This window comes from Hippopotamus amphibius, chromosome 7 (assembly GCF_030028045.1).
Source record: "Hippopotamus amphibius kiboko isolate mHipAmp2 chromosome 7, mHipAmp2.hap2, whole genome shotgun sequence".
Classification (NCBI taxonomy): Eukaryota; Metazoa; Chordata; class Mammalia; order Artiodactyla; family Hippopotamidae; genus Hippopotamus; species Hippopotamus amphibius.
In genome coordinates, this window is record NC_080192.1 from 1397501 (window position 1) to 1469208 (window position 71708).

Genomic DNA, 71708 nt, shown 5'->3' on the forward strand with positions numbered 1-71708 from the left:
ATGGGACGGCTGTCCTGGTGGGGTGCGGGGTGCATATCCAGCTTCTTGGGAAGCGGCCGCCCCGCCTCCCTTCCCTCCAGCGGTGGCGGGGCGGGGGGGGTCTGGTTATTCTAGTCCTGCCAACACTTGGGATGGTCCTTTTTTATTTTTGCCATTGAAATGTGTGCCTGAGGCTCCTTTCCTGGGGTTTGGCAAACCTCCAGTGACTGACGTTGCTAAGCGTCGTCTCACAGGCTTACCGGCCAGGCGTGTACCTTCCTCTGTAAAGTTCCCCTGCATTTTTGAAAGCTTTGTATTTCATGAGATTAGAAGACGACCTTGTTAGTTTCCCACGGCTGCAGAACTAAGCACCACAGGCCGGGTGGCTTACAACAACAGACGTCCCTTGTCAGAGTCTGGAGGCTGCAATCCGAGATCCAGGGGTCACAGGGCTGGTTCCTTCCAAGGGGGGGTCTGCTCCAGGCCTGTGGATCCGGCCTCTCCCGTGTCCTCACGTCGTCCTCCCTGCGTGTCTGTGCCCTGACCTGCTCTTCTCACAAGGACGCCCAACACGTTGGATCAGGGCCCCGCCCGTGTGACCTCATTCTACCTCGCTCACCTCTCTGGAGGCCCCATGTGCACACTCTGAGACGCTGGCCGTTAGGACTCAGCATGTGAATGTGGGAGACACAGTTCAGCCTATAAATGACGGAGCCCCAAGTCCCGGGTGGGGGAGTCCACCGTCACAGACACAGTCGTAACTGCTGGTTGGATTGATCCTGGGCGTGCAGGTGCCCGGGGCTCAATGTGCGGGTGAGAACGCGCCCCTCTTCCCGTGCAGACGGGCGCCCTCCCCACCACCGACACCTCCAGAGGCAAACAAGGCACCTCTCGTGAAGGTGAGCGGTTCAGGACTACAGCCTGAAAGCACCATCTGGGAAACCCGATTTGGGTTGGAATTGAAGGTTTTGGCTGCTGTAATAGTTCGTTTCTGCCCAGGTGATTGGATCAGCTCCGAGGATAATCTAATCAGTGTCAGCCAACTGCTCTGCTTCCTGCAGGGCTGGGGTCCCCATGGCCTGAGTGATAAAGGACCCCATCCTGCCCTCTGTGGGGCGTTTGGACAGCGGGGGGAAGGGAGGTACAGGCATGCTGACCCCTGGAAGGTGGAGAGAAGGTGATGGTGTGGCCGCCGCCAGGCGGTGGGAGGAGGCGGGCAGGGCCGATGCTTCCTCCCCCAGGGCCTGCAGACCCTTCCCCTGACCTGTTGCAGAGCAAGACCCAGCCTTGATTTTAAATAATCCAATTAAAAATTCCACCTCTGAAACATGGTAATTGTCATCTGTCTCATCTCTAAGCGTAATTATATTAAACTTCAATTTTCCCTCAAATATGCATTCTAATTCAATTTTCCTTTTTTCTCTCCTTAACTAAATCTATTATCATTCCCTCAGTTAAATTATGCTTATTTAATCTTTGATGAGACCTTTCGCCAGCGATCAGCTGTTTTAAATTAATGCCCCCAAGCCTTGGGGACACCGGGGCTTAGTTCCCGTAGACTCAGGGAGGTGGAGGCGGAGGGGACAGGGCTGCCAGCTCCTGGGTCCCCAGCGGAGGGGCTCGGCCTGGGCCCCGTCCCCACAGACTCGCAGACGAGGGGCGGCGCCCACGTCCCCGCTGTCCAGCAGCCCCGGCAGGCGGCGGCCCCAAGGGCATCACAGGCCCCTCACCCCTGGAGAACGGGGTCGACCTCAGCCTGATGGGATCTCACAGGCAGACCTTCCTCAAAGGAACAAATAATTATTGCAAAATACCAGTGCCGACCTCAATGATTTTCATTTTATTAAGTATAAATCCCGTAGGTTTACAGCTTTCAAGCAAACATTAAACCAAATTAACGTACGAATTAAATGCAAAAAAATCAGCAAAACAAAACAGTCACGTGAAGGCCCTAGGTGAGGAGACAGGCAGTGTTTGAATGACGTGGTCCTGTCTGTAGAGGGCTGGCTGTGGCTCCACCTGCCCTGGGTGTGACTCTGGGGCTGGGTCCTCCCCACCTCCCTCGTCCCTCTACCGGAGCCGCGGCAGGTGACGTCACCCTGCTGGCCCCCACGTAACCACAGCACAGGTGAGAGAACCATAGAGGTGTGCGGCCATCAGGGGAGACAGAATAATCTAGAACAGAAATGGGGAGGGCCTTCTGAGACCCTCAGCCCCTGCTCCCTTGCAAGATGGGCTGATGGGAGGCAGGTCACAGGTGGGCTGTAGGCGCCCCCATGGCCTCCATGGGACCAGGAGACCCTGCCCATCACCTCATGTGTACACGGAGGCAACATGGCAGAACCAGTGTGTCCCATGACCACGGGCCCACGGCCCCACCCCCATTGCTGTGCACTGGGTTCCTTGATTAGAAGCAATGCTGTTGGAAGAGCCTCTGGGTGGATAAGGCCTCCATGAGCCAGGGATGGGGGGCCCCCAATAAACTCCCCCAGGTTCAGCCTCCCTGCTCATTTACAAAAAAACCCAGGGCCCAGAGCTCCTCGGCCCAGGGCCCGCCCTTGACGGACCCAGGCCTCCATCACGGAGGTGCAGCATGTCGGGGGGGCTGCCCCAACGTGGGGGTGACTCAGACCTGAACACTTGTGGCGGGGGACCTCCTGCCTGGTGGAGCAGCAGGGCCAGGCCCCCTGGAGAAGGAAAGAATGCACCGCGGTGGGAACGGACTGCGTCCACAGGCACGCGAGGACGCGGTGGGCCCACAGGAAGAGGATGCGTCTGAGGCCGAGTGCCCTGCGTTGCTGCCTCTGTGCACTTTGTGGCTGGAACTCGGGGCCACGTTCTCAGAAAACACAAACCTGGTAATTAAGTTTCAATATCCACTTCATGGCAAAACTCACATGTGGGTATTATTTTTAATTGCAAAAACATACTCACTGGCATGTAATTGTTTCAAATAATTAAAAATGCTTTGTAAATTGTAACATTTCACTGCTGCACCATGAAAGCTGATTATTTAACCGTGGCGTCTAAGTGTCCTGTGGGTCGCATCCAAGAGACGGCCAGGCATTTTCAAATGAGTGAAAAAGTTCTATGAAATCGATTCATTATGTAAGAGCCACATGTAAGGAACTTGCCGTTACAATATCAACATTTGGATGGAAGACGCTGGGAAGAGAATTCCCTCGCACCTCGAGGCCACCTGCCTCAGACGTGCACAGAGTGTGCTCTCCTCCGGGGATGCGTGGGGACTCCCCTTCCCGCAAGCAGATGACAGAGTGGCCTGTGAAGCCCGAGGATCCCTGAGGCCTGCCGGGAGGAAAGCCCCGGAAATCTCCCGCTTACCTTTCCACAGCAGCAGGAGAAACTGCATCGCTGCCGGGGCCATGGGTGAATGGAACACGCGGGGTCCTTGTTCAAAGCAGGCAGCATCTCAGGCCGGCGTCCATATGGACCGGTGAGCGGGGCCTCCCGCACTCCTGCCGCGAGCCCGTGCGCTGCCCGCTCCGCGCACCCGAGAGGCGGCCCCGCAGGAGCTGACTTTGCATCACCATCCCCCGGTCACCCAGCTGGGAGACCCCAGCCCTGCAAGGCCCTGCGTGGCCGGGGCGGTGTGTTGCACAAAATGCCCGTGAAGTGCATGCCTGCGTGTGCGCGCACGTGTGGACGTATGTCTGCGTGTGCACGCGTGTGTGCACACGTGTGGGTCTGTGTTTGCATCTCAGTGTGCGCACACGTGTGCTTGCTTATGTGTGTGTGTGCGCACGTGTGGGTCTGTGTTTGCATCTGAGCGCACGTGTGCTTGCGGGTTTGTGTGTGCACATCTGAGTGTGTGCACACATGTGCTTACGTGTGTCTGCGTGTGGGTTGAATGTGTGCGTGTGTGTTGGGGGAGTCACGGCCCCCCACCCCGAGGTTGCCTCACGTTGAGGACGTTTCCCTCCAGACACCATCCCAGGGCCCCGCTGTGTCCCAGCTGGACCCCACCCCCCTCAACGCGGCCAGGTTTCTGGGGGAGCCGCACCTGTCACCCTGGGGGGCCGGCCCGGCTCAATGGGCTGCCCGGCCCCCCACCAGCTCCAGGGGGCCCTGGGTCCCGTGACCTCACTCTTCTCATTGCTTGTTTCACAAGAAAGTCGGGGCCACATCTGAAAACATACTTTTATGACTATTCTCCCCTCCACCTCCTGCAGACCTGCCAGGTCTGACTTCCTGCTCCAAGCTGAGAGCCCCGCAGGGAAGGGGCAGCGGGTTCAGGAACCAGCTCTCCCCGCTGGAGGGGGCGGGGCGCCTCACCTGGGGGAGGCCTGGCAGGTGCTGCACACCCCCGCCCACCTGGCTCCGCGCCTGCACCCCGCGGGGCTTGGGGAAGGTCAGGGGCAGGAGGGGGACGCGAGGACCCCGGCTCCGCCGCTGACACGGCCTGGGGACCCGCGCGTGCCGCTGACCCGGCTGAGCCTTGGCTTCTCCGTCCAGGTGACGGGGCTGCCGCATGCGAGACCGCGGCCCGCCCTTCCTGAGGCGGCTGGGGAGTCTGTCGCATCTCCGGGACCCCGAGCGGTGAAGGGGGTGCAGGGTGACTCCCGTCCTCCAGCCGACATTCCGTGACTCCGAACCTTCACCAGAAGCTTCTTCCTGCCTCAAACAGTCCCTTTTAAAAGAATTACCGTCACGTGAAGAGAAGTGAAACCTGCCCATCTAATTCATTAAACTTCCACCCAAACTGAGACATCAGATGTTTTATTAATATTTTCTATCACCCTTACAAGTTAAACCAGCCATGAAAATGACCTTCAACAGAAAAAAAAATGTTGAAAATGTATTCATTTATAGGCGTTGCCGCCAAGCAGCCCTTTTTGGGTAATTTAATCAGAAATAGCTGAGGTCTGCTCCGATACTCTCTCTGATACAAATATTGAAATACTTAATTAATGTCAGTCAGGCCTGGAAGAGTGATGCCTGCGAGTGGCAGCCGCGGGGCCGGCGGGAGGTGCAGGCCTCGGGCCCCGTGTCCCTGCCGGAAAGCCCGAGGCTCCCGCGGCCCCTCGCACAGCCGGGCGCCGGGGACTGGCCGTGCCCCTCTGTGCCAGGGGCGGCACTCGGGATGCAGCTTGCCCCCTCCACCCCTCCTCCCCTCCCTCCTTCCTTTTTCTCACTAAATTCATGCTGGCTTTATTCTCTTAGGACCCTCAATACCACAGGCTACAAGAAAACAAAATATGGAATATTTGGATATTTTAACAAAAATAAGGCTGTTCTCTTGGGGGGTGGATTGGGCTCCACCTGTGGCCACAGGCACCCTGAGCACAGGCCCAGAGGTGACCTGCTGTGCGTCCTCAGCGGCCCATCAAGCCCGTGGGCGTGGCAGGAGGGCGTGACGGGAGGGCGGGGTCTGGAGAGGCTCACCTGTGCCCCCTGACTCGGCTGTGCCCCAGGAGGGATGCTGAGGGCCGTGATGCAGCGTTCAGGGACCATGTGGTCTGGAGAGGGACAGGGTCCTAGCCCAAAAACTGTGAAGTCCTCTCCTTGGCCTTGAGGGTGGCCCCATGCGGGTGCTTCCTTAGACGGGACTGTCCGGGTGGGCGTGAGGACCACCGCCTGGTGCCTGGGCCTCAGCATCCGCAGAGCTGGCCCTTCCCGGCCTCTGATCCTCCTCCGGGAAACGGGGCTGTTCCCACAGCTCCAAGGAGGCCACTGGACAGACAGCCGCTCCCTGAAGCCCTGTGTTGAGCCCAGTGTACGTGTGATTTGGGCACCTCTGTTCTCCTAAGCTGCACCCTCTGGGGTAGGGCTCACCCCTTGGGGCTCCCAGGGTCCAGGATTAGACCTGTTGGGATCTTCACAGTGGACTGGGTGGGTGAGTGAGTGGGGGTGACCAGGGGTCTCAGGGATGAGCGAGACCTGAGCCACCCCATCTCCAGACCCCAGGAACATCTCCTCCAGGGGCAGGGGGTGAGGAGGTGACAACGGCACTTAGGCAGAACTTTAAGGGGACAATTGTTTTCCTCTCAAGTAAGCAGCGTGTGTTCCTTCCTTCTAATATCCTCCTGTGTGTTACACGAACGTATTTCCTCTCTGTGGAGAAGGCATCTTCAGCTCTGCAGTGGTCCAGCCCCTGGAAGGATGCTGCAGTTACCTCTCATCTCTTGAACATGCGGAGACACACCTGGGGAGGGGCTGGAAATCACTCCTCTTCTCATGAAGTCCCCCTGACACCAAGCTCATTGGAGGAGGGGGTCTCCCTCACGGCTGCAGCGGAGGTTGGACTGAGAGGCCCCGGGCTGAGGGGTTGGGCCAGCACACCCACCCCGCCTGGAGTGGGATCCCGCTCCACACAGAGCCGCCTGGCATTGGGGTCCCGGGTGCGGCGCCCCAGCCCCTGAGGCGGGGGGGTCCACTCTGGGGAAACAGGGGTCAAGTTCAGGGGGCTCTCTCCTGAGTGTCATGGATAGTTGGCCGTGAACCTGACTCTAGCCAGGTGCTCTGACCCCAGAGCTGACGGGGTGGACTCTGTCCCTCTGCGTTGCCAGCACCCAGCACACCTGGGAGGGCACGTGTGCCCTAGTCCAGGGGGACGTCCAGCCAGGTTGGTACCAATCCTGAACTGGGCTCTGGAGGGGCTGGTGACCTTGGCTGGGATGACGATGCCGGGAGGTTGGTGGGCTGTGCCCGGGCCACCCTGCAGGTCAGAGAGGGGGGCAGCCGGGGTCCATACCCGCGTCTGACCCCTCGGCTCTTGGGGTGGAGAGAGGACGAGGGGTGACACTGATGACACAAGTGCCAGCAGGCAGAGGGACTCGGGCTGAACCAGAGGCCCCCAGGCCACGCCCTCCCTCTGCCGCAGCCTCTCACCCTTGCTTTCCAGGGTCTGAGGACATATTTCACTTTCCCGGGCCCCCCTCCTCCCCGCCCTCCCACCTCTGAGCAAAGTCCCCCCCCCCCCGTAAGATGATGGATGTCATATCGTGAAGAGGCTACTTCATTCGTGGCCACAGTTATTTCAGTTAAGAGCACAGCCTGGTGATGGTCAAAGCCGAGACCAGCTCACATCCCAGAACGGGGGCAGCGGTCGTGGTGCGTGTGCCCCCGGCCCCGGCAGGTGCGTCCCTGTGGGTCCTGCCTCCCAGCCCAAACGGGCCCGGGCCTGAGTCCCCCGCCCGCCCTCCAGCCACCCTGGCCTCCCCTTCCTCTGAAGCCCAGAGCCCTCTGCAGCCCCTCCCGACATCTGCATAATTTGCAAGTTTGCGCTGGGGGCCGGACGCCCGTGGACAGCCATCCTGCTCCCCGACGCGCCTGTCCAGATTGGAGCCCACGGCAGCTGCCATCCATCACGCTTGGATTCGGGCCCAAGCGCTGGTGACGGCTGTCCACTCGCAGGGACCAGCAGGGCCAGGGCCCCAGCGCGAGCCGTGACAGATTGACCAGCGCCCGCTGGATCCCCCTCTGATGGTGATGAGTATGGTTTGGACCTTTCTGGCAATCATGGTTGTTTATCCATTTTTAGACCCAGGAACAGCAGTCAAGTCCCTTCAGCTGGCTATTAATTACCACGCGGGCCGTGCGGTGGGGGGACGCAGGCTTTCTTTCCAGGGGGCCCATCTGTCACGGGGAAGCGGCGGGACAGGTCCGCTGTGTCTCTCCTGGGAAGAGAGCTCTTCCAGTGGAAGCGTTCCAGCATCAGACAGGTTGGTGTGTAGGCTCTGAGCTGGTCCATGCAGGCCCTCTGGAGGAAGCCAGCCGTGTCCTCCCAAGATGCTTCCCTGGGTGTCAGGGGACCTCGCCTGCCAGTTTTGAGATGTGATCGTAAGAGAGCCTTAAAACCATGGCGTCCCCCCTTTGCCCCTTTGGTAACCGTAACTTTGTTTCCTATACCTGTGGGTCTATTTCTGTTTGGTATACAAGTTCATTTATAGGAATATTTTTTAGTAAATTAGAAGTTTGGGATTAACATACACACACTACTGTATATGAAATAGGTAACCAACAAGGACCTGCTGTACAGCACAGGGAACTATACTCAGTATTTTGTAATAATAATGTATAAGCAAAAAGAATCTGAAAAAGAATATATATATGTATATATACATATATATGTATAAAACTGAATCACTTTGCTGTACGCCTGAAACTAACACAACATTGTAAATCAACTATATTTCAGCTAAAATAAACCCCATAGCATCGGGGACTTCCTAGGTGGTGAAGAATCCGCCTGCCAATGCAGGGGACACGGGTTCAATTCCTGCTCCAGGAAGATCCCACATGCTGCAGAGCAACTAAGCCCGTGCGCCACAACTACTGAGCCTGCACTCTAGAGCTCATGAGCCACAACTATGGAAGCCCACGCACCTAGAGCCCGTGCTCCACAACCAGAGAAGCCACCACAATGAGGAGCCCACGCACCACAATGAATAGTGGCCCCCGCTCGCTGAAACTAGAGAAAGCCCGTGTGCAGCAACAAAGACCCAATGCAGACAATAAATAAATAAATAATAAATTTACATAAAAAAGAACCATAGCATCAAGACTGGAAGTTATCTTGGCAGCTTGGAACGTGGGGCGTGGAGTCCCAGGTCCTGCGTGGGGCTGCTGGGAGGACCAGCCCTGTCTCCCTCAGCCTGAGTGTCCGGGCCACTGTCTTGGCTCCATGCTGGGTTCCTTGTAGGGTCACATTCACCAAAAGCCTGCTTTCAACTCTCGCAGCAGCAGGAGACAGAGGCAGAGCTGGGTGAAGCGAGTGTCCACACGAGGGTGACTGTACCAAATGCCCTGAAGTGTGAGTCTCATTAAAGCTCTCTGTTTACAGGTGGGGAAACTGAGTTACTGCCTGGGGGTGGGCTCCATCGCTCCCTCCGTGTCGGGTCACCGCCACCTGACAGGACCCCTGTGCACCTCACCGGGCAGCCCGAGCCCGGGGGGCCGGGATGTGGGCCCCGGTTGGTCGCCAGCACGTGGGTGATGCCACGTTTGAGGGCCTCCCTGGGTCCCTTTCACGAGGCCATAAGTCTGAGGTCTCATAGGGTCTGCTTGGCAGGACTCACGGGTCACACGGGAGGCCCGGTTTTAAAAATTAAAGCAATGGCGATAATTAGTGTGCAGGGGAGCGCTGGGTCCCGGCCGAGGCGCCCTGCGTTCCTAAGAGAATCTTTATTTGCGGCCCGCCTCTAGGTCGTAACAGGACGAGAACGGAAAGTCCTTGTCTGCATTGTCATTAATTGTTCCTCTTCTTCAAAAGATGCATTTTCTGCCTGGAACGTTATCTTCAAGGAGGAATGAAGACCATCTACGTGTCTTAAAGCTACACTCCAGGAGAGCGTGATGTATGGAAACCTGGATTTACAAAGCAGATACGTGGAGAGGCATTATTTGTCTTGTGAAGGAGCGGGAAAATCTGTATTTGCAGGAGGACACACATAGGCTTTCTCCAGGTCCTGAGGACACGTGGGGTGCTCGACCTCCCATCCCAGCGCCCAGGGATCTGGACGAGAAGGCGGATCCCGGGGTGGGGGGGCCCTGCTCACCCCTCCCTCTGCCGGCCCCTCTGGTGGCCTCAGGCTTCTCCACACGGTGTCCTGGGGCCCTTCATGGTCACAGTGGGGACCTCCGACCCCCGGGCACTATTCTTTGGGCATCTCTCCCTGCCCCCACCTCTCCTTCTGCATCTGGCCCCTGCAGCCCTGGCCTTCCCGCAAAGGCCTTTCTGAAGCCACTGCTGTCACTCACTTTCCCTGTATTTTGGGAAATTGTACAAAGTGATTCGTAAAACTTTTAAACAAATTCTGAGCAGGTACCCCTCCCTTCATTGCCCTGACCCTGGAGCTCACACCCCTTTGGCGGTCTGCCCGAGAGGACTCAGCCCCTCGGCAGGACGAAGGCATGCGCACACACACACACACACACACACACACACCACACACACCGCACAGACACACGCACGCCCCTGCGTGCAGCACGCAGAAGCGCCCCCCCCCCCCGCCCCCCGCCCCGCGCCTCCTCCAGTTATCTGAGGCTTGGCTCTGCGATGGGCTTCCTCGGCTGGGAGATGTCTTGGAGCCCTTTCAGGACAAATGTATTTCTCTCTCTCTCACTTAAATATGAGCCTAGAAATCCTTAGAAGGAGTGTATCATACCTTAAGCTCGTTTGGCCACTTCTTTGCTGAGGGTCGCTGTTTTGTTTCTAATCCGCTCTCGTGAGCGTGGACCACAGATGTCTCGGGCACAGTCTACAGCTGGACCTCCTGCCTCTTAATTTAGTTCTGAGTGGAATTAGTCCTTGTGTTGTCACTTTCTGTATCAACACTGACGGTTTCCAGGATGACTTTGCCAATCGCTCCTTACGCCAAATGTTTCTTGCTGCTTTGTTTCCCTGAAAGCTCCCCCAATTTAATTACCCAGAGTCAGAAAACACTGCTGATGTGCGGGCACTCACGACACGTGGTTCTGCTCAGAGCAGCCGTGCAGGTCCCTGTGGCCATGGCCGTGGCCGTGGAGACATCCCTTCTCTGTAAATGCCTGCTGCGCGGGCCGTGTCTTCTTTCTCTCATTGATTTATAGGGGTTTTTAACTTCTTCTGAGTGTTCATCTGGTTTCTGTTTTACATGCTGAAGATATTTTCTCCTGCACGTAACCTGTCTTCCCACTTCATTTACAGTGTTTTCTGTTAAACAACTGCTGAAACTGTTATGTAGCCACCATTTTTTTATGACTTCTGGGTTTCAGGATTTGCTTTAGAAAACCTGGCTTGTTCCATGATTACGAAATAGTCTCTCAGCATCTTCCAAGCTTTGTGTGTGTCCGTTTGTCTTGCTTTGAGAGCACGAACCCTGCTGGGCCGAGTTGGGGTGTTGGGGTGTCATCTCATTACGGCCTTAGGTGGAGGGAGGGCAGGTCTCCCCTTCTCCGGATGTGGAGACGACAGCTCCGGGAATATTTTTTCCCATTAGGTTGAACCATCGGAAGTAAATGAAGCCCATGCAGGAGCGAGCATGTGATGCAGCCGAATTCCAGGGCGGCGGCTCCGCAGCCGGAGTTGGGGCGCGAGGGACTGGGCTGCCCCACCTGCTCCCGCCCGCCCAGAGGTGCCCGCGAGCCACAGCTCAGGAAGGGGAGGCCCGCCCAGCACTGGGTCCCGGCCTGCCACGGGAGCCCCGCCTTGGTGTGGCTGCAGCGGTGTCACCAGCGGGCGGCGGGGGTCGGGGGCTGCCGTCCACACCGCTGTCTACTGCGCTTGCAGCTTCTCAGCCCAGCGCGTCCAAGGGTCCAGGTCCTCCTCGTCCACCTGAGCGCTCGCCTGGCCGTGGCTCCTGGCCTTCCTCTCCTGCGTCACCTCAGGGGCCCTTCGTGCCGCATGGCCTGCCTGTCCCCCGAGCCAGGACAGAGGCCTGACCCTTGTTCTGCACCTGAACCTTTCTGCGCCCTCCGGCCCCTGCTCAGCAAGCTTGTGAAGAAGGATGGCGGTGGGGAGCCCTCCCGTCTCACAGCCCCTCAGGGGCCCAGGCCGCTTGGGAGCCTGTCCACCTGCAGGTGCAGACGGCAACCTCGCCCGGGTCCCGCGGCCCCTGCGTCCTGTGTGCAGAGCCCGGAGCTGACCTGGGGGGGGAAGCCTGGGAGGAAGGCGCAGGACACGGGCAGGGCCACACACGGGCAAGTGCACGGGCGTGGGGGGGGGGTGGGGGGGTGGGGCACCCGCCCGGCGTCCAGCCCGCGGGAGGGCGGCAGCTTTGCCGGTTCCTCCTCTGCCGGAGCAGCTGCTCAGTAGACATCGGGGGTGGGTGGGGGTGGGGCTCCGTGAGTGGACGGGGCCCTGGCCACGTTGTGCCCACAACCCTTGGTCCCTGAGGAAGCTGAGGGCTGAGGGCCTGGCAGGCAGTCCCCTGTCTGTCCCTGTGCGACGGGGGCCTCTGGGCACCTGCCCAGCCCTGTGCTCCCGATCCGCCCGGGCTCTGTGCGCGCGCACTGCGGTCCCAGCGTGGGGCCGCCCCTGCCCCCCATGCAGCGCTAACGGCCCCCTCTCCCCCCTCCCCCGACCCCTCGGGTCCAGGTGCAGGCCTGGCCCCACCTGGCGATGGTGGTGACGGAGGGAAACGCCACCTGCCTCCTGACCTGGCAGCGTCCGTCCGAGTCCGTGCAGACGGCAGAGCCCGCCTGGAGGAGGGGCCGGCTTCCCGCGGGGTCTGTGCCGAGGCCTGCAGCGGCCACCCCACCCAGGGCCACACCGGCAAGTCCTCACTGCATCCCCCCACGGCAGCTCGGGAGGGACCCCTGGGCCCCACGCCACCCCCAGAGTCCAACCATGGACTCTGTCTGGAGACCTCGAGGGGCCTCTGTTGCCGCTGGAGTCTGGGCAGAGCCCAGAGGACCCTAAGTTACTGTGCTTTTACACAGACCCCGGCCCGAGTAAACGGGGTCCTGAGCCCTGATCAACAGCAGGTCCACTGGAGCTGGAACGGTGGGGCCTGGGGGGCGGCCACGGCCTCAGTGGTAAGTGGGTCTGGACTGACTGTGCCCCGGTGGGGCCTGCCGCCTGCAAAGGACAGAGCGAAACGGCCTCAGCCTCAGCCGTGACCCACCTGCCGGCCCTCCCCTCCCCACACCCACCCCACCTAGGGCCCCTGAGCAGAGGCCACCTGCACAGGGAAGGGCCCTGAACTCGGACCGAAAGGAGTTTCGGACTCATGTCTGATCACCGCTGCCCACCCCGGGGGTCTGGGGTCTGTGTTGGTGAACACACCCGTGGCTCAGGGTGACCTCGGACCCTCCAGGGGTCCCCCCGCTGCCCCCGCTGCGGGGCACCCCGACCTGACCTCCCGCCCTAGCGTTGCATGGAGAGACCTTTGCACACGGGTTTGTCTCCATTTAGGTGCAAGGATCCGGAGACAACGGCCCCTGAGAAGGTGGTTCAGCGCCCACCACTCCCAGAGGAGGGGCCGCCACGCCGAGGGAACCAGGGGACGCACAGTCGGCCACAGGCAGAGAGAGTGGGGCTGCTGCGGGGAGACCGCCCTGGTCAAAGCAGGGGGTCGGTGACGGGGAGGTGGTGGCACGTGGTGGGTGGGCTCACAGGAGGGGAGTTTGCTATCTCCAGGGGTCCGATGCCCTGAGACGGGCCGTCCCTCCCGGGTCAGCAAGTCCCTAGCCAAGCATCAGATGCAGAAACAGGAAATGAGGTTAGCTCAGCACCGTGGGGGGCTTTTCTCAGGCTCCTGGGTCGGCCCTGAGCATCCTCCGTCACACTTTGCCCCCATGGGTGCCACCCCCACCGCACGACCAGGGTATGGCTCCGTCTGCCCATCCCCGGGGGCCTCGCACCTGCTGCCTGGACAGGGCTCAGCTCATCGGTCCCTGGATGGCAAGGATGGGCGGGGCCCCTCATCCCTCCTCTGCCACATGCGTGCCTCTGCAGAAGCTGATCCACGGGCAGGACACACACCGCAGACAGAGCCAGAGCTCTGAGGCCCCCTGAGGGCCGGGCGACAGGCAGGCGGCGCCCCCGGGCTCGGCGGAGACCTGCACATCAGGAAGCTGGCTTGCTTTCCAGCGACTCAGAAACTAAAAGATTTTCATAAACTCCAGCAGCCTCCCTCTCACTTGGCCTAATTAGCAAGACTTTCCTGTTTACAGAAGAAAAATTGCCTTTCACTCCTGGCCGTGTTTCTTTGTCATTAATTATGTCTGGGTGTGTCAGCTCCAGAGCCCCCCACGGGGACACTGAGTCGGTGCCAGGCGATGCAGGGTGGGGGCACCCCATCTGTCTCCATCGCTGGCTGCTCCCCCAGGCGACACCCTTGCGGTCACTGAGTAAACACTCCCTCCCTGCGGGAGGAAAGGCAGGGAGGAAAGAAAGAAAACCCCCGGGGAAGCCTCCAACCTGTCACCGATTCCACATGAAGACTTGGAACCATGGCCAGGAGCGGGACCACCGAGGCCCTTAGGGGACACACGCTTTCCCGGAGTGGGGAGTGGGCAGGGGCTGGGGGTCCCGGGCCAGACGGTCTAACCGCCCAGAGTGCATTCTGGTATTTTCTATGGGAGACACTAGGAAAAAAGATGACTCAAGAGACAGAATCTTTGTGTGACCCTGAGGCTCCACCCTGTCCAGCCACTTCTCTGCAGACTGGCCTCTTCCTTGGGGTCAGGAGGGTGATGGACGGGAGGCGCTCGGACCCTCCGCACCCTGGGCCACGACAGCCCCAGCCTCCCCCCAGGAGCCCCCGTCTCTGCCGTGGGTCCCGGCTCCCTGGGGAGAGGCTGCAGGTCAGCCTGGGGGCACCGCCCACCTGCCCCTGCAGACGCTGGGCGTGGCCGCTGTCTCCCAGCCTTAGACAACCTGGCCGGGGGGTGGGGTGGGGTCTCTGCTTCTTTGTGGAAGCTTCTCCGGAGGAGTGTTGATTGAGTCAAAATTGGATTTCTGCTCAGATTGATTATCTAATGTGATAGAAAAATATACAGTCTGGGGGCAAATTTAGATTTCAGTGAAAAATTAAACTGTTATAGCAAGGTGCCCACTGAAGCATTAAATGCATTCTCTCCATAATTATATCAGCAGATCGCGCAGCAGCGACTGTCACTCCAGCTGCCGCTCTGGAGGCACTTAGGACAGCGTGTCCACAGATGGCAGACACCACCTCCGAGCCCGTCCGGAGGAGAGGACCTCATTGATTTCGGTGGTGTCTCTTCCACTAGCAGGAGGCAGCTCTGGGTTTGCGAGAAGGAACCACCCAACACCCTCCCTCGGAATGTGGGCGATAGAGCCGCTCGGGCATCGTGGGGGGGGTGACTGGAGGGGAGCTGAGGTCAGGCACCCCGGCGGCTGGGGTGGGCAGCGGAATGCGCCCGGCACCGTTAATGACCGTGATGGCTGGGACAGGAGGCCCGCCTGGACGTGCCCAGCCCCCCCACGCGGCGGCTTCTGAAGATGGACGTCTCAGGGGCAGCCCAGCCCGCCTCTGTGTGCCGTGGCCGCCAGGAGTGGAGCAGTCGTTAGGGCGTTTTCCAGGCCTGGGATGTAGGATCCCCCAGCAGAGACCAGTGAGCATCACTGGATTCCGGGAGGTCCTTTGCCGTCTCCCTGGCCACCCCGCAGCTCCCTCCGTCCTGGCCGGGCTGACTCCCTGCCCCCGCCCCTCCTCGTCACCCTCACAGGGGAATGACGCCCACTTTGCAGCAGGCGTTGAGTCCAACGTGCACCTTCATGAATAAATTCACAGAGAGAGGAATTCACAAAATAAGCAAGTGTGGCTCACGCTGATTTGGCAAAACCCTGCAGAGAACTAGGGGGTGAAGCGGCCAGCACAGCCTTCCTCGGGCCCAGCTTCTGTCCGGATGTGAACAGTGGCCCTCCCAGGACGGTCCCACCACAGCTGCGACACACGACCCAGCTGCTCCCCGCGAGTCCTCTCTCTAACCTGCGTGGTGGCTTCTGCTGCTCTGTCCCCCTCTGAATGGTGTGTTGGGGGAAGAATCAGGGGTTCTTACGTAATAGGACACAGTGCACTCTCCACGCACCTGCCACACTCACGCACACATGCCCTCACCCTCTGAGAGCAGGACTGTCCCAGACGACACCTGCCCGCCTCACAGGGCGCGTGCAGACTTTTCACGGTTTCAGTATTGCTGAAGTCCTTGCTTCCAGGCCCTGGGGTTCAGCCCTGCTTCTCTGGGAGGGAGACGCTCTGCTCGGGAATGTGATGGGGGGCTGCGCTGATTCTCCTCTAAAGGTCAGAGGAAGTTAACCAGGGGCAGGGGCCCTTCCTTTACATCTTTTATTAATCCTCTGCTATTGTCTGCTTGACAAACCACTCTGATTGGGGGTCACGGGGGTGCGGAATTGCTAAGCTGCTCTCAAGAGTTGGTGTCTCATTCTGACAACTTTCCCCAAGAGAATGTCTGAGTTTGCAAGAACCCAGAGTCACAGGGGAGCCACCTTTGTGAGTGAAATGTGAGGGCAACTGGAGGTGCTGGAGAAGGACGTGGAGAGAACAGCACGATGCCAGCCCCAAGCCTCCGCCTGGTGCTGGGGGGACTGGGGCTGGAAACAGACTCTCTGCCCCAGTCCACTGTTTCCCCATGACCCCAGCCCTGCCCAGTCATTTTATCCAGAGGACATTCAGTCACTGTGTTAGTCAGGGCTCTGAAGAAAAACAGAACCAACAGGAGATAGATAGATAGATACATAGATAGAGATAGATAGATATAGATAGATGATTGATGGGTGGATGATAGATAGATAAATAGATACATAGATGATGATAGATAGATAATAGATAGACAGATAGATAATAGATATAGATAGATAGATAGATGATAGATGATAGATAGAGAAATGATAGATAGAGAGATGATAGATAGATATGGAGACAGAGATAGAGACAGAGATGCATAGAGACATTTACTCTGAGGCACTGGCTCCCACGCCTATGGAGTCTGAAGAGTCCCATGGTCTGCCGTCAGCAGCTGGAGCCCCAGGGCAGCTGGGGACGTAGCTTCAGTCTGATTCCAAAGACCTGGGACCCAGGGGAGCTGGTGGTGAACATCTCAGTCTGAGGGCAGAGGACTAATGTCCCAGCTCAACAGTGAGACAGAGAGAGACTGACTTCTCCCTTCTTCCTCTTTTTGTTCTATTCAGACCCTTGGTGGGTTGGATGAGGTCCCCAGCGCTGGGAAGGATCATCTTCCTTACTCCCTCCACCCCTTCAAATGCTAATCTCATCCAGGAACACCTCACAGACACAACCAGGATCATGTTGAAGCCAGTCAGGTGGACACAAAACGTTACCTGTCGTGGTCCCCTGGTTGAAAGGATGACGGTGGCAAGGATGATGATGACAGTGGGACAGTAGTGATGACACAGAGGCAGCCTGTGACAGCAGTGGGGACTCAGCAAGCCCTTCTTACACCCCACTGAACCATCCCCCATAGTACACCCCAAATGGCCACATTGCTGGTGGCCTGGTCCTTTCACCATGTCGGTCACCCTCCTCAGAGCAAGCTCCACCCCAAGTGCATTCAATTAACACCTGGAGGACAGTAGGGAGGCCATGCTGCAGGTGTGGCCAGTACAGGGCAGGATCAGGAATGTGTGGCTTCTCTGGTCCAGCTGTGACAATTCCATCCACAGCCAGGTCATTGCATGATGACCACAGGGGAGATGCTGTGGGGCTTAAGGCCAGCCTCCCCTTGTCTTCCCTAGAGCTGGAAAGAAGCAGAGCCTCAATGTCCCCAGTTTCGGGCTGGACAGTGGCTTAGGGCCCCTGAAGACCCCAAGTGGTATTAGCTTGCAAAGTCTGAAGTCTCAATACTCTTCCTTTCTGAGCAGAAGGAACACATACAGAGATGTACCCACCAACAAATGCAACGCTTTCAAACCCTCAAGGCCACTCCCAAGAGGATCTCCAAGACTGGGAGGCTGACCTGAAGATCCCTCAAGTCCAGGAACTGCTCCCCAAACCAGCACAAAGTTACCAGTTGCCTGCCCTGCTTCACCATAACCAACATCCCCATGCACTCTCTGAGCCTCCCCCAAAACCCCACCAGAAACTCCATCTCAGGGGCCACAGTGCTGAAAGAGCAGGAGCTGACAGACTCTGATGCTGCTTCCTGGGACAGACTGCACTTACAAGAGACCGATGGTATCAGTCCCCCACCCCGCTCAAATGCCCACTGTGGCTCACCAACAAAATATGTGTGGACCTATTCAATTGGTAATAAAATAAAGTGACTAACAATAATGATTGTTGGAGAGAATGAGAATTCCCAGGGTCCCTCACTTTATTAGTAAAAACATACAGTGATGCAAAACATTGGAAAAACTCTTTGGCATCATTTTCCAGCATTGAACATCACATGCCATGTGACCTGAAATCACATTTCTAGATATCTGTCCAAAGGAGATTCTTGAGCATGGACCAGAGACACATACAAGAGCATTCACAAATTTGTCAGGCAGCAAAACTTAGAAACAACTGTGCAGTTATCTGCAAACTTGTTATGTAAAGAACCAGCTTAAAAATATTTTAGGGTGACACCAGCAGGATAAGGAATAGGAAGCTCCAGCCCTCAACCCCCCATAGAAATGCTGATTTTAACAACAACCCATGAACAAGAATACCTCCATGGGAATCCGGGAGTACATCTGAGTGGTTCCAACACTGCAGTGGACAAAACAACCTAAGAATAGATGCACTGAAGAGGGTAAGAAAATGGGTTCACTTTACCCATGTCACTGCACCCCCACCCCCAGGTGGCAGCTCAGGCCCAAGAGAGGCACCCTCGGCCCACGATTTCTCTCACAGTGGAAAGTGAGAGTGAAGTGAGCACCTGACTTCTTCATCCTTGTGGGATGCTGCCCAGGAGGCCCACTTCTGTCTGGTCCTGCCTGGAATGCTGAGGTGATCAGCATGGCTGAAGAGTCAGGGGACAGAGAATAGCAGGGAAAGTGTCAGGGGCTTACAGCAGCTGGTGCACAAATCCCAATCAGCTGTAGATCCTACTGGCTGGTGTCACCTCCACCAAGAACCCCGTGAGACACCTCAGCTGCAAACCCCACAGCTGGCTGCCATATGCCCCCAGAATCCCATGTGCCCCCAGAGCAGGTGCCCTGACTCCCCCATGTATGGCATGCACAAGCCTTTGCACGTTGCACATAGATATCAGCAGCTAGCTTGTTGGTGCTGCATTGGCAGAAGGTGCAGAACCTTGAAAACTCAGGGAAACTTCCCCTGGGAAAATGAATGAGAGGCTCTCAGCATTCAGCCTGGCTCTGTGAGATCCAGAGAAGGAAAATGATCACAAGACTTCCCCTGAAAAGGGAACAAGCAGAGTGAAGTGGGTGCATCCACTGAAGAGTTCTGAGAGACTCTCAGAATTTCCAGCCAGACTGACTGGTCTTTCTCTCCCATAGCCAGTAAGTAAAGCATGGAGGAGATAATCATTTCTTCAAATGTGCTGGCAGCAACACAAGTCTTCAAGGAACACACACAAAAAATTAAGAAAACATCACACGGACTAAGAAACAAATCAAGTTCCTGTGGCTGACCCCAAAGAAGTGGAGATCTATGAAATGACTGACAAAGATTTCAACATAATCATCTTAAAGAAGCTTGGTGAGCTATAAGAGAACACAGATAGATAAGTAAAGAAAATTAGGAAAACAGTCCAAGAACAAAATGAGAAGTTCAATGAAGAGATAGTCACCATGAAAAGGAAACAAACAAATTCTGAAGCTGATGAATATGACTGAACTAAGAAACTCAACAGAGAGCTTCCACATCAGACGAGATCAAGCAGAAAAAAGAATCAGAGAACTTGAAATCAGATCATTTGAAGTTATCTAGTTATAGGAACAAAAAGAAAAATGATGGAAAGGAGTGAAGAGAGACTTATAGGATACCATGAAGGAATCAATATAAGCATCTGGGAGCCCCCGAGGTTGTAGAAAAAGAGAAGGGGCAGAAAACTTGTTTAAGGAAATAATGCCAGAAAAGTTTCAGATCGAGGGAAGAAAACGAACAACCAGACCCATGAGACCCAAAGAACTCCGAATAGATTGAATATTGGAAGGTCTCTTTGAGACAATTTTGAAAGCTGGAGGAGAAAAATGGTTTGTCACGTACAGAGCTCTCCCCATAAGACTGTCAGTATATTTCTCAGCAGAAACCTTGCAGGACAGGAGAGAATGCAATGGTATATTGAAGGTATGAAAGCAACAACATCAATAAAATAAATAAACAATACAAAATTTATAAACCCCTGCCAACCAAGAATGCTTTACCCAGCAAAGCTGTACTTCAGAAGTGGAGATAAACACTCTTCCAGAAAAACAAAAGCTGTGGGAGTTCATCACCATTAGATCTGCTTTACAGGAAACTCTAAGTGTTCTTCAAATTGAAACAGGAGGCTATTAGACAACAACATAAAAGCATATGAAAGTATAAAACTCACTGGTAAAGGTAAGTATACAGTGGAATTCACAATATTCTAACATTGCATGGTGGTGTGTGAATCACTTTTAACTCTAGTATAAAGTTAAATGACAAAAATATTAAAAACCCTATAGGTATAATAATTCCTTAATGGATACACAATATAAAAAGATGTAGATTGTGACATCAATAACATAAAACGTGAGGAGGAGAGGGAGAAGTAAAAGTATAGAGCTTCTTTTTCAATAGTAAATATTACACAGTTCACAGTTGGTTGAACCCACAGATGCAGAACTGTGGATACAGAGGCACCTGGATATGGAGGAAGCATGGATACAGAAGGCTGACTATAAGTCATTGCAGATTTTTGGCGGTACAGAGGGTCAGCACCCCAGCCCCCTCATGGTTCAAGAATGAGCTATATGAGGTGTTTTGTGTAAGCCTCATAATAATCCCAAAGAAAAAACCTGTAGTAGATACAAAAGATAAAGAGAAAGGAATCAATGCATATCACCCAGAAAAAACATCAGGTTCCAAAGGCAGATAGAGGAGAGTAAGAAAACAAAAAGAAACCACAAGATAGTAAGAAACAAACAAAAAAACTAATTAACGATATGGTAATAGCAATTCTCACCTATCAATAACTACTGGTAAGTCTTACCTATCATTAACTATTTTAAATGTAAGTGGATTAAATTTTCCAATCAAAAGATATAAAGTGGCTAAATGGATTTAAAAAATAAGATCTGACTATATGCTTTCTATAAGAGACTCGATTTAGCTTTAAGGACACACATATGCTGAAAGTCAAGGGATGGAAAAAGATATTCCACATAAATGGTAATCAGATGAGGTCAGGAGTGTCTGTACTTAGACAAAATAGACTTTTAAGTCAGAAATTCTTACAAGAGATGAAGATTATTCTATAATGATAAAGAAGTCATTTCATCAAGATGATATAATTGTAAATATATAGGCACTCAACCTCAGAGCACCTAATAAAGCAAATATTAACAGAACTGAAGGGAGACATAAAAAGCAATATAGTAATAAAAAAGAATTTCAATACCCCTCTTTCAACAATGGATAAGCTATCCAGATGAAGAGCAATACGGAAAGAGCGGACTTGAACAGCACTATAGATAATGTACCTAACAGACATATAGAGAACATTCCATCCAACAGTATCAGAATACACATTCTTCTCAAGTGTGCTTGGAGTACTCTCCAGGATAGATCATATGTTAGTATACAATACAAGTTAAAACAAATTTAAGAAGATTAAAATTATATCAAGTAGCTTTTCCCAACCACAGTGTTATGAAACTAGAAATCATTGACAGTGGAAAAATTGGAAAATTAATGAATATGTGGAAATTAAACAACACATTCCTCAAAAACCAATGGGTCAAATGGGTCCAAAGCCAGAAAAGGACAGTACAAGAAACAAAAAATTACAGGCCAATATCCTTGATGGACATAGATATAAAAGTCTTCAAAAAATACTAGCAAACCTAACTCAACAGTATATTGAAAGGATCACACACCACGACCAAGTGAGATTTATGTCTGGGATGCAAAGATGATTTAACACATACAAATCAATAAAACACTACATTTACAGAATAAAGGATAAAAATCACATGACTATCCCAATAGATGCAGAAAAAGCATTTGACAAAATCAGCATCTGTTCATGATAAATTTTCTCAACAAATTAGGTATGGAGTGAATGTACCTTAACATAATAAAGCCCATATATGGCAATCCCACAGGTAACACAGTCAACAGTGAAAATTGAAAGCTTTTCTGCTAAGATCAGGAGCCAGGCAAAGACATGAATGCCCATTTTCACCACTTTTATGAGCATAGTATTGAAATACTAGCCAGAACAAGTAGGTTAGAGAACACAAAAGTAGAAAAATAAAAATAAAGACATCCAAATTGAAAGAAAGAAGAAAAATTGTCTGTGTTTGCAGATGTCATGATCTTATTGTTAGATAACTTAACATCTCCACAAAAAAACCCCAGAAATTCTGTTAGAATTAGTAAACAAATTCAGTGGATTTGCAGGATATGAAAACAACATACAAAAATCAGTTGTGTTTCTATACACTAACATTGAACTACCTGAAGAGAATGTAAGAAAACAATCTCATTTACAGTAGAATAAAAAAGAATGGGACATATAGGAGTAATTTTTTTTTTTGAATTTTTTTTGGGGGGGATGCAATTCAGTCCATAACATCACATTTTTTTCTTTTTTCTTTTTCTTTTTCAGCTCTTTATTGGAGTATAATTGCTTTACACTGTTGTGCCAGTTTCTGCTGTACAACAAGGTGAATCAGCTGTATGTATACATATATTCCCATGTCCCCTCCCTCTTGAACCTCCATCCCACCCTCCCTATCCCACCCCTCTAGGTCATCACCAATCATCCAGCTGATCTCCCTGTGCTCTGCAGCAGCTTCCCACTAGCCATCTATTTTACATTTGGTAGTGTGTATATGTCAATGCTATGTTCTCACTTCATCCCAGAGGAGTAAATTTAATCAAGTAGCTGAAAGGACTGTACACTAAAAAGTAAAAAAAAAGAAAAGAAAAAAAGATGAAATAAATTGAAGAAGACTCAAATAAATGAAAAGATATCCCATGTTCATGGATTGGAAGAATTAATATTTTTAAATGTCCATACTATATGAAACAATCTATAGATTCAATGAAATCTCTATCAAAATTCTAATGGCATTTATCACGTAAATAGAAAAATAACCCTAAAATTCATATGGAAATACAAAAGACCCTGAATTGTCAAAGCAATCTTGAGTAAGAAGAACAAAGCTGAAGTCATCACACTTCCTGACTTCAAATTATATTAAGAAGTTATAGAAATCAAAACAATGTGGTACTGGCATAAAAACAGACACACAGAACAATGGAATGAAACAGAGATCCCAGACATATACCACAGCATATACAGTCAACTATCATTCAACAGGGTACCATGAATACACAATGGGGAAAGGAGAGTCTCTTCAAGAAAAGTGTTGGGAAAACTGAACGTCCACATGCAAAAAAAAGGAATTGGACATTTATCTTATACCATACATGTACGTCAACTCAAAATGGATTGAAGACGTATTTAAATGTAAGACCTGAAACCATAAAACTGGAAGAGAACATAAGGAAAAAGATCCTTGACACTGGTCTTGACAATGATTTATTGGATATGACACCACAAGCACAAGCAGCAAAAGCAAAAGTAGACAAGCAGGATGACATCAAGCTAAAAAGCTTCTGCACTACAGAGGAAACCATCAACAAAATGAAAAGGCACTCCACAGCGTGGGAGAAAATATTTACAAGCCATATATCTGTTAAAGCCTTAATATCCAAAATGTAAAAGAAACTCATGCAATTCAATAGCAAAAATCAAACAACCTGGTCAAAAGTGGACAAAGAACTTCAACAGATATTTCTCAGAGAAGACATGCAAATGGACAACAAGTACATCATAAGATGCTCAACATCACTAATCATCAGGGAAGTGCATATCAAAGCCACAATGAGAGGGACTGCCCTGGAGGCGCAGTGGGTAATCTCTGCGCTGCCAGTGCAGGGGGCCCGGTTCAATACCTGGTCAGGGAACTAGATCCCACGTGCAGCAATGACGACCCAGTGCAACCAAATAGATAAATATTTAATAAGAAAACAAAAACAAACAAACAAAAAACCACAATGAGATATCACCCTGCTTCTGTTAGGATGCCTAATATTTAAAAAAAAAAAAAAGATAAGTGTTGGTGAGGATGTGGAGAGAAGGGAACCCTAGTGTGCAATTGGTAGGAATGTAAGTTGGTGCCGCCACTGGGGAAAACAGTACGGAGTTTCCTCAGATTGTTAAAATAGTACTACCATATGATCCAGCAACTCCACTACTGCGGATTTATCCAGATGAAAAGAAACCAGGTCTTCAGAGAGATGCCTGCACCCCCATGGTCACTGCACCGTTGTTCACAATGTCCAGGGTATAGAAATTACCTAAACGTCCACTGATAAAAGAACGGATAACGAAAATGTGGTCTAGACATACTATGGAATATTATTTAGTGTTTATTTAAAAAGAAAGAATCCTGCCATTTGGGACTACATGGGTGAAGCTGGAGGGCCTTATGCTGAGGGAAGTAAGCCAGACACAGACAGAAAAATACCGTGTAATCTCGCTTACACGCAGAGGCTAACGTAGTGAAACTCATAGGAGCAGAGAGTAGAATGTAGTTTGCCATAGGGGGTGGGAGGTGGTGGTGGTCCAAGGGTACACAGTTTCAGGTGCACAAGATAAACAAACTCTGGAACCCACCGCACAGAGCGTCACCTGTCTCTCACACCGTTGTCTTCCACACCTGGAGTTTGCTAAGAGGTAGATCTTGTGCTGTTCTTACTGCACACACAGCTAAGGAGGATAAAAATGATTTGATAACATTATTATTGTGATATTAGTGGCAGGAGGAAACCTTGGAAGGGGATGGAGCATCTATGGCCTTGACCTTGGTGATGGTCACTGACCCGCAAACCCATTGGATTCTATACACTGAATACGTACAGCTTTTTCACGTCACTCATACCTCAATAACAATGGTTAAACAAAGAAAAAAAACATTTTGATACAAGAAACTGTTTCAGGCTTTGCAGGCTGCAGGACTCTGTCGCAGGCACTCAAGTCTGCCACAGTAGTGCCCACGCAGCCACAGACGATACGGAAGGGGATCGGCATGGCTGTGGTCCAGTCAAACTGTAGTCACAGGCACAGGGGCAGCAGGACTGGCCCTGGAACAGTGGGACTCAGCTCTGGAAGCAAGTGAACTGCAGCTATGCGATGGGATTGGTGACCACCAGCCATCTAAGTGGAGAAGGTAGGCTGCTCGTGGCATGTTGTTCTTCCATAACGTTAAGAGCAACACAAATGTGACAGTACAATACACACACAACCTTAGCAGTGCATTTGAATGTAACAACACACATGCATGGGAAAAGGTGTGTAACAGGGAGGAACACATCTGTCACCGTATCAGACCTGGTCCTTTGCCTGTGCTCAGTCAGGCGGGCTCTGCACCTTCAAGGACGTTGCCTGCAGCCTGGAAAATACAGGACAGCCTATCCTCAAGGTTCTGACCTTGAGGTGTCCATTCGCATAGTTATTAAAAATGGAAGAACAGAGAACGGCATTTGTCTTGTTGGAGGTTTACAGGAACATTGTGACCTGACCTACGTGGACAGCTGTGAGAACCAAGGATTCTGACACCAAGAAGTTTGCAAAAACTAACCACGCCCCCCTTCACCTCGCCTTACAAGTGCTTGGCTGAAACTCTTTGAGGAGTTTGGGTTTTTTGGGCAAGAGCCACCCATTTCCTTGCTTGACCCTGCAATAAACCTTTCTCTGCTCCAAACACCAACAATTCCGTGTGTTGGCCTCACTGTGTGTTGGGCACAGGAACTTGCATTCATAGTAGAAGGGAGGGATGAACTCTGGACCCAGGATGCCTTTCTCCTCAGGGGCGTGGAGGTGCCCCGGGGGGCATCAGATGGACCATGTTTTCAGATACAGGCTATGATCAAGGTCCTGGCAGTTACGTGGGGCGGTGGGTCCATGTGCCCCTCCCAGGTTATCCAAAAATGATGGTTCCTGTTCCTCGCGCCTAACAGGCACTGGAAAGAAAAGGAAGGGAGGGAGGAGGAAGGAAGGGAGAGAGGAGGGAGGGAAGGAGGAGATAATTCCAAGTAAAATAGGACAGTGGGGACCCTTGTCACCCTCAACAGCAGGCAGCTGGGGGTGGCTTCCTCCAGCTAGGTTTTTAGCAAACCCTGTCCAGCCTGGTATCTCTTACTCAGATCAAGGACAAAAGACAAGAAACAGAGAGAACTGCAGCCCCGAGGGAGGTGGCCTGGCGGGTGAGAGTGCTGAGTGCAGGGCTTCTGCGGGGCCCCGGGGCCAGGACAGAGTCCCGCACTCCCAGTAGCAGGAGCTCTCGCCTGTCACTGTCTAAATGGGCTGTGCCGCTCAGAGAGCCTGTCTTTTATTCATTAGAGTGGATTTTTATGGGCTAAGTGCTTTTCAAGGGTTTGAAATGCTCTGAGAGTCTTCAAAGGCGGTGGGAGGAAAGCCTGTTCACCTTTCTGATTTATCAGCCATCCAGGCACTGGCAGCAGGGAGGATGTCAGCTCACAGGTAATCCCAGCACATCACTGTTCTCCCCGCTCCAGCCTCCTCTCCACCAAAGCGCAGCTCACCAGAAAGACGCATTAACACAAGTGCATTTCTTGGGCTTATGTGTTGAATCATAAGAACAGCTGTAAATAGTAATGATGGCTTTTCCTCAGATTAGGAAAACACTTTAGATTTTTCAAAACTCCTGCATTAAACATTTTCTCCTCTAATCCTGACAAAATCCAGGGAGGCCAAGCAGTGATGTGCTGGAGCTGGCGCCTATCAACACCTGAGAGCAGCCTGTGGAATTTCCAGGAATTCTGTGAGCTGGTGATACATGCCCAGCGTTTTAAGCATTCAATTATATTAATCTACAATTAAAGACATTGTATTAATAACAAAGGCAGTGGAATGTATAGAGAAGTCCTATAACTCAACAACAAAACACAATGCAATTCAGAAATGGGCGATGGATGCAGTGGACGTTTCTCCAAAGAAGATGCTGGGACGGCCAGTCACCAAGTGAGAAGATGTTCACCGTCCTTAGCCTCCGTGGAAATGCAAATCAGCATCGGTGAAATATCACCTCACATCTGTGGGGACGGGGTGACCGCAAAATGGACAATAAGGAGTGTCGACGAGGACGCGGAGAGGTTAGAGCACTCACCCGTCGCTGGTGGGAAAGCAACGTGCAGAAACCACTGTGGAAAATAGTTTAGCAGCTCCCCCCTCCAAAAAAAACAAAATGGACTTGAGGACACGGGGCTGGGGTGAGGGTTGAAGGGGAAGTTGGGACGAGGTGAGAGAGTAGCATGGACATATTTACACTGCTAGCTGTAAAATCGATAGCTAGTGAGAAGTTGCTGTATAACAAAAGCAGATCAACTTCATGGGAGATGCCTTGGAGGGCCAGGACGGGGAGGGTGGGGGGGAGTCGTGGGAGGGAGGGGATACGGGGATATGCGCGTAGATGCAGCTGATTCACTTTGGTGTACCTCAGAGACAGGTACAAGAGTGTAAAGCAAATATATTCCAATAAAGAGTTTAAAAAAAAAATTATCACACGGTACGGCAGGTCCACTCCTAGGCGTACACTCCGAGAATTAAAGACGGGGACTCAAGCAGATTCTTGTGCACCTGTTCCCGACAACCAAACGTGGAAACAACCCAGGTGCCCCTCAGCTGATGGATGGAAACCAGAATGTGGTCCATCCACACAAGGGAACACTGTTTCAGCCTTAAAAAGGAAGGAAATTCTGACACAGGCTACGTCGTGGAAGACCTCTGAGGACATCACACTCAGTGAAACAAGCCAGACGCAGAGGGACAAACACTGTATAATCCCACTCACAGGAGGTCCCTAAGGGAGTCAAATCCACAGAGACAGAAGGAGAGGGGCGGGGCCAGGGGCTGGGGGAGGGGCTGGGAGTCGGTGTTTCATGGGGACGGAGTCTCAGTTTGGGAAGAGGAGAAAGTTCTGGAGACAGATGGTGCTGACAGTTGTACAGCGATGTGAGTGCACTTCCTGCCACTGAATTACACACTTAAAAGTGACTAAATTTATATTGTATTTCGTATCATACGAGTGTATGTTACCCGAGTGAAAGAAATTCAAAAGGCAATAATTCAAACGCGTGGCTTCCTAATTTTTCTGGAACTTTCCACTGTAATCTGTGTTCTAGGTGGTATCGGTACTCAACCCTTGTGAAGACAGTAGCCCTCACAAGTCCGCCACAGAGAGGCCAGACCTGGGCTCAGGGACTTGACCTGCTCCGAAGCCTCCCTACACAGGAAGATACGCTTTAAAGGATTGTTTGAAAATCAGCAGGGTCAAACTCGGAGGGGAGGGGAGACCCTGTCCAGATCCCTGCTCCTCAGATACAGCTCTGTGGAGCCCCCACAATCCCTGGGGTCCTTGTACAGCGTTGGGGCCGCAGGAGGGTTTGTACGAAGGCCCCTGAGCCCCCCCGGGGCTGCCTGTGCACAGGGACGACAGGTGTGGGTCCGGGGAACGAGCATCTTCCCTGAATGTGTCCACCTTGAGGCTGAACCCTGTGCCTTTGCCTTCATTCGACTTTGGCTGACCTCCTCAGGTGGTGTTTTCAGAGAATCCATCCTCCCACAGAGCTTCACGCTTTCATTTTAAAGAGGTAGATCGCTGCCTGATTGGAAACGAATCACATGTTTATTCTAGAAAAGCTTTGAAATGCAGACTTGTACACAAAATGAACATAAGCCAATAGTAATTCAGCAGGTCTTCTAAACACCTCACACATATGCTTTGAGGCTCTCTCCATGACAACACACCACTTTCCCCCCTGAAACGGGGATTCTGCTTTCTATATTGTTGATGACCAGAGTTTACTGAACTTAAATACATTAACAAATAATAAACAACTTGATTGTTTACCACGCGTGCTAGTCATAGCCTTCCAGAGAAAGAGAACCAGTAGGGTGTGTGCACATGTGTGCACTTGTGTATTTGTGTACATATGTGTGTGCATGTGTGTACACATGTGTGCACAGGTGTGTGTACAGATGTGTGTATGCACGTGCATGCCTGTGTAAAGACAGTCACTCTCTGGAATTGGCGCACCTGATTAAGGAGGGTGAGCGGTCCAGACAGCAGAGCTGAGGGTGTGAGTGCCAGTGTCAGGGCCACGGCCGGAGAAGACCTGTGTCCCTCTTTGAAGACGGTCAGGCAGGGAGAGGATTGTTCTCACTCAGCCTTGTGTTCTGTGCAGGCCCTGGATGGACCGGGTGGGGCCCCCACCTGGGGAGGGCATTTGCACCGTGAGTCCAACACTTCAAACACTAACCTCATCAGGAAACACCCAGAATAATGTTGGACCACATATCCGGGCATCCCCACAGCCAGTCAGGTTGACACACAAAGTAACCACCACATGGATTATGCATTTACTAGAGAGAACATGGAGACGCTGAAAGAAAAACTAAATGGACTAAGAAATGACCCCGAGGAAGAATGTATGCGGGAGGAGATGTGGGGGCAGAACAGGGAGTAATTAATGTCCTGCAGGGAGCTGGGAAGAGAGTGCTTCAGAAGGTATTTAGAAGCCCCAAACCTTAGTTGTGAAAAATAGAAACAGAAACATACGCAGAAACCTAACTGGGTACCCTCGCGAACTCGCAGGGCGTTGTGAGTTCCAGGAAGAAAAGGACTTCCACGCACTGTCCTGAAATGGGGGCCAGTGATTTCGGTCAGTAACTCAGAGCTTACACCCCTGTAAATTTCAAGTGGATTCAACGTGTAAATATGAAAAGCAAATCCACAGAAGTTCCAGAAGTAGGTGCAGGTAGAAAATTGTATAACTTGGAGAGCAGTGGAGAAGGCTGTCTTAATAACGAGAAGAAATCAATGGAAAAAGTAAAAGTTATACACGTGCAAGAACGTGGACACATGTGGCCCTAAAAGTGCTGCTTCAGCCTCTGTCAGGATGATATCTGTTATTCCTCACCTTTTATGGGTTCTGGTCCACATTTTTTTTTAATATCAAGACATTTTTATTACAAGAGAAAGCTTTGTTTGGCAGGGGCGGAATGTTCTGATGATGCTACAGAAGGTGATTTTCTGTTCCTGTGTGGGAAATACGCACACCTGTGTTCATCAGTGAGCACGCCCTGTTTCTCTATTTTACTGTCCTTTTCTGATTTTGGAATCATGCCTTTCTATGCTTTTGCCCTAATCTGTGCTTTCAAACAAGTGTATCCAGACAATTCATTGCTTGAAAATTAAAACAATATTTTTTTTGAGGGGGAAATGACGTGATTTCATTCTTCATTTCTTTCTTATTTGCGAGAATGTCTGGTTTGGGTTATTCTGTATCTACTGGGGTGTGTGTGTGTGCGTGCGCACACGTGTGTGTGTGTGTTCAGAGAAAAAGTGGAGGGAAGCGATCACACATGACAGACACGGGTGACCCTGTGGAATCAGTTAGCCCAGGAGAGACCCCACTTTCCTTGGACACTTAGAATATCCCTTCTTGCTTTAAAATCTGCGCTATTTTCCCTTTTTCAGTTCCTTCATTTTGTCTTGAATAGACTTGCATTTGCAGGAAATCTGTTCATTTTAATTTTATTTTTTTCTCGAAAAGAATTTTTTCTAATCTCCTTAGAAATTAAGGGCTTTTTTCCCCCCATTTTCCAAATTTCAGATTTCTTTCATTTCTTTTCTTCCTGTCCTTTATGTGAAAAAAGCAATTAACCTCTAGATATAGCTTTGGCCACTTCAGCTATAGTTTGTATATATACCCTGCTTTTTTCATTATTTCAAAAATATTATTATTATTATAATGTTTGCTTTATCGCCAATGACTCTCCCCTGTGATTTAAATTTTATTGTCTCTTGGTAAGTGAATGTTGTTTGTGTAATTTCTGTTTTTATAATTTACTGAACTTTTCTTGGTGATGTGTTCTTAGACATTTTTTAACCCTGAAAAAGAATCGGCACCAGCACACTCTATTATTTGACCGATGCTTACCAAGCACCTGGTGTGTGGTTGTGGGAAACTCCTCTGTTTAGAACCTAGAGCTGATCTGAGACATCAGCGCAGTGGTCCTCAACAGGGGCAGTTTTGTCCCCAGGGCACATTTGGCAAAGGTGGGGGTATCTTTACTGCCATAGCAGGGAAGATGCCGTTGGAGTCAGCGGATGGAGGCCAGGGAGGCTTCCAAACATCCCTCCAGAGCCGGGCACCCCCGCCCCCTCGCCCCCCGCCCTGTTGTTGGCTCTGTCATCGGGAAGTTTCCCACAAAGACCCCAGTGTCCTTAAGATCATTTCCCTTTTCTGTCTACATGACCCAACACCAATTTTTATCATGATAGCGTGGTAGCATCTTTCCTGACCATTTCCACAAGTGTTTAAAATAGAACTTGATTTTGGTGGGGTGGGGTGGGGGGATTGACAGTGTGTTAATTGCAGCATAGAAAACTCTTAGGCAACGTCTTCAGTCTGGAGAACGTTTTATTAGCCAGCCTTGGTCATTTTTTTAACGCAAGATATTTCTACTGACACTTTCACGTCTTTCATAAATGTGCGAGTTATAACCGTCATCTTTTTGTTTCTAACCTGTGTCATTTTGCCTAATTTTATGTTTTCTAAATAGTGATCCACTTGGAAAGTATCTGAATCTGTATTTATCAACTGGGGGGTTTAAAGCACTTACATTCTGGGCATGGCTCTTGTGTGTCATGTTTCTAACGACATCTACCCTTATGTCTTCGTTTCTTTTTAATTTTCTTTTTGTTTTCTATATGTTATACATAAAAGTGCGTTGTTTTCAGCTCCTTTGCCTTGTCCTCTGCGTCCCCAGCTGCGGGCGCCTGTCCTGGGCTCCCCCTCGGGAAGGACAGCGTCCCGGATGGCGCGTGGCTGCGTGCTCCTCCAGCTCCACCGTCCTCGCTCCCATTTCCTGCTCTCCCGTTTCATGCGTATTTTGCAGCGAGGCTCAGAGTCGTCTGCTGCACATGTGACTGTCTATTCAACACCCAGTGTGGTTTCCACTGCCTCCAAAACGGCATCGTTTCAGCCTTAACCTGCAAAACCTAGGATCTCCTCTGGGGCAGGCCCTGGGCTACGTGAGTTACCGAAATACTGTCACCACCACACCATACACTGGGTGCCTCTATGACCCTGGCCTCCCTTAAGGGGAAACTGAGGCAGAGCCAGGTGCAGGAGCTGGCTGTGCAGCCAGGAAGTCGGGGAGCCCCAGCCCAGCCCCACCCCACTGTCCTGTGCACTTGGGGCTGTTCACTTCTGGGGGCGGGCATGCGGCTTTAGACCACCTCGCATTTTTGCCTCTGTCCCTGGGGAACAGACTCTCATCTGTCCACCCGGGAGGCTGTGAGGGGTCCCCACGCCCTCCCCAAGCTTCCTGCAGTGGAAGATCTGCTCACCCTTGACCCACGCCTGGGACTCATTGGCCGTGACCCCCTGTGCTTGGGTCAGAGCACCAGAACTGGTGGCTCTGTGAGCTGTGTCCCCTGCGTGGAGCCCTCTGTCCCCATGCTGTGTGCGGCCTGGTGTCTGGACAGCAGGAGGAAGCAGCGGGTCCTCCCAGATCCGAGCTGAGCCTCCGGCTCCAGCACTGAATTTGGGGGAGAGAATTGATCAGACGTTTACTCTATCACCTAAAAACAGCAGCTCTCCACTTGTTATGCAGGCACGAATCACAGAGGGAACAGACAAAATGCATGGGGTCCCGGGACTCTTCCACCAGAAATCCCCCAGACAGAGGACCGTCCCCGCTGCCACACGTCCCCGCTTTTCCTTCTCAGGTGCTCCTTCCAACCTCTTCCACATCAAAGCTGTGTCAGGAAAAAGTGTCCAAGCTTTGGAAAAGGGCAAACGTGGGTCCCAGGCATCCTTTTCGTGGGGTGTGGACACTGTCCAGGGCACCTACGGGAGACACCCGGAATTCCACGTGGCCGGCGCCCCTGCTCATCCTGAATCCAGGGTCCTTCCACGGCCGCCTCAGCACAGGTGCAGGGCTTCACTTCCCGCAGGCGGAGAACGCTCTGCGGATAAATTAAAGGCATTAATGATAAAATTCTCAGAAGTTTTTACCAGAGTCTTTCATTCAACCTTCCTTTAATGCATAGAATGTGCATATCAAGTCCTAGAGTCTAGTAGGACCATGCCCTTAAGTAAAATTTATAATTAAATAAGACAAACCATCAAATCCTCCCTTTCTTTTGATTTTATGTTGCTTCTATTTATATGTCTCCAATCGATCACTTCAGGGGAAAAAAAAATTTCAAAATAAAATGTACTGAAGATTTCCCTTTTTCTGGAGTCACTTATCCGAAACCATTAGAATCGTTGAGTTCACCATCGTTACCTGCTAATGGTTATTGAGCCTGAATCTGCCCTGAAGCGATTTAATGAGAAGGGAAATCACTGCTCTCCTCCTTTGGTCTCGCTGAATCCCAAGGTCAATGCTAGCTGGCTTCCTTTGGGACAGGAGCCGTATCCAAACTGGCCCCAAGCTTAGGTTCAGAAAATGAACAGCCTAATTAATAGAAATCATTATTAAGACACACAATTAACATCTTAGAGCAAAACTCAACCTTCCGATGAAGCTCCTAGATGCGCCAGCGGGTGGCTTTAACAAACATTGATTGAGTTTCCACTGCGTGTTTGCTACCACCATCCAGACGGTATAGGTCAGTATAAACGACCTTTGTCTCCAAAGGGGTAACTGAGAACACCCTTAAAGAAAAGGAATCAGTAATTCACAAAAGGAGAAATGCAAGTGAAAACTGACACATAAAGTATGTCCGTGTGTCAGAGCCACAGGCAAAAACTACAGGTCCCCTGTGTGAGGCCGTGGATGGTTCCCAAGTGTGGTCCCGGAGCTGTGCGTGCAGGAGCTGCTCTCCCCACTCCTCCTGGGGCGGCAGGGGTGCGAGCCCGGCACGCGCACCTGAGCACCTTTGGTGACGCAGGACCCGGTGCTCACTCAGCCGTTTATCCCGAGGAGATAATCAGATGCGTGTAAAGAGACGTGTTTACAAGTGTACGTTTTCTCAGTGAAAAATTAGAAGACGAAGGAATCGCAGCACAGTGGAGCGATTCCGTGGACGATGGCGTGCCCGTATAATCTAGCCCCACGTGGGTGTTAGCAGTGGCAGTGTGGGGCCGCCACTGACACCGACGTGTTTCTGATGCAGGAGTAAAACAAAGATGATCCCGGAGACTGTGTCCAGAATATAAGCAACGTTTCGTAGAAAACTGCCCCTGAGTCGACACGCGAGTACATACGCAAACCCAAAGTCTGAGGTTCACACAGTGAAGAAGTGACCTTCTTGGCTCTATCTGAGAGCAGGGAGGCAGGGTTAAGCCGGCAGGAGGAAGCATGGTGAGTTCCACGAGGCGCGCGCTGGAAGGTGGGAGGGGAGAGGATGAAGCCCCCAGACCAGGGAGCTCCGCGCTTCCCCACCGCAGGCAGCGGAGCAAATCAAAGAAGGGGCCTTTCTGAAAACACGAACTGTCTTCCTGCGAGGTGCTCCGTGGCCCGCTCTGTCCCAGGAAATGCAGGGGGTTATGCGCTGTCCCTCCCCCGTGGTGCTGAATTCAACACCAGGGTCCTGTTCCCCTTCATCCTATTTCATGCCAATGTGACTAAAATCACCAGACAGCGTTCAAGCTCAGCTGGCCAGAGGTGTCAACACACCCGGAGCCCAGTCCACCGCAAAGGGCATCTCCCCAGGTGTCCCCACCAGGCCCCGGGAGTGCTCACGGCTTGATTCCCACTCTGAATGAAGACAAACTGGCCACATCCGTCTGTTTGCTTCTAGTTGCATCTCTCCGGAGTTCTCTTATTGGCATTTTTTTTTTTTTTTTTTTTTTGCTACACAGATGATGGGGAGATACAAAAATGGGAGCAATGGAATGAAACTTCTTTACTCCTGCAAAGAGGACATTGGCTGAGCTTAATGTCCATTGCAGAGATGTCTCACCCGCTGCGCTGTGTGGAGTTTGCCTTCCCCGAGCGCGGTGGCATGAGGAAACAGTGTCCTCAGTTCAATTGTTTGTTCTGTCTGGAACAATTTTCAACAGTTTCAGCTACTCCTTCTGTGATCATTTCTGCACTACTCAAACACACACAAGGGGCCAGCGGACTCTTTTATCCCAGGTGTAGGGTTGTCAGGAACAGACCCTCCCAGGGGTGTGATCTCTGCCCAGGAAGTGCCCACAGTGGGTCTCTCCCCCTGGGCATCTTCACTTTGTGGAAGACAGAGTGCTTTCCAGAACCCGAAGGCAGTCACTACAGTTAGGTCACATGTCTCAACTTGACACCTGTGCCTTCTGAAAACTTGGGCTGTCTCCACCCTGTCACACACCCCGACATTCTGGCATTAAATCTAGCCACAGTGAGTCCAGCAAATATCATTAGTGGTGGTCAGTTGATTCCCTGAATACAATCAGAACACGGTCTAAAATCTTTCCAGGAATTTCTCAGGGTCACTGCCATCTCTTACAGAGCTGTGGTTCACAGGCTCTCAGGGAACTTTCAGTAAAGTGTGTGGGTAAATCATCCCATGACGTGGCTTCTCCCCAGTCTCTTCACAGTGTCTTTTCTCAGCTCAGGTGCCGTTTCTCCTCTGGTCCTGCTGTGTTCAGCCCCATAGAAAAGGTGGAAGGTTGATCAGTCATTTGCACGGAAGTACGATTTCAGGGAAATGTCTCAGCCTGTTTGTTTATTGCTAGTTGTGTATTTCAGCATGATAATGGCACTGCCCGCTCAGCTCTGATGTGCATTTTTGGGTGGGTGCAGCTGCAGCTGAGAACAATCCCTTTAAATGTTCTCCTCAGTTTTAAAATCACGGCCTGATCTCAGAAAAGCTACGTTGTTTTTAAACACACTATAGGCTGCTAGGTATAAAATAGATACCTAATGAGAACCTGCTGGATAGCACCGGGGACTCTGCTCTGTGGTGACCTAGGTGGGAAGGAAATCCAAGGAAGAGGGGATATATGTACACGTATAACGCATTCACTTTGCGGTACAGCAGAAACTAACGCGACATTGTAAAGCAACTCCAATAAAAATTAATTAAAAATAAAATAAAAAATTACCCTGTGTCTCCAATCGAGGATGCCTGGAAATGAGCGGCACCTCCACATACCCCGTAATTCCTATGTGAGGCCTGTGCCGAACCAGCAGATGTCGGCCCACGTTACAACCACACAGACCCGGGGGGTGGGTGTTGTTTTCCCCTGAGGTGGGGTCTGAAGCCTCAACCCTCTCCCCTCCTGATGTCTGAAACAATATAAAATAAGACAGAGGGACTGGAATTCCCCTTTGAAACTGCGCACAGATGGACATAAACATTCACCCTTGGCGATGTCCTCACAGGTGTGTGGTGGAGATGCTGGGGGGTCATCTGGCCCAACTTCTAAGCCAAAGAGGGACTTCTCCCAACATCGCTCATCCGAGGAACATGGCCTCAAGCATCGTATACCCTCAGGGCCCTGGGCCAGAGCCCGAGGAGCACCATCCTTACAGCTTACAGGGTGAGGGCCGCTCGAAGGGAGGACCACCCCCTCCGTGTGCACGGGGCCGCCACCCTGCCCCCAATCCACTTCTTTGTTGAGTCGTTCTGGGTTTTCAGTGTTCACCCCTTGTGCCAAGTTAGACGATGCTCTCTTGAGTCCTCTTCCCAAAGAGAATGTATCTCTTGAAAAGGTCTGGTGCTTGAGCCCCAGACTGCACAGGGGGCAGTGGAAGGAGACTCACGTCCCACAGAGGACAGAGTCGAGGAGAGAATTGGCCAGGAGAGGACAACACGCCCAGGGCTTGTTTCTCTGAGACCACACGCAGGGGACATGGGCCCTGGGCTCCTATTTAACCCACAGCTTGAGTCAGGTCCATGGGTTTTGTGTGCTCAGTAATGCTTCCCGTGATGAGAAATTCTCTTTCAAAACAGTAGGGGCAGATTCAGAAATCATTCACTGCGCAGTGCAATTCAGTGCAGCAATGAGGAAATGCGTTTCCTCTGGCAACTTCCCGGGTGCAGAGGAAGCCCCTCCCTGACAACCCCCCCCCGCCCCCTGCCCCCGAAGGCGCCAGGCAGCTTCCCGCCAGAGGAGATGCCATAAGCTCAGCGTCTGCTCCTCCACCGACGGGGAAGAGTCTCCTCCAGACCCGGACCCAACAGCTCAGAGGCTGTGCAGGGATGCTGTCTGACCCTATTAAGGACCCCTATTTGTCCACTCCAGGGGCTCTCGCAGACCGGCCCCGTCAGGGTCCACAGCCCCTGCTCGTAGGGGCTGAAGCTCGTGGCCTAGAAACACTTTCATCGTGATGAGTCAACATGGGGGGCGTTTCGCCTGGAGGAGATCTGAGCCCTGTGCCTCCTCCTTATAGGCTTAAACACCGGGACCCTGCTCTCCCGCCAGCAGGATGGGGAGGCTGGCTGTCCCAGGCAGTGGGCAGGTCCAGTAAGCTGCGGGTAGGAATTGACATCTCAGGGAAGGAAATCCCGAAGCAGAGAATAAAGTGTGTTTGCGAAGGCTCCATCACTGTAGACCACCCCAGCTTCCCCAGGACCCCACGCACCGGTGCGGAGCCGGACGGCATGTCTGGAAGGGCCAGCCTCTCCTCTTCGACTGAATTCACAACCGATCAGAAGATAGAAGAGGAATCTGCTGGCTGCAGGCCAAACTATCATCACTTCTACAATAAAGCTGACTTTCAGAGAATGTGCTTCAGGAAACACAGCCCATTAGTCCATCCGTAAATCGGCCTTCCACTCGGACCAAGACCTGGGGCGGGGGCACCGCAGGCCTGAGGGTGTGGCTCCCACCCCCAGACTTGCTCTTTCCCGAGGAGCGAAGCACAGCACAAGCCACTGGTCACAGGAGTGGAGACAGAGTGGAGGGGCTGGACTGCCGGAGCCCGGGGCCTTATTCCAATCAGCAGGGTCTGCACCCTCCCAGGGGGTCCAGGGGAGCACCAGGTTAAGGGGGCAGAGCGAGGGGCTCTCTCCATGGAGAAGGGGCATCAGAAGCGAGACGTGTCCCCACCCCAAATCTAGGTCCCAGCCAAACCTCCAGACACCTGGTGGTTGGCCTGAAACAGGCAGGACACGGCAGGCATGTGGTGGCCAGCAGACAGGGCGACTCGGAGAGGAGTCCACGGTCTCCCACTTTCCTTCCTCAGTTGTTATGTGAGACCCATGGGACCACTCAGACACCCAGCCCCGGCCATGCCCTGCCCCCGATGGGCAGGTCCCACAGCAGGTAGTGAGAGAGGACGACCCTCCATCACCCAGGATGTGTGTCCAGGTCCCCACCCACAGGAAAGGGCCGCAACCGTGGAGTCGAGGAAGCTGGCTGGCAGAACCATGGGTCTCAAGGGGCATCTCTCTTATCTACAGGTTGCTTGGTAAAAACTTCATAAAGAGCTCTGAGGCATCTAGGGAAACGTCCACTCTGCTCTAAAGGCAGCAGGTGCCAACTGAGATTGTTTGGGATCAGAGGATGTGACCACCCACAGGTCCAAGGAAGCTATGGAGGAGCAGAAACACGGGAGGCTGCAGGAACAGCTGGATCCAGGCACTGGCCGCCCTGGCCTTCCACCTGCTCCGACCCTCCTTCACGCCGACCCGTCCTTTCGATGGACGACGGGTGCAGCCGACAGTTTCTAGGTTTACACCTTCGCTTTTGGCTGCTGGGACAGCAGCCCTTGTCCCAAGCCCAAAATCACCTTGAAGGAAGCTCCCGGTCCAGGGTCGGGTCAGGTGCTTGCACTGGGCAAGTGATGGTCAGTAGGGCAGGCATCCCGGGGGTGGGGCTCAGCTGGCCCCCAGAGCAGGTTCCAGGCGCTGCCAGACGCCGCCCTCCAGGTGTCCACTCTGACCCCAACGTGGTTCCGAAAGGTTGCACCTTCGTCTCCAGGAGAAGACAAAGGTGAGGAAGGCCATGGGTTTTTAGAAACGATTATGAAGGGTCATAAAAGAAAAGTGCTCTAGGGTCACTTGTTCTGGGACAGCCTCACACACTCGGCGAGCAGCCCCACGGGGTCACCACCTCAGCACCGGGGGCTGGCGGCAATGGGGCCCCCAGGTCCTGGCTGAGCACGCAGAGGGAACTGAGCTCCACATCCGACGCGTACGGATGGGAAGGGAGGCGGGAATCACCCGGTGTCACGCCCACAGTGGGTGATATTTTATCCAAATGTGTAGCCGGAGCTGCATGAAGAGAGGGGCAGGGAGGGAGGGAGAGGCCCTTAGTGCCCGATGCCCGGCCGTCTTTGCGAGCGGAGCTCGGCTAATGGGGTGACTTTCTCTTCCTACCTTTGCTCACAGAGAGGCTCGGTTTACACGTTGTCGTCCTGATTGATGACACTGACTTGTCATCCATGAAATCCAATCAACAAAAGTCTGGTTCCTGGACCACATGCATATGTTCTGTCTCTGAGTCAGGAGGCAGCCGTGAGCGCTCGGGCGATGAGACCAACGGGTCTGAGCCCAGCAGGCGCCACCCTGGTCCCGGGGTGGGGGCTCCCAGAGACGGGCCCCCAGAGGCTAAGGGGTCCAGGCTGAGCGGAGCTCGAGGCAGCCCTGCATTCAGATGTTTCTGCACGGAGACCTGCAGGGTCCGTGGGAAGGTGTGCGTGGCCCTGCCCTGTGGCCACACAGCATCCTTGTAACACGAGCTCCCAGGAGAAGGGGCGGGGCCTCCTGCTCCCCATCCTGTCCTGGGTGCCCAGGGGTGAGACTGAACGTGATTGATTGAATATTTTTAATAGATATTTACTAAAAGGAGGAGGAACTTAATGAAGAGAAGAGGGAGGGTCCTTTCCTTGGCCCCCTCGCGAGCCTTCTCCCGTTCCTCGTCCTTCCGATACTTGCCCATCCCCCATCCCTCATGTCAGTCCTTTCACCTTCTCCAAATCCGTCATAATTTCTCCAGGGAGTCCCCCAAGCTTTCTCTTAACAAGCCTTAACTTTATCTCACTTTGCAGTTGGTTCAGCTCTTGTGTGCGGGCAAAGGGTGTCCATGAAACCTCCACAAGCAGATCTTGCAAAATGGGAAGGAGATTGTGAGAGTCAATGTTTTGTAAAATGTGTATCACTTTAGAGGAAGTTAAAGATGCTCAGTAAGTGCATACTGTGTTAGTTTTAGTATATAGTTTAGATAGAATTGTTTAGATATAATTGTTTCCAAAACAGAAGTGATGCCTTGCATCTAAACCAGTAAAAAGGTCAAATCCATCAAATGAAAGGGAAGACAAGAGTGATACATGAGAAGGTAGTTAATACAAAACCCTCAACCAGGTGATCTAACTGAGTAATTCACTGTATTGCTGATGAAAATACACACGAGTAAAAATACTTGCTAGAGAAAATCTCCCTCGATAGGTAGATGGATAGATAGCTAGAATGATAGGTAGATAGATAAATAGACGGATGTAGATACAAAACAAGTGCTGTTGACAAGAGATGTATCAAGAAGAGCATGACTTAGCAAGACAGAAGGCAAGATATAGAAGGTACCAAAGACCAACTAAAAAAAGGCTGGCATAGCCAAGTATATCAGACAAATAAACATTAACCAAAACACATTGTGGAGAATGAAAAAGGTCACTACATCATAAGAAGAGGAACTATTCTTAGGAACTATTCTCGAGGAGAAATGGACAACTGCATGATCACGGTGAGGGACTTCACACAGCTCTCAGTGGTAGAGAGGCTGCAGAGACAGAAAATTAGTAGGGGAGTCTTTTGACAACATAATTAATAAGCTTGATATAATAACTATCTGGAAATTGCACACCTAAAGCATCAAGACTACATTAGCATTCACGGGACATTAGATACATTTCAACAATTACTAATGAATCTGTATTTACAGAATACTCTCTCCAAACATCACACATCAAAATTAGACGTAATTGAAAAAGAGTCCCATAAACATGGAACTAAAAACCTATTTCTATAGGAATTTTAAGTAGGATGACAACGTAAATGCCCTACATCAAGACTGTGGCGTGCAGACAAGGCTGTGAGTTTTCTCCAAGGAGTCAGACGGGACCTATTCCTGACATTCTGGGCTGGTCTCTGCTGTTGTGGAGAGAAGGCAGCTGTGGATCACACCTGAATGGACAGGTGTGTCTCTGCACCAGTGAAACCTGGTCTGCAAAACCAAGTGTGGGTTGGGGTTGTTCCAGGGGCTGTAGTTTGCAGAAAGCCTTCATTTAGAGGAAAAAGCATATATATATGGGTGAGTCAAAAAGTATCCACACTCTGGCTGTAGAATTTATTTTAGTTAACTTTTAGAAAGACAAAGACATCACTTTCTACATAATCTCCTTGCCTTTCAATACACTTCGTCCATCTGTCAACAAGCTTCCGTATTCCCTCATCAAAAAATGTTTTAGGCTGAGCTGTGATGCACGCATGCACCGCTGTCGTCACTTCTCCATCAGAAGTGAATCCTCGTCCCCGTAGGGCTGCGTTCAGGGGACCAAACAGGTGCAAATCGAACAGAGCAAGATCAGGACTACAGGGAGGATGCTTTAACACCTCAAAAAGGAAGTTTTTGCAGAGTGTGGACAGTGTGGGCAGACGTGTGCGGACGTGCATTGTCACACAAGCTCACAAGGCCCTTGGAGAGCAGGCCTCTGCGTTTAGTCCGAAGTTTAGGCTTCAGTTCTTCAGTAAGCATCTCGCTGTAATGAGCACTGTTGACTGTTGAACTTTTTTCCTGATAATGTTCCAGTATTGGCCCTTGAGAATCCCAGAAAACAGAATCATTTCACGTGAACGCTCAGCATTGTCACCAGCCGTGGACGTGGACGGGCGTCCAGCTCCTTCTCGATGGCTGACACGTGTGCGACCTTCCTTGAACTTCTCTATCCATTCATGCACACTTCTTCACGACAGAACACTTTCTCCACACTGCGCACAAAGTCTTTGATAAATAACGGCACCATGTGCACCCTCAGACCACAAAAAACGCATCACCGCATGCTGCTCTTCTTTTGTGCAAAGCACACGTGGGGCGTCCATTTTTGCTTACACCGCGGTTACAAATGAACTGATGTAACACGTTCACACCTGCACAGCAGTGACTGGGGAGACAGTAGTCTTGAATGGAAAGTGCTGATAAGACAATGAGGCCAACAGAAGTTTTAATATAACCGGAGTGCGGACGATTTTTGACTCACCTTCATATTTTATATATATATAAAGTAATAAAAATAAAAAATAAGGATTTACTAAAGCATTTGAGAATAGCAAAGAAACCCAGAGAAACTAGTAAAACAAAAATGTAAAATTACGTACTTAAACTAATGAAACAGGAAACAAAGAAACAGAAAGGGTCATGAATACCAAAAGCTACCTGACAAGACAGCAGAATAGACGCTGCTTTGACAAGGTTGATAAGAAGAGAGAGAGGGTGACCAAGAAACATTATTAAAAGGGAAAATAAGTCCGACCATAAGAATAAAGTAGAGGTTTAAAAATAAGATAATACTGTGAGCAACTTGAACTCAATCATTTAAAACCATAATCTGAGTGGATAATTTAAAATGCAGTGTACCAAAACCATTTCAAACAGATATTAAGTACATAACTTTATCATCACTAAACAGATGTAAAAGGTGATTTAAAATTAACTAGCATTTCTGCCTCTCAACTGGAAAGAACAAAACAAAACCAAACAAAAAAACCTCCTCAGGTTTCATCTTAAGGATCAGAAAATTTTTGTTTTATATCAAATTTTCAAGAAATTAGACAAAAAAGATATATTATCAACTCTTTTTATGAGGGTACTCTATCCTCGATATCAAAATTAGATGAGGTAGAAAAAAGTTTAATCTACTTGTAAGCGTAAATTCAAAATAGGATATCAGCAAACCCAATGTAGGCATGTCTAGAAGTACTGTGATATTCAAGAAAGCTTAATGCCAGGAATGCAGAGATGGTTTAATATTAGGAAATTTGTATATACGCCTCCCCATTGTCATAATAACCAGATTTAATACTTTCATGGCACTTCCCCTGGACTTGGTCTGGGCTGCGTGCTTCACGTCTGTAATCGTTCAACACCCTCGGGCCCTGCACTGTGTCTTCTTTAAGGGATGAAATGAGTAGTCACATAAATGCCCCCATCCATGCAGGAAAGTATGAGAATAAGTTTATCCTCCTGTCGTGATAACATGAAAGGAAACAGGACTCTTGGTCAACTCACTTTAGAAGAGACTTCCTTTACCTCACAGTGGGTGAATATTCAAATTCAGGTGAAGTGCCAGAACTATAATTTTAAATTAAGTGCAAATAAAGGATACCAACAAAAGCCATTTTTGGTCTAACCCGTACTAGAAATACTAGCCAGCACAATAAGGCAAGTGGAATACACCTTTCTCGAAGGCTTAGAAAATCATCGAGGCTTCCTACTTATTTGCTTAGAGGGTCCAAAAACATCTGTGGAAAAGTGATCAAAACGAAGTAGCACCTTGACTCGCTTATTCATTCGTCTTCAGCTGAGTCCTTCCATCAGGCTGTGAGCACCGAGAATCTAGTCCCATTTTGCTCCCAGATGTATCTCCAGCACCGTCAGTGGTGCCTGACTCGTGGCAGTGCTCAGCGAGTGTTTGCTGATTAAATAATGAGCAAATTTGCAAGTGTGCAAGACACAGATTAATAGACAGAAATCAATGATGTCTCTATAGACAAGCCACAAAAACTAGAACATATAACTTTAAAAATACATCGTTTATCACAAGAAGGAAGTCTCTACTTCATGACAGAGATACTATACCCCCGAAAAGGAGCATAGACGTTTGCAAAAAACTATTGGAAAATAAACTGAAGTACATAGTCCATGGTTGGATGAATCAACACCAAAAACATCACATTTCTTCCCAAATTGAATCTGTAAGTACCCCAGAATGATGGCCAATATCCAAGTAGGGGTTTTGATGAATTTTGGAAAACGGAAGTTAAATTTAATCTGGAAAAGCCAGGGGCAGAGAATGCACGAGAAGGTGGTGAAAGGACACAGCCGTAGGGTTGTTATAAGCTTTTTCCGGTTGATTGGTGAGTGGTGGGTGATAGACCACAGGGCTCAGCCATGGGAGCGGGCAGGCGGGTGACTGAGTCAACTGTCCTGAGAAAAGTGCTTTTCCCTGTGTGTGTGTGTGGTATGTGATGTGTGCCTGTGAGTGTGCAGAGGATACTGTGAACATGAGGCCTTGCTCAGGTGCAACATCAAGAAGAGAACAATGTTACCATATTTCTTTCAAGCTTCCTAAGGACACAGTACACAGATACATAATTCAGGTAGATTAAAGATCTAAATGGGCAAAGAAACATAATTATAATTTTAGAAAAAAATCTAGAGACTATTTTTACGATCACAGAGTAGTTAAGAGTTTCTTTGACAAGCCACAGTAAGCATTAACCACAAAGGAAATATTTGACTAATTTGATTATATTTACAACTCTTGATGGGCAAAAGCTACCATGAATGGGGTGAAAATGTAAACTTCTGGCTGGGAGAAAATATCTGCAAATCCTAAAACCAAAAGAGACTAGTATCTGAATATAGAAAGGAATTCCTAAAAATTAGTGAGAAAAAGACTAACCACACAACGAAAATGGGCAAAACGTATGAACAGGAAATTCATAAAGAATCAAGAATAACCAATCAACATATGCAAAGAGAGGCCATGTGCGGCAATAACTGGTGGACCACCAGTTAAACAGCCATGGTGTACTGGGTCACAGGAGCCACGGAAAAACTCTTGGAAAGTACCCGGATATGGAAGACAGGTAGACGTGGGGCCTCTTGCACACGGAAGTTGAAAGTGCGCTGAAGAGTCACCAGGCAAAGCTAACGGACATGGGGCGTGGATGTTGGGGTATACAACATATATATATATTTATTTATATACTATATATATATATACACATTATATAAATATATATATATATATATATTCCCTGACCCAGCAATTTCAGTTCTAGGTATTCTGCCTCCAGGAACACCCAGGATAAGTTATCCACACAGCAGTGAAATTGGGCGACCGTTGCAAAGTGATTATTCATCACAATAAAAGGGGAATTAATCCAACTGGGAAACGGGAAAGTAAATCGGTTATTCAGGCAGTAGCTAATGAACACAAGTTACAGTGAACACGCAGGATACACCTGTGTTCACAGGGAGAACATGCAAGGCAGTAATTTGGAGCGAAAACAAAGAAAGAGACGTCGCAGATGGTTACACGTGACAACAGGCCGCTTGTGTAAATCTGTGGCAGGCAGACACAGCTGTCAATACTTCTAGACACATACACATGATGTAAAGCACCTGTGGGGATGGAGGACGCCCCTCACAGCTGCTGCCACCCCAGAACAGAGAGGGGGCCGCGGTGTCTGTGTGCGGTGGGGCAGGCGCTTAGCCAGTGCTAGAACAGAATAGTATAGCTTGAAAACAAGTGCGTAGAGTATTAGCAAGGGCTCATTCTTGATGTGGACACGTAGACTCTGTTAAATTGTTTTCTGAATTTTCCTGTGCACTTTAAATGTTTCAAAAGTAAAATATGTTTTTAAGGCTTAGTCTTTAACGACGTGTGTATGCACTGACCCAGCAACTCTGCTCTCATCCCTGCCCTCGGGACTCATGGGCACATTCAGTCTCTGCCTCAACGTCCCCCCCCATCCCCACGCCCTGAAAACTGATCAGGGATGACACGAGCTCTGCTCCCCTGAGCAGGGAGGAGGGGCTGCTACACCCTCGAGCCCGGGAAGGAGCCCAGCCACATCTTAAAACTGCTGGAACAGAAGAGGAGAAACAGAGGAGAAAATAACATTGAAAACCAAGTCCCTGTGGGTGTTCAAACTACAGGGTGCCACCTTCTGTGAACCCCTCCCCTTGACTCAGGGGCCTGGCCCTCTGTGGAAGCCGGAGATGGGACACAGCTTGTCGAGCCTGCGTGGCCGCTAAGATCTGGTGCCCCGGTGGCCACCTCGACAGGAAGCCCAGCCGCTCAGAGGCCTCAGCGGGCGTCCGTCCACCAGCTGTCCTGGGCTTCCACCCGGCAGACCCGGGATGAACCACCTCCATGTGAAAAGTGGAGCCTTACAAATTGTGGAAGAAATCAGAGAGTGTCTTCTCCATCTAAGAACATGGGAAGTTTTCTCCTAGACAATCTGAGAGATAAAAGTGGATTAAAATGACCACCTTATAAATAAAACTCCTGCACTGCACGGCATACAAATGAGAATACAGGCCACAGATGGAGAGATGTTTGCCACACATAGAGTAAATAATAGCATTTATTGAAAATACGCAGAGGCCTCCTATAAATTATCAAGCAAAAGTCAGCCGTCTCAACAGACGTCTGAGCTAAGGATAAGCATAGATACTTACAACAAAGGGAACTTGAAGATCCAGCACAGAAAGCATTCTTTGTTAATCAAGGAACTTAAAGCTATAAAGATGCACCACATCACAGCCCGGGATTAGCGGAAAGCATGTCTCTGGTGCCGAGAGCGGGCTGAGCCGGGGGAGGCAGCGGTCCCCAGGCGGAGGCAGCTGGACGAGCGGGCCTCCTGGGAAGACATGGACAGCATCTGCTCATGTGGATGGAGTGACAGGCCGGAGGGTGTTCCCGCAGAATCGGTTGTCGTAAAGCAAATAGAAACCAATCTGAATGTGGTTTATTCCTCCAACAGAAAGCTGTACAGAAGTTAAGACGAATGCACTGCAAATATGTGTATAACAACCAGAGAAGTCTCAAAGGCAGACTGAATTTTTTTTTTTTTTAAAAGTAAAGTATACAAAATGAAACCATTTATCTGGTTTGTAACACACAAAAAACCTCATTCCACCTGGCTTAGGGACACGCAAATATAAATTAAAACGTGACACGTGGAAGAGGGGAGGTGAGGCCACTCGCTTACTTTGGGGTAATCTTGTCCCGGGGTCTCCCGGCTCCAGGCAGGGGTCACGGAGGCCGTCCGGGATTTGGGGTGAGGATTCCACTGCGTGGTAAGGTGGCATTTCTTAGGAAAATACTTAGAGCAAATATTTCAGAAATGACTAAATCTGAGCGATAAGAAATGGCTGTTTGGTATATTATTAAATTTCTCTAGGTTTGAAATATTTCATTTTTAAAAAGGTCGCATGAGCCTGTGTTTGTGTAGTAAATGGAGACGTGCTAGCTCCTCTGTCACCGAGGACGAGGGTCCCCGCCCCCCGCCCGCCTGCACGGCGGGGCGAAGAGGCTGCTGCCCAGACCCGGGCCTCTCCCCCCAGTTCACGCTTCGCCTCGTGTGTGTAAGGTGTGAGCACATGTGTGTGTGTGCATGTGTGTGTGTGAGCATGTGTGAGCGTGTGTGAGCGTGTGTGTGTGTCGGCCACAACGGTTAATTTTGTGTGTCAGCCTGACAGGGCCACGAGCTGTCGGACGTCAGGTTACACGCTGTTTCTGGGCGTGTCTGTGAGGACGTCCCAGGTGAGAGTAGCGCTTGGGGGACGGAGTGCGGCAGAGGCCCTGCCCGATGCGGGCGCCTCATCTAGTCCTGTGAGGTCCGCGCAGGACACTCTCCCTGGTGCTGAGATGCGACGGGGCTCCTCAGACGGGAGCTCACACCTTCAGGTAAGACCTCGGGTCCCAGGCCTCTGGTCTCAGACCCAGCATGTGGGCGGTCCTGGGGGTCCTGGACAGCCGATCGTGGGAATTCCCTGCCCCAAAACCGCATGAGCAGGTTCCTTATAATTGTCCTCTATCGTCTATCTATCGTCTGTCTATCTATCTATCTATCTATCTATCATCTATCATCTGTCTATCTCTCTGTCTATCTCTCTGTCTGTCTATCATCTATCGTCTATCTATCTATCATCTATTGTCTATCTATCTATATCTATCTATCTATCATCTATCTATCTATCTATCATCTATCTATCTATCATCTATCTATCATCTATCTATCTACCATTATCTATCTGTCTATCCGTCTATCCATCCGTCGTGTGTATTTCTGTATTTGTATACTTATATCCCCTTGGTTCTGTGTCTCTGGAGAACTCTGGCTGACACATGTGAACTCGTGTTCTGTGTGTGTGTGCGTGTGGGCACATGTTTGCTCCCGCGTGTGTGCCCGTGTGTGTGTGAGAGAGCAGGTGTGCACACGTGGCGAGGGTCCCCACACTCGCTCTCTGTAGCTGAGAGTTTCCCGGCTGTGCTCAGGAGCCCCCCGCCTCCTCGGGCCCCTCCCTGCGCGCCCCGGCCTCTGTGCCCAGCAGAAGCGCCCGTGTGGGCGCTGGTCCTCACCCTCCTCCTCACCGGCTCCGTTCCTGGGGCTCTCGATACGTGGGCGCGCAGGGCTCACCAGTGGCCTCCTCTCTGGACTGAGACCCGCGGGAAGGGGACAGCGTGTGGGGCTGGCGCCCGTTGCTCAGTCCCCAGGGCCTGGAACAGTGCCCGACGCCCGGCCGGCGGTGTGGTCCCGCGTGAGCCTGCACGCGTGCTGCCCCTGCTGCGCGGCCCGGCCTGCTGGGGCCTCTGCAGCCAGGCTCTCCAGGCTCTCCTGCAGACGCGCGCCCGGCCACCAGCCGTGTCCTCACTGCGTGCTCTCCAGGGGCTCTGAGGACACGCCTGGGGCCCTGGTCACGTGCTCGGGGGGTCCTGCCTGTGACACCGCTCCTGGCTGCTGCTGTGGCCAGCGGGTCCGCCTAGGAGCCGCTCCAGACGGAGGAGCCACAGAATAGAGCACCACGTCCACCCGGGGAAGAGACTTGGAGGGGCTGGGGGGACATCTGTGAGAACAGAGACCGGGCGGCATTGTCAGCCTCCTGCCTTGAACTTCTTAAACTCCAGATAACCAATGATATTTACGTGTCCAGAACCTTGAACTGAACCGGGTCTAAGGGCGAGATGACTTCGGGCTGAATTAGACACACAGTGACGTGTTGACTAAGATTTGCTGAGCCGACAGGCATGTGCAGCGGTGGCGGAACAAGAGGGTTAGAAACACCGAGAGCGCCGAGGTGGGGGGAGCCCGTGAGGGGGAGTCCGAGGACCAGGAGACACAGAGACAGACCTGCATTTCGGGTGATGCTCGCCGTTTCCAAAACGATGCTCCACCCAGCACAGGACATCGCGGAGGAATGAGGGGAAGCCGTCTGAGATGGAGTCAAACGGGGCTGAAAGGAAGCAACACAGACGGGGGAGCAGCCCCTGCCCCTCACTCACCCAGGCTGCTCTGCGCTCATTCACCGGGAGGCCTCCGGGCGGGGCTGCGGGAGGCTTTGGAGACGATGGGGAGAGGGGGCAAGGCTCGCCCTGGTCCCCCTGAGCCTGTTGGGCAGACCGAGGCTGTTCAAAAGCTGGAGACGCAGCATCTGAAACGGTTATGAGGTTTCCGGGGAGCCTGCCGAAAACCACAGCAACCAATAGCTTCGGGCAAAGGGCCGCAGAGTCAGCTTCTCGTTTCTCCTGAAGCCGCGGGAAATCTACCCTGGACGCCCGGAAGTTCCCATGCGGACTCCTGTCCCCCGCCCCGTTGATGGTAGCGGCCACGTACACGTGCTCCTCAGAACAGGCTTCATCTGCGTGCTCCAGGCACTGGGGGTCCACGTGTGTGCACCACAGCCCCAGACTGTGCGCCCATCCCCACGAGGGGACCCCCAGTTCCAGACAGGCGTGGTTCCAGGGTTCCAGTAGGGCCACAAAAGTCCTTGGCGCGTTATTGAATTGAAGGTATTTCAGCATCTAACATGCTAAATCTACGCCTGGACACGCAGGATGGAAATGACTGGAGTTCATGTCTGTCCAGCTAAAAACATATGTATTGTCCCACCACCACTGGCCACTGCACGGACTGAATATTGGCGTCCCCTCAAAATGAATATATGGAAACCTAACCCCGCCCTGTGCTGTCCTTAGGAAGGGGCCCTTTGGGAGGTGATGGGGTCATGAGGGTGGAGCCCCTGTGAACGGGATTAGAGGTCATCTGTGAACGAGACCCCGAGTCCACGGGCGCTTAGATCCTGGACGTCCAGCCTCCGGGACCATGAGAAGTGTTCTTCATGAGCCTCCGAGCACGTGGTGTTCTGCTATAGGAGCTGAACTGACCAAGACATCCATCCCCCGTGCAATTCAGGGCTGGGGTGGGGGGTGGATGACCACACTCCCTGCTCCGGAAATAACAACAGGATATATTTATTCATCCGTTCACGGTCTCCATCAGTCTTCCCCGAGTCCACTTTGCGTGTCAGGCGCAGCTGGTTGTCACACGCTGATGACAGTAGCTCGCCAGGGACGGTCTGGGGCAGCCTGAGAGGCTGGGGAGAGGCTGCCTTTGGTTGAGGGTATCTGGGAGGACTTCCTGGAGGAGGCCATGTCAGGCCATAGGGACGGGAGGCTCGAGGGCATGGGGAGAGATGTGATGGGGGGCGGAGGAGAGTCTGGCGGGGCGAGTGGGATCCGGGAGCCCATCTTTAGGGGGCACAGGTGGGGGAAGGCTTCATGGATAGGAGGCCAGAGCAGAACCAGCCGCGACAGAAACGACCAGGCAGTGGCCGGGGCAGCGGGTGTGAACGGCCAGCTGCTGTCTGTTGGGGGGTCCTGGAGGAACAGCTCTGGTTTCTACCCGGACCCCTGGGGGTGGGGGGCAGTGTTGCCCTGAAGGGGAGGAGAGTGTGCAGGTGTGGGTGGCGCACGCAGGGACGCGGGGGAGAACTTGGTTCCAGACCAGCCCATCTGACGGGGGGACACAGGTCTCTTTCACCCCTCCAGGGGCTCCCCGTTGCCTTCTGGACCCATACCCTGGCCACGCACCCGAGCCAGCCCCCCGTGGGGTCTCCCGGGTGGTGCACCCCCTCACTTCGGGACACTGGCTCCCACTGCAGTGCCCTCCCCCGGGCCGGTGTCCACTCCCGCTCCCTGAGCACCTGCACAGAGATCTGATCTCCGGTGAGAGGTTCAGGGCCCAAGGGGGCCCCCAAAGGGTGCTCTGTGTGTCTAAAGATGGGCCGAGGCTTCCTGAACCCACAGAAGACTGCTGCTCGCCCGGCCGCCTCACCTCTGGACAGTCTGCCTCTCTAAGATCGTTCAAAGAGCCGTTGTCCTGGGGTCTCTGACCGGGACTCAGGGCGGCTGGGCCCCGGGAGAGGCTTGGGCACATCCTGTCTCACTGGACTCAGCATGAGCTTCTTCTCCGGCCTCTGGCCCTGGGGCATCCCAGGCAGGTGGGGAGGGCCATTGGCCTGCCGTCAGCGTCCTGCTCCCAGACGGCAGGGCCGGAGCCCCCGTCCTCTCTCAGAACATGTGTGTGGGCTTCCAGGGAATGGAAAGTAGAACAGAGAGTTTTTAGAGGAGTTATTTTTATAGCTCTTAAATTTATTTATATTTACCAAATATGTGCCCATCACTAAAATCTCTTTGGAGGGTTTTCAAAAATTAAAGAATTGCGTCTAAAAATACTGACCTTGATGTTCAGTGTGCATGGATGACTGCCGGTCCCAGAGATGTCAAGACGGAGATGTGACAGCGACGGCTCAGCGGCCGGGGATGTGGGGAAGAGGAGCCTCTTCTCCCCCCGAGGGAAAAACAGGTCTGATGTGATTGTGCCTGAATCTGAAATCCACTCATTTCCCTCCATTTTTTCATCTGTGTGTCTGTTCATTCAGTGCACCCTGAACGAGCATCCCCGGATTCAACAAATCCTGGGGGAGCTGCGCCCTGGCCCCGGGCAGGCTCTGGGGCTGGACAGGGAGCCCCTCACCCCCACACGGCCCCTCGCCACACCGCGCTTGCAGATGACAGGGCTTGTCGTCCCACTGTCCCCAGAAAGGCCAGAGGCCCTGTCCTCAGAGCCACGGCCCTGGGCAGAGAGAGGGGCGCCGAGTGCAGGAAGCCAGGTGGTGGCCTGGACACAGGAGACCTCAGGGCTGGGAGTGACCCGCTGGGGAGGGTCAGCGCCCCAGGCCCAGGGAGGCCACGCTGTCCCCGCGGCTGAGTGTGGTCACCTGAAGAGCTGCCAGGTCTCCAATGGCCCCAGGGTCACGGCCAGCAGGCAGTGGGGATCCTGCGGGGGCTGAGAAGGACGCTCTGCCTCAGGGAGCCCACCCCTAAAATGCAGCAACCAGCAGAGGTCACTGGGGGGGGGGAGCCTGTCCTGCCCGGAGAGGGCGGTGCAGACAGGAGGCGACAGTTCCCTCCTTCACTGCGTCCTCCAAGGGTCGGGGAACCCAGGTGGTGGGGCTTTGCTTTCCAAGGGGCAGGGGTCCTGGGGGCCGGGGAGGGGTCACTGCCCCCCCGCCCCGGGCGTCCAGTGGAGGATTAGGAGCAGGCAGTGAGAGGAAAGGCAGCTCAGGCCCACGTGTCCCCTCAGGTCAAATAGGATGTTGGTTCTCAGGAGCCCAAGGCGGGGGGTGACACCCAGAAGGAAGAGAGAGAGGAGCTCGGAAAAGTGGCAACACTGCATCAGGTTTAGTTAGTCCCGACTCAGCTGCAGCAGGATTTGCTGCGGTGGAGGAGTTTACCCTCACCGCAGGCGCCCCAGCTTCAGGATGACAGCACGCGCGGCTGCCGTCACTTCACCCTCCGCCGGGTCCTCCTCACAGGCGGCCGTCCCCACGGCGGTGCGGGCTCCACGCACCTGTTCACAGTTCCTGATCTGCACTCAGGGCCCCGGGCAGCTCACCCCGTGTCCCCCCAGGAGCAAAGAGCAGATGCCTGAGCACAGGGAACCCCCAAATGGGCAGAGGGAGGAGGGCTTGCAGGACCCGCAGCCTGGGGTACTCTGGGACCCTCAGAGGAAAGAAAGACCTTTCCCCTTTTGGGAGGGGGCTCGGGCAGACCCCTTGGCCTCTCCTCCAGCCCTCGCCTTTCTGGGCCCTTTACCTGCACACGCAGAGGGCAGGGTGAACCCCAAGGCTGGGCAGAGCCCTGGAATCTGCGGCGGCACCGCCGGGGAAGCAGGAGACAAGTCTGGACCACTCGGCCAGCACGAGGGTGGCGGTCCCACCGTCCTGTCCCTCCCAGGCTGTCCTGCTCCTGTCCACTGGTCCTGGAGGGGCCTTGGTGGTGATCAGCACCTGTACCAGGTGTGCAGGCAGGATGCGTGGACCACAGACCCCACCACACCTGCCTCGGCACCAGGCAGCCGCACCTGGGAGGCACAGGGGCACCGGTTTTAAGAGCGATGAAGGTACGTTGTCTGGGAGTCGGGGAGGCAAGCAACGGATGCCCCAGAGTCGGGGGGTCCCGGCTGTCCTCTGGAGATGTCAGGGGGTGGGCGCTGGAGGACCTGAAGACTTCCCCAGGGAGAGGGGAGGAGAGCGGAGGTCTCTCCTCGTCTGTCTCTATTTGTGGCTGAAACCCTCACGTCTTGTTGCCCGTGTGCACGTGTGCGCGTTTGCCTGTATGTGCACGTGCACAGGCGTGCCTGTGATTCTGAGTGTCCCCTGTCCCTCCGTCTCTCTCCGTGTGGCTCTCTCCCCCCACCCCTCGGGTGGTCACAGGGTGCCTGCAGAGTCCAGCGCAGTCCTGGTATTCTTCCCATCTCACCGTCGTCCCTGCCCAGTAACTGTTCCCTTCCCGACGCTCCTTTGCTCCGAGACCTCGTGCCGGGGCCTCCCTCCCCACCCCCCCCCCCCCAGCCTCACCCTGTTTACACCATTCCCATCCAAGCTGCAGGATCAGGAGGTGCATTTGCTCCTTGAAAGCATCTTCAATGACATGAGCGATGCCACCGCCCTGCCCCCACCAGGTCCCCGCGGCCCCCTCCCCAGCATCTCAAGGAGGCAGCTCTCCCCTTCAGCCACCTCCACAGTGAAGGCGATTTAGCCATGTTCCACAAGACAATCTTTCCTGCTTTTCAGCAGACAGAAGACTGTAGATAATATTCTTCTTAAATATTCAGTAATTATGTATTTAGTTGCTACCAACCACAGAGAAAAATATGCATATAAAGCGCCCATAATTACATAATAAGCACTTACTGTCAATTGCATTTTGCTACCGTGCACTCTCTGTCCCCTTTATCTTAAAAAAACTTCAAAAACCATTACCATAAACTCTAAAATAAATCAAGCGGCGAGTGGCAGGTTAATGTGAAACGATGGGTTTGTTTGTGCACCTGGGGAGGCGTCAACTAAAGTATCACAAGTCTGGTCACGTGGGGTCCGTGGCTCCGCGTGGATGGTGACACTCTAGGTGGGGGGGGCCCGGGCTGGGGGCCAGTGGCACAGGACGCGGAGGAGGCCTCTGGGATAACCCGCTCGGGCTCGAATCCACCCAAGTGCTGAGTGATTTGGGGAACATCTGTGGTCCCTGAGTTGCAAGGTCGTCTCGGGGAGGACCAGTGTGTTTCCCACGTAGAGGCTGTAGCGAACACGGACGTCTGCCTAATGTTCCTCGTCTTCTTTTTACACATTTCGCTCCAAACACACAAGCAAAATAAAGCAAAGGGGCGAAAAGCCCTGCGCCTCTTGTGGCTGGGGGTCACAGGACCCTGTCCTGGCCGGGAGGGTGGAGCAGAGCCTCTGAATCCTCAGAGAGGACCTTGCAGTGGAAGCCAACTGGTCTTTTCTTTCTGCACCTGGAATAAGGATGGGATGCCAGAGGTGCAGCTGTCCCTTTGCGTGCAAGAGGCATCCCGGGACCCGCTAAGCAGAGAGACACCAGGCTGCCTTCTCCTCCCCTCCGGCCCACCGCCCCAGACCTCGGGAGCCACAGACCCTGCAGGTGCCCCCCGGGCTTCTCCGCCCAGGCCCAGCTCTGTCCAGGCGCCCACGATCTTCACGTGCACTCTCTTCAGGCTCCGGTCAGGTGAGTCCTCACGCGGGGCCAGGCACCCTCCTGCCTGATGTGCTTTACTTCTTCCATCCCTGCCCCCCGGCTGGGGTGTATCTACCTCATCACTCGGGACCTCTGTCCTGAACCAGGACGGGGCCTCCTCAGACAGGGATCTCGTCTGCCCGGGACTTGGATGGGTGGTTGGTGCTTCGTTGTTTCTCCAGGAAGGTCTGTAGGATGACGGAGGGATGAACAAGTGAACGGGTGAAGAGCACCTCTTCCGTCCCGCTTGTGGCTTCATCTCTGCTGTGCTCTGTGGGCCCCTTGCTCCCGGCCCTTCCGGGCCCACAGGGTCCCTGCGAGTCTCTCAGACTTTGCAGAACCCCCATCCCCATTTCTCAAGTGTCCCCAGCCCAAGAAAGCTCTCTGGGGGTCCCCAGAGGCACTGGGGGTGCTGGCATCTGTGCCCTCTGAAGCCCCCGCGCTGGTGACGAGAAGCTCCAAAGCCCTGGCATCGGGCAGCGGCCAGCACCCGGCCAGGGTCCTTGTTGGGCGGATGGACGAGTCAATGATAAATGAATGACAGATATTAAAATCAAATTTCAAATTGCTTAAAATTCAAGAGGAGAATAGAATTGATTTCTTTAAAGAAAAGAATCCAAAAGCCAAGCCCTGCGTGCGAGAGCTGATGCCAGGACCAGCAAAATAATAAACAAACAAACAATGTGTCTCTTGATTTCTCTGCCCCGGAGGCAGTGAGTAGGGTCCCGGGATGCGCTGTCTTCTGGAGATCGGCTCCTCACGCCTGCCAGGAGCCTCAGGGCAGCTGCGACCTGCCCAGGTCTGTGCCCACCTGGCTCCCGGAGAGGAAGTTCTGGAAGCCGTTTCCCTCCACAAGCAAGCGTGGCTCACGTCACCCCGGCCGCCTGCCTCTTCCTGCGGGAGGCACAGCTCCTGGCATCCAGTGTCTGCCAGAAGAGGGTCCAGACGGCTGTGCTCTGGGGTGGTTGTGCCGGCGGTGAAACCTGTGGCCCGGGCGGGTCTTGAAGAGAAGATGCCTGTGCAGCTCTCTGCCCTCAACATGCCAGTGGCGCCGTCTCTGGCCTGAAGCCCCTTTAAAGAAGATGCTTTCTATGTGTGTGAGTGTGTAAGTGTGTGTGTGAGTGTGTGTGCGCTCGGGCGCCACAGAAAAGGGGATCGTCCTGGACTTCCCAGGCTCCCCCACCCTCCCGTCTGGTCAGGAAAGTGGGCAGAGGGCGGGGGCCTTGGGGAGGGTGGTGATCGTGGAAGCCGGGGTTGTGGAAGAGCAGGGCGAGGAAAGTGGGACTCGTGCAGGTGTGATGAAGAACCCCGAAGTGCACCAAGGCCTGGGCAGCAGTGGGGCCCCCCTTGGTCATAATGTACACATGCGGAGGCCGGCGTCTCAGCAGGTGGGATACATAACTGTAACCCAGTGAGCCACCCAGGGTCCACGCGGCTGGACGAGCGGCCCTCGGGGGGGGCCCCGCTCCCGGGGGGCAAGGCTGCCAGGTCAGCTCCGCCTCTGGCCTGGTGAGCACTGCCTCACGAGGCCCCTGGGACAGAGCCCTGGGCGTGGAGGCCCGGGAGGGGCCCTGGACGGACCCAGCTGCCTCAGGTGTCCTCGCAGTAGGATAGGACCCCCAAACCTCCGTCCTGACGGCTGTCCAGCACGTGTCACCACCACAGCCACACTGTCCCCGGCCACCCCAGGCCACGCCCTCTGCCAGGGGCACCGTGTGTTCACTGGGTCCTCAGGTCAGGAACCCGAGAGGCCGAGTGATTTTTCCAGGTCCCCAAACCCCTGGTGCCCCACCTCCCAGCCAGGCACCCAGGGAAGCAGGGGCCCCGCAACCACGACGTAACCAGGACACGTCTGGCTGCTTTAAAGCAGCCTCTGAAATTCCATTAATAAATACGAACAGAAAGAAATTGTAAGATTGAAGAAATAAAATTCAAAATGAAGAAATCCGGATAATAAAAAAATACTTGAGAGCATCCTGTAGACAACCAGCTCCCTGACCCCTCTGCGTCCTGACCCTGAGCCTGTGCTCCCTGCACGTGGCCACAGTCACAGCTGTCGTCATGCTGTAGGGTCGGGAGGCAGAGACGGGGGACGACACAGAGAGGCCACGGCCGCCTGGTCCTGGAATGTCCACCAGAGTCCTAAGGGGGGCCCACTTCGGGGGTCCAGAGAACGTGTCTCTCCGAATGAGACCTGGGGAGAGGCGGGGCAGGCGTTGGCCCCTGCAGGTGGCAGCAGAGGCTGGGAGGCGGCCGCAGAGCCAGGGGCCCCGGAAGGCGTTGGCTTCCCTCCTCTGGGCCAGCCCTCGGCTGCCCACGGTGACGGCATCTCAAATCGGGTCGTCTTACGGGGTCCTGGGCTGTGGCACACGTCGGCTCTGTGGTCACAGGCGGTCTGGGGGGGTTGGTACAGCCCCACGTGTCATGGGAAGGGCCTCTGCCCTTTAACCTTTGGGGGCCCAGCTTCAGAAGCACTCATGCTCCTCAAACCCCCCCATCCCCAGTCCTGCAGAGGGTCACCCCCCCGGCCACAGGACGGAGCCCGCGACCACAGTCCCCAAGGCCTCAGCTCCACGTGTTCAGCCTGTGGTCTTGCACCCCTTCCCAGGACTGGCCCCTCGGCCCCCCTCCCACTCCGCCCCAGTCCCTTCCCTCTCTGGGAAGCAAACACCCTCTGCCTGGCACCCTCCTCCCCACTCCAAGCATCTCCATGCCTTTCGTGGTCCTGAGGCCAACCTGCACCCCCGGAGAGCCCGGGCTCGGGGGCAGCAGGAGGCCAGGCCCTTTGAGGCACAGTCAGGTCCTGCCTCTGGAGCACAGCTGGGCGGGCACAGCGGGGAGGCAGATGGGAGGATGCTCGTGTGCTCTTTTCCCACGGCTACTCACCTCAGGCAGCATCTCACACCGTCTGTGGAGCACCTGCTGAGGCAGAGGGCCCTGGACCACCTGTCTCCATGACCCTGGTGCACCTGGACTGAGCCCTCACATGGCCCCTGCGGGTGAGAAGCCCCCGGAGTGCCCAGCTTGCCCGGGGTCCTGGCCCCCCGGGCCCTCCTCACTGCCGTTCTTCCCAGGGCATCTCAAATGCTGTGCAGACTCTTCTTTTAACCTGTTTTACTGGAGCATAGTTGATTTGCAATGTTGTGCTCATTTCTGCTGTACAGCAACGTGACTCCGTTATTCACACAGACATTCTTTTTCATATGCTCTCCCATTACGGTTTATCCCAGGATATTGAATAGGGTTCCCTGCGCTGCACGGGAGGACCTTGTTGTTTGTCTATCCTGTATGTCCTAGGTTACATCCGCTCACCCCAGACTCCCACTCTGTCCCTCCCCTTTGGCAACCACAAGCGTCTGTTCTCTATGTCTGTGAGTCTGTTTCTGTTTCGCAGATAAGTTCGTTTGTCATATTTTTATGCAAACATTTTTCTAAACATTCCCCTCAGACCCCCCTGTAGTGTATTAAATGCCGTACAGGTATTTCATTCTGCATTTCATTCTGTGAAATTTTAGTCTGTTAGAGAAACACAATTTCCCAAATGTAAGTGATTTAACTTTCATAGTCTTATAATATTTCTCATAAATGGAACGTACACATCAGAAAAAGGAAGCTTCTGGTTTCAGAAAGTAGAGCCACCAAAATAATGGCTGCTGGGAGGCCTCCTGCACACGTGACCCCGGGAGGCCTGTCCCGGCAGAGGCTCCAGCGGAGACGGGTGGATGGCTGGGGTCACGCACTCCCGGGGGGGGACCAGGGACGCCAGTGCGGCCTACTCGGGTGGCCTATTTTTTGGTCTGAAGTCATGAAACTCAACCCGTAAACCTCCCTGACCACAGGGCCTCCCTGAATCTCATTTTTGAATAACTCACAGGAACGGGACTGGCTCTCAGCCTAGGACTGTTAGCTCTGCTCCCTTGGGGAAAGGGGGGGGCGCCCCCAGAAGAGGGAGAGGGTCTCAGGCTGGTGACCTACGACAGACACTCTCCCTCCTCGGAGGACACCTGTCCCCACCTCCAGCCCCCAGCAGCAGACATCCTAAGTGTGCGTTTACATTTCCCCCCAAATACATCTTTGTGTCCACGGTACACATCGGCTTGTGTTAGACTTCATCTCCATGGCAGCATGTGTGTCCTTTCGCCACGTGCTCTTTTCCTCTTGATTTTCCCTGCGTTGTGGCTTGAGACTCACTGGAATCAGTGCAGGCAGCTCGAGTTCATTCCTTTTAACTGACAGCGTCATTCCGCGTGTGAACGGGCTGCAGGGCAGAGTCACTCGTGCCACACGGTGTGGGGTCCAGGCCCCCAGCCGCGGGGCGGCCCCGCGGGTGGACGTGGGGCTGCGGGTGGAGCCGCTGGTCCGGTGACGGCTCATCAACCCTGTGAGCTCCTCTGATGACGGGGAGGGGGTGTTGATCTCTTCCCGTGTGTTTCCCCGTCTCCCTTTTGCTTCTATGAGCGCATCGATGGTGGCCTTGCTGATTTCATGCTTATTTGTGGGTTATTTGTGGGCTCTCTTCATCCTTCGTGTTTGTTCACATCTCTTGAGCCTCGCCCCTTCCCTCGGTCCTGCACTGTTGTCATACATTAGTCTCACTCTTACTGCCCGCGTCCCTTTAAGAGAAAAAATAACTCTTCACTGCCGTTCTGATGACTCAAATATTCGCCTTGCTGTCGATGTTTTATGTCTTCTCTTCAATGTTACTTCTTCTTTTTCTGTTGTCTGCTCACTTTCTTTTGGACTCTTCGAGTCTTACTTGGCCCCAACAATGGTCTGAGCATCTCCGCCGTCTTTCGAACCTGCCGCCGACGCCGTCACGTGTGCAGATGGAGGAGCCCCCGCAGACCCAGGTTTCGCTGCTGATGAAAGAGTCTCGTGGGTCCAGGGGAGACAGAGCGAGCCGTTATCTCCCACCTCTGCTTCATTTCTCAGTTTTGTCAACATCGTCTGGGACTGTAGAGCTATTGTTTACTTTTCAAAAGAGCCATTCTCTCGAGTCTGGAAAACCAGTCCCTTCCAGCTGGGCTGAGAGCTTTACACGTAAACACCCGGGCTTGTCTGCAAGGAATCCGAGGGCATTTATTTAGCGTGATTACAGACAGGTGTCTGGCAAGAGGAAGATTTATTGAATTTTGAACTGTCAGTTAAAATAGAGAATATTGAACTTTCTATTTTGGTACCTTTCTGAGCAAGGTCAATGCCCAGACGTCTGTCACCTGTCACCCCCGAGCTGGTATTCATAATCCAAACAGTTCTCTGCCTGTCAGGAGAGCCCAAGAAACAAGTCCTGGCTGCCTCCCCGATAACGAGGGAGACAGGACAGTCCGCAGACCTCTGGAGGAATCAGAGCCCGGATCGCACGGCCGGGGCTTCTGTCCCTGCCCTGCAGCGGGGACCCAGGCCAGCCCTCCCGCCGCAGAGCCCCGCCCGGCCCCTCTGTCGACGCCGTGGCACCGGGCGGGCCTGTGAGCTGGGGCCGCCTGCCGCCCCCAGCCGACGCCGGCAACCTCGTAGCCGCACGGGCTTGGCCTCCTCGCGTGTGGCACAGGAACGACAGCAATGATAACAAGAGCAAGAGACGCACCGCACAGCAAGGGCTTGACATGTGCCGGCCCCTCCCCCCAAACCTGCCGTGGTGCCGAGGCAGGCGCGGCCCCGGCGTCCGCATCCAGGCAGGCTCACAGCGGGAGGTGTCTGAGCAGGGCCCGCGCGGCAGGATGGTGTGGAGGGCAAAGGAAGGCACGACGGTCCTGTCCCAGGTGTGCGGTGGCTGGCCGTCGGGGCTGGGTGTAAAGGATGCTCTCGTTAGGGGAGCGTGGAGGGCAGGTTAGCGCGGGGGGCGCGGGGAGCCTGGCCTCACGCGCACGTGGGATTCGAGTCTGGGAACAGGGCTGCCCTAGCGGTTCCTGCTTGGAGAGTCAGGGGATGCAGGGCGGTCCGGCCGCCCCGAGGTTCTCCCCGGAACCCAGGAGGAGGAGAGCTTGGTCCTCCTGCCAGGTCAGGACCCCTGGGACCCCGGCCTGCGTCCACCCTCCCCCCTCACCAACCATCCCCTTGGCCGGGACGTCTCCAGGGGGGTGGGGGGTGGGGCTCCGGGGCAGCCGGCAGCCGTGGTCTGTAACCCCCGCAGTGGCCCCTTCAGCATCTCGAGTCAGACATCCCTGCTCACCTAGGAGCACGTACGAGCCGTGCTGCTTGTTCCCCACGGGCTGACGGAGGGCGGTGGGTGGGGGCCCAGCCTCCGCCGACCCAGGCCCCTGTGGAGGGGGGCCCAGGGTGTGCGTCCCAGCCCTGCCCCTGCCTCCCCCAACCCCCGCCCCCAGGGAGAGTCCTTCTAGGAGGCTCGCCCCACACCTGAGGCCTCCCCAGGCAGACACCTGTAATGGGAAGATGGGGCGACTGGAAAAGGGGACCTCCTGGTGAGTCGGCAGGGCAGAGGACGGGAGCCTCCAGGAGCCCGTCATCCACCAGCCGGGCCCCAGGAACCCGGAATCTGGGTCCGTCGAGCCGGGACTCCTGACTCATATCCGTTTTGGTCTAAATCACACCTCAGGCTCTTCACCCAGGGCCTGAGCGACGGTGGTGCCCGGGCCTCGGGGCGGCCCCTCTGCTGCCTGTAGACAGAGCCTCGGCCGGGTCCAGGCGCCTGCTGGAGGGACCCACGCGGATGCTAAGAATAGGCCCAGGCGGAGGAGCCGCCTGAGAACCTTCCGTTTTAATATTTCATGTAACTTTTGAAGTCAGGCTTCAGTATAAAATGGAGCTGAATGACAAGAAGACAGGACGGTGCTCCCAGCAAAGGAGGCAGACGGGCCCTTGCTCGGCCTGCGTTCTGCCGAGAGGACGACATGGGTTCGCATCCCTGGAAATGGAGGAAGTTCCAGAAAGCGGCAAGGCTGCATGAATGCGGGCCTAGGGCTTCCACGGAGGAACCCACCCCCAACTTAAAGGAGGTTGAGAGACCAGGACAGCAGACCTCCAGGGAGTATGGACTCAAGATCAAACTGCCCCCCAGGGGTCCTTCCCGAGCCTCCCTGTGGCCCCAGAGCAGCTCGCCTCCCAGACTCTGAGCCCCCAGCACAGCTGGAGGGGAAGGAGCATTGGGGCCCCCAGAGCAAGTAGCGGGTGGGACCCTCCCGGGTGGGACCCTCCCAGCAGGATCAGGTCAGGGGCCTGGGTGGGGGGCAAGGAGGATGTTGAGGTGAGCTGTGCCCAGGACGTGGCGGTGGCAGCCCTGGCCTCGCATCCACATGGTGTGGAGCACGTCCACACTGTCCTAGCCCCCGGCCCCAGGGCCCCGGGGGGCGGGACTGCAGGGGGTGTCCACCCATGTTGACAGAGGACGGGCAGCCAGAGTGGGACCAGGGCTGAAGGACCAGGTGGTGTCCCATTGACCAGCAGCTGCCGTCGGTCAGCGGGCCGGGTACCAGCACCTGCACCACACCTGGCATCCGTGGAGGGGCGCAGAGGAGACCCCCCCAGGAGACGTGGGGAAAGGTGGGCGACAGCCGTCCTCGTCGCAGTGTCCGCGGCACCTGGAGACCCTTCCTTGTCAGCGCCCTCATTTCACAAAAGATAAAATGAAGGACCAACGAGGTCCACCGGAGGCCCAAGACCCCCCAGAGGGAGCGGCAGGTCGGGACCGGAACCTCCTTCCAGGCTGTGGCCCTGAGGGTCTGACGCACGTCCTCCTCCAGCCCCTCCCTCCTGGGCCCTCAGCACAGGGCTGGGGGTGAGATCTGTGGGTCACAGATGGCAGACCCTCTCGGGCCGCATCCCTCCCTGGCGCTGCCCCCAACCCCTGCCTCCGCCGCAGGGCAGCCGGCTCAGCGCAGCCGCGCAAAGGCCGTCCTTCCACCCCGCAGGTTAGAGGAGGATTTGGGCCCCTGTTTCCAGGGCCCCCGGGACAGGTGTGTCTCGGCCTCGGGGGACCCGCCAGCGTGCACACGCCCAGCAGATCTGCACGGCAGTGACCAGGGTGCCAGGTGCCTGGAGGAGGGTTTGGGAGGAGAGGCCTCTGTTGGAGAAAGGTCACGCGGACGCTGACCTTTACCGCGTGGGGTGAAGACAAAGGCTGTGCCCTGTGTCCACACCCTCCTGTCACACCTGCCCGCAGCTGGGACTGCGTCTTCAGAAATGCAAACTTGCAGCTCCAAACTGCTGCCTCAAAGACACGGATGAGGACTGTCTCGGGGCATTCACTGAGGCCCCCACCCACAGCTCGAGAAAACCCACCTGGGCTGGGCGATGGGGGTGAGGAACGACATCCCGCGATGCAGGACCCGCTCCAGGGCAAGGAGGCAGGGGAGCCGTGCTGGGGGTGTGGGGCAGGGGGGCAGCGGGGCAGGGGGGAGCCGTGCAGGGGGCGCGGGGCAGGGGGGAGCCGTGCGGGGGGCGCGGGGCACGGGGTGTGGACCCTGCCTCCAGCTTCCAACAGGCTCCGCCCTGCCCAGCCCAGCCAGCCCCGCAAGCTCTCGCTCACCCCCACCCCCCGGCTGCAGCCTCTTGGGCCTCTGCTCACAGACCACCCCCCACTTCTTGGAACACAGCCCCGTCCGCCCTGCTCTCCAAGGGCCTCCTCTCACCTTCACAGCTCAGGCCCAGGGTGGAGACCTCGCTGAGGTCCTCCAAACGCTGCTGCCCTGCGTCCTCCTCCTTCTCCAGAGCTGCTCGGCCCTCCTGGTCCCTGTGCGTCCCCCCCATGCTGTTCCAGATCCCATCCATCCCGGCACCGCCCGGAGTCAGCACAGGACAGGCAGGGCTGGAATCACAGAATGATGGCTGAACGCATGTCAGGGCGCCAAGGGTGAGCCCAGAGGCTAATGTGCCACGTGACCAGATGGAATCCACCATCGGTGAGCTGTGTGAGCCCTGCATTGGCAGGGGGCCCACCAAGGAGGACAGAGCCCCAGCCTGGGGCCCGTGCGGCGTGGGGCACACAGGACGGCCGGGCTTGGACAAGCAGGCAGGTGACGGCGAGAGCCAGCCGAGGGCTCTGGAAGGAGGGGGGGGGATTGGTGGGAGACCAGAGATGAGCAGCGTGGAGGATGCTGGAGGGAGACGGAGAGGCTCCAGGCAGGGGGTGCCCTGGACTCTTGTCCGGCCGGCACGAGCTGCGGCAGACCCCCACTCGGCCCTGCATGTCAGCCTCTCTAGGGTTTTCCAGTCGAAGGAAACGTGCTTTCTTAATATTAACAGATTGTCAGATTGCTCCCAAAATGTCACTGCAGTTCTAATTTTCACCATGAACGCTGGGAGCACCTGACACCCTGCATCCTCACTGACAATGATTTTAAGCATTGCTGTCAACAGGTGCAGGATAGCGAGACGACAGTGATAGCATGAGGAATACGACAAAACCAGCCTGAGCCTCTCTTGACATCTCCTCTTCCTTAAATGGCCTGTTTATTTACACCCTTTATTAATTTTGTGTTTTGCTGCTATTACGGGTCCTACTCGCGTGTTATGTTATGGGTATTTGACACCGGAGTTTCTGTTCGTGCTCCCAGACCTTTCCTGCAGCCGGACTCAGATGAGCTCTGGCTGATCCCTGTAAACGGCTTCTGGATACCCGGGCGTTGGAGCTGGGTGGTCTGTTCACTGCCAGGGATATCTGCATGCTCGTTTTGTGCCCTCCCCACCCCCAATAATTCAGGGATTCCAGAGGCTCTGGAAAAAATTGGCATGGCTGAAAACCAACAGGTAGAACCAGAGGTACAGACACACCTCAAAAAGTCTCTTTCAACTGGCTTTTGAATGTTTTCCTCCTTATCCTGTTTATTGTAAGCAAACGTGATATTTAGGGTGGTTGGATAGAAAGTAAATAAACCAAAACCAACAGTTCTTTTGTACCCCCTGCAGCCAGCTGTTAGAAGTGGACACAGAAAACAGTGCATTCAAAAATGGTAACACCGGCCCCGCAGACATCATGACAGCTGAACAAGAAGGGCTCAGACTCATGCGAGGAAAGAGAGAAACCTCTCCTGATGAGACCAGGAGAGAGGCGTGGACAAGAGGTGTGCAAACAAAAAGGCACGTTTGCTCGACTAGGAAAACTCGAGTAATAAAATGGGATTTCATCCTCAGTATTTTATCATGCACTTAAAATACAGACAGAAAGCCATCCTGCATAGAATCAAACTGGAGCTGTCTCTGACACTGCACACACAGTGTAAAATCCGCGTAGGAGAACTCTCTCTATCTGAGGCTATTCTGAAAAAGACTAGCAGTGAGCTGCATGCACCTCCCCCGCCACCGAAGATCGGCACGGAGCAGCCGAAGTCACGGCTCTGTGGCTCTGGCCCAGCTCGGAAAGCAGAAGATGAAACAAAACGGGGTCCAAACACAGCCCATCCTGTTACAGGAACTCAGCCAGGTGTGGGCTCTCAACCTCATGGAGGAAGGATAGCTTGTGTCATTGGTGCGAACATAAGTGGCCATCCATTGTCAATAAGAAAGCATCCCGACCGCATACCTAATTGTAATAAATTCAAGCTAGATCAACTCTAAAAGTAAAATAGAAAAAATTTAGAAGATTTAGACTAACATTTGTATAGCTTTGGACACAGCAATTTTTTTTACAACAGAAAATCAAGAAGCCACATTTTAGAATACAGATACATATGGCTACACAGATCTTTAAAAAGGCTGGGTGTGAAACAATCCGTAAATAATTTCAAGGGACAAATGATTGCCCAGTAGACCTGTTTGTAACACACTTGACCGTAAAGGGTTAACATCCATACCAGACAAGGCAGGCGTGCACAGGAGTTGCACGTGGAATAGCCAAATACAAAACTAATAAAGGGTGTGAATATAAATAGGCAATGTAAGAGAGAGGGAATGTTAGTAGATGCTCAGACCCATCTGTATTTTACTCACAATTATATTGCTGATTGCACCTGTTTGACAGCAACACTTAAAGTAATTGTCCGTGCGGCTGCAGAGCATCAGGCGCTGCGGACGTCTGTGGTGAGGATGAGAACGGCAGCGACCTGCTTTGGGAGTCCTCTGGCAGCCTGCTGACGTTAAGAAGACAGGTACCCGTCGCTCTCCATCATGTGAGCTCGTGGTCCCCGGCTTCGGGGGCCCATCTCCCTCCTGTTTGTCACCTTCCATCCAACATACGACAGGGAGGGGGAGAGAAGGCCTCCAGGAGAAGCGGACGGGGTGCGGCCTGCAGCCGGGCTTCTGGAAAAGCATCGGAGGCTGGGGGAATGAAGGCAGATGAGGAGACGCCCCGAGACTGGGAGGGTCAGCGGGCGGTCTGGGGGGGGGCTGGGGGGAGTGGTCCAGAGGCGGCGAGAGAGGGCGCACGTGGAGGGAGGCGGCGGGCCCAGAGGTCAGCAAAGGAATCAGGGGGGTGGGGGTGGCGGAGCCGCCCCCCGATGGGGCTCGTGTGTCTGTCACCGGGCAGAAGGATTTTCCTGGTGGCTGGGGACAGAAGTCAGGCCGTGGGGGTGCAGGTCCAGCGGAGGTAAGACAGGGACAGCCGGCTTAGAGGAGTTGGGGGCAGGGAGATGGGCAGAGTGGCGACCAGGGCCTTGAACGGCTGCGTTTGCTTTACTTTGCCTCGGTGTGTGTTAGTTCACTTGCTGTACGTTGCGTGGTTAGATGGCTCTGAAATGACGGAGGGCTTTGATCCAGGAGAGATCTGGGTGGCATTCAAAGGCCAGGCCAACAGAATCAGGGGCTTCTCGATACCCCTGAGGCGGCAAAGGGGCTTCGTGGCCTGGAGCCCTGAAGCCCTCTGCCTTGCAGGCGCCCTTGCCCGGACTCCCTGAGCTGGACGATCGGTCATCTCCAGAGCGCAGCTGGGAACCGGAGCCGGCAAAACCGAGCCAGCCTCTGGGGGGGGAAGCACACCGTGTGCTGCAGCTCCTGCCTCCTGGGGCCCAGGTGAGGCCTGGAGATGCTGCTGCAGGGGGTGCCCTGGGTCAGAGAAGCTGATGGGCTCCTGGAAGAGGCCAGTGGGATGACAGGAAGGGTGTGAAGGCCTCCTCAGCAATGAAGACAGGGTGTCCTGAGTGCTCCCTGAATCACCAGCAGTCATCTGCCTTTGGGAGACCAGCCCCACTCCTTGACATCCTCCAAGAACGCTTCTGACTCAAACTGCAGCTGATTCCGCCCATCGAGGTGGGACAGGCCGCCCGGACGCCCTCCAGCCCACAGCTCAGGGACAGCAGGGAAGCTCCATTAGCAGAAGGAAGGGGGTTTGCTCTCCCCGGACTCTGTTGAGCTTTCCGACTGCTAAGCACTGTGCCTGTTGTAAACCAGCAGCCTGTGGGTGCTGGGATTTCTTAAAGAGTAAATAAAATGTATATTTCTTACACGTGCTAAGAAGAAAAAGTCAATAGCACATGTGTACGGATGCCAGACAGGCGAGGACATTATTAAGAGCTACGTGGATTTGCACGCCGAGCGAGAACAATCTGAATACATTACAGGAATAACATATTTTCTTTATGGTAATATTTTTATTTAAGACGTCCTTCTGTGCCAGAATAACACGGTTCTTACTTAGCAACACAGATCAAGGCTCCATCCTTCACAAAATATGTAAATAACAGTGGAATCAATAAGAAGGGGACCCGTTAGAACCCTGAGAGGAAGAGGCTGGATGCTGGCTTTAAAGGCCGGCATAATGGCCAGTGATGGCCAGAGATTTCTCCTCCCTGGGGGGCCCGCCCACCGGGTGGGACCCCTGCACTCCACCACGGTGGAGCGAGCCTCCCAGACTTCATCCCCAAAGAACAAGACAGGGCCCGGCCTCAGCCCCAGGGGACGGCCCCGCTCAGCGTCCATCTCCCCGAAGAGGGGACCCCGCCAAACAAGCAGTGCGTTTATGATGAACTTTACTTACCGCCACTGCGATTCTTTGCCAGGCAGTCAAGTCCTGCTCATTGTCCCTTCCCCTCTGTGGGGCCCCAAGTCCTCACCCCTGAATGGTGTCCCCATTCTATTAGAGGCAGGAACTCTGCCGGCTGCAGCCCACTTCCCCTCTGTGGCTTCCTGGGGCCGACAGAATGAGACACGTGGCCCTGTGTCCATCCAGCGGGTTCCCTCTTGCTCCATCCGTAGCCCCTGGCCTCTTGGCCCGGTGACGGCAGACGTGTGAAGGAGCCCAGCCGAGACTGGCAGAGGTGCCCAACGGAGCACCCAGGGCTGATCCAGTGCTATGAGCCCGTCATCCCTGTGTCATCACTGGATGCCCCGAGCTCCTGGGAGTGCCTGTGGTGGCATCACTGTGACAGCAGAGACGGATGCTCCGGCTGCATCCTCCTCTGCTGAGTTAGGAGAGGCCCGGTGACTTACCCCCTGAACGAGAGGACCAGGTCTCCACCGGGGAGGGAGGAGCCCTCTGGGGAGTGGGGCTTCCCTGCTCCCCACACAGGGTGACTGCACCCCATGTGCCTGGGACTGAAGGGTCCCCAAGATGCAGGGGAGGTCCTGGGGAACCAAACCAGTTGGCCAGCTGAGCCCCAGAAGTCCAGCTGGTCCTCCTTCTGCCTCCACGATGGGCTGGTTGACTGGGGGCCAAGGGCACCCCCCACCCTAGGGCTCCCAGAACCAGCTCCCGGGAAGGTGGGCATCCATCCCAGGCGTGCAGGACACAGGCGGCCCTGCCAGGGACGAGGCAGGCAGGAACCTCATCTCTAAGAGCGCTCGCTCTCATGCAGCTTGGGGACAGCTCCATCCTCAGAAAGGACCTTAGGGAGCCCAGGCCAGGGCCCCAGACAGGCATGCACGGGCCCCATGCACTCCACACCTTGGGGGCTCCTGGCCCGAGAAGCAGGTTGTCCTCCACCACCTGCCAGCTCCTGCTCTGCACACACGGATGTCTGCCTCCCTCTTTGGAGAAGCACCTTGGGGGCGCCCAGGGCTGCAGGCGGAATTCTCTAGACGCCTTGGAAGATGAGCCCATTCTCTGGGGTCCTGTTTGCTCCACCAGGCAGTACAGCAGGTCCTGCACTTTGGGTAAATCCTGGGGTGCAGGGAAGAGTGGTTCCTTCCAAGGAGAGCATCTACTCACACCCAGATCTCCGAGCATCTTATCCGCAAAGAAAGTGGCTAAGATGCGTGCAAACCCACGCGTGGCTGTCCTAGATATTTTTCAGGATGGTGGTTTGTATCCTGATCTCCTGCCTTTGCAGGAAGATAAAATTGTCTTCTTTAAGGATTGGAGAAGATTCTGGCGATCTGTCTCCATCCCTCATTTCAGGGCCCCCAGCATCCAAATTTCAGGTGGTGTGGCCACACCCGCCCACGCCCCGTCTCCAGCACACGCAGCTTCCCCTTCCTCGAATCATCTCATTTCATCAGTGTGGTGCATGTGCATATTCAAAAGGCAAACAGCGTTTCTGGGCTTTTAATGAAAATCAGCAGCCCCCCGGCCCCGCCCTTTCCACTCCTTCCTGCCCTTCAGAAGCAAATGATCTCAGTCAAGTCATTTCTTTGCTTTGTATTTACCACCACCTCTTCCATAAAAACATGCTTACACGGCTTTTTCTTGATTTTTTCCTTTTTAGATTATATATGTATCGATTTCCTATTGTGGAGAGTGATGGCTTCATTTTCCATCACTTCCCCTCCAAACCCGACAACCTGCTCTTAGAGGGGTTTCAATGGCAGCGCCCACGCCTGTTAAACCGGCGCTCAGCCTTGGGGGCCCTGTCGATACGCGAACGGCGCTCGCAGCTGTCACGTCGGGCTTTATTTCCTGTAAAACGTTTCGTTGCCCTCGTGTTAATATTTCCTTTCTGTGTCTATCACTCATTCGTCAGAACGTTGGGATAAAGCCCTCTTTTCCTGTGCCAGGACGTCCAGCACAGCCTTCCCCTCCTGGACGTCCTTTCCAGAGCCTTCTGACCACTCAGTCAGCTGCCCCGGGCTCGCAGCCTGTGGGGCCACGGGCCTCCCAGGACACATGCTGAGGTCACTGTAGCACTTCCGGTTGTCTCCTGGGAATTAAAGATAATCACAGCTGTCATATCTACCCTCACATTTGATGGGCAGCTTGCCTGGCTGCAGAAATCCAGGCTGGACACCACTGTCCCTCGGAGCTCAGAGGGGGATGCTTCTCCCTGAAGGCTGACCTCATCCTGATTCTAGATCGTGTTAGTGTCATGTGATTTGTCTTGCTGTCTTTCTGACCATTTTTTTCCCCACTATTTCTTTTCATCGCTGATGTTCTGAAGTTTCACAGTGCTGTGCCCTTGGAGCTGGTCTTTTTTCACTCATTTGAGAACCTGTTGTTGGATTTTCAGCCTAAAAACGCACGTCCCTCAACTCCAGGAGATTTTCTTTTATGTGTCTGACAGTGTCTTCCTTCCGGACCTTCTGTTCCCTCTCCTAGAACTTCTGACTTCCTGACGTCGAGCCTGTGGGCTGATTTTCTCACGACCTCCGCTCCATCGGGACGTCTCCTGTCTGCTCGCTGCTGTGAACGGGGTGTTCCCTCAACGTCGCCTCCTTCCTTTTACACGGTTTCTGTGTCTGCTCCCGTGTTTGTCTTCCACCTCTTCCTTGTTCTTTGTGTGTCTTTATTTCTGCATCTCCTGACCTCAGGGCGAGGATCCCGTCCGTCCAGAGACAGGATGTGCTTCTGTCCCGTTTGCTGCTGTCCGTCCCGCGGGTCCCCAGGCACCTGCAGTGTCCCCGAGCCCTTTTCCACGGGACGATGTGGTCCTGTCTCCACGCTGCCGGTTTCCCTGGCGTCTCAGGGTCGCGGCCTTTCGTCCTTAATGACCGGGCAGGAAGCTGTGGGGTGGGCTGTCCTCACCAGCCCCTCGGCCCCACCGAGGAGGCCACTTCTCTGGGGCCCCCGGGGGACTATGTGGTCTGAGCCCCCACCACGAGAAGGAACAAAGGGAGAATGTCAATCCGGCTGCCTCTGCTCAGGGGCCGGGTCAGCACAGGGGCTGGGGACCCCCTCCTTTTATTCCCTGCTGCCCCCCGCGACCCCCGTGACCCCCGTGACCCCCGCCCCAGCGGTTCATGGTGCCCCAGGTCCCAGGGAGCCCACATCGTTCCTTCTCAGAGGGTGGCTCTGCCGTCGGCTGCCACGCTGCAGGGAGAGGGCGCGGTCTGTCTGCCCCTCACTGGGACCCCCCCCCCCCATCGGCCCGGTGCTGTGGGCACCGTGGGCCCCGCCTTCCTGGGGGCCTCGCCAGCGTCCGGGGGCCTCGCCAGCCTCCAGTGGCCTCGCCAGCCTCTCTCCGTCGTGGCTTCTCCTCCTGCAGATCTTTCCTCAGGTTTCCGTGGGCCTGCGCGGGGAGCCACCACCTAGCTCCCCCCCCACCCCAGACACCATCCTGCCCCCGGTTCTCTTTACTCGTGTGATCTGTGCGCTGTGTGTCCCGTGGGCGTCACTTGAGGGGATGAGGAAAAAAGCAGCCCGTGTCTGATGCCCTGTGGGTACCAGGGGTCCCACAGCTTCCTGGACGCATCCAACCCCCAGGCACCAGCCCCCCAGTGTCTGCTGCCCCCATGCCTGCCCATCACAGAGAATCAGCTGGGACCCTCCCCCAGAGATGCCGAGGTAGTGGCCTGAGGGGGACCCCAGGTACTCACCCCCAGCGTCGGTTTTTCTGAGCAAAGGAGCCAGAAGACCACGGATGAGGAAGATTCCTCGTGGCTCATTTGATGGCACGTCTCACCCCTCACTCAGGTCCACTTCTGCTCTCAGGACTGGGACGTCACTTTGTTCACCTGAGGACAATGGTGATGATGATAGATGCTGTGCGGCAGGTGCTGCGCTGGGTGCCTTCTCGTGTCCTCCCCTGAGGACCCAGCGAGGCAGATGCCCCCATCAGCCACGTGACAGGTGACGGAGCTGAGTCTCGGGGAGGTGTGGGCTCACCTGAGATGCACGGGTAGGGACAGAGCCAAGGCTGAGGCCTGGTGTCCCTGTGACAACAGCTATGCTTCCAACAGCTGTGTGCAGATGCCAAGGCAGCCTGTGCTCCTTGCCAAGCTTCTCTTTAGGTTTCTGTGCATGTCTTCCCCCCGGGGGTGGGGTGAGGGGCTCAGCAGGAGGGATCAGGACTTGGCCTTGGTCTATTTCTCCCAGTTAGGCTCAGGGCTCCTGTCCCAATGGGTTGCTTTGCGTCTAGAGCATGCGCTGGGTACACTGGCTGGGATTGGACGGGGAGAGCATCCCAGGCAGAGAGGAGTGGGATTTCTCCCGGAAATACTCAGAGTGGGGACAAGCATGGCGCTGGTGCGGGAGAAAGTCCCCGGTCGGGGGTCCTAAGAGCCAAATACAGGGTCTGCGTGGT